Source organism: Ascaphus truei, chromosome 4, assembly GCF_040206685.1.
Source record: "Ascaphus truei isolate aAscTru1 chromosome 4, aAscTru1.hap1, whole genome shotgun sequence".
Taxonomy (NCBI): Eukaryota; Metazoa; Chordata; class Amphibia; order Anura; family Ascaphidae; genus Ascaphus; species Ascaphus truei.
In genome coordinates, this window is record NC_134486.1 from 103,736,997 (window position 1) to 103,809,085 (window position 72,089).

The 72,089-nt window shown below is 43.6% G+C and overlaps 1 protein-coding gene across 1 annotated transcript; it reads left to right on the forward strand.

The window, feature by feature from the left end:
• The first annotated feature begins 28,940 nt into the window (after positions 1–28,940).
• On the forward strand, positions 28,941–37,785 carry VSX1 (visual system homeobox 1). The gene is made up of 5 exons (XM_075596300.1): positions 28,941–29,559; positions 30,676–30,754; positions 31,401–31,524; positions 33,054–33,234; positions 35,562–37,785. The coding sequence occupies exons 1-5, from the start codon at positions 29,175–29,177 to the stop codon at positions 35,828–35,830; spliced, it is 1,038 nt and encodes a 345-aa protein (XP_075452415.1). The 5' UTR covers positions 28,941–29,174; the 3' UTR covers positions 35,831–37,785.
• The last annotated feature ends 34,304 nt before the right edge of the window (positions 37,786–72,089 follow it).

The following is a 72,089-nucleotide window of genomic DNA, read 5'->3' on the forward strand; positions in this document are numbered from 1 at the left end:
AGAGAGAGTGAGGTCTGAGAGAGAGAGTGAGGTCTGAGAGAGAGAGAGAGAGTGAGGTCTGAGAGAGAGAGAGGTCTGAGAGAGAGAGAGAGAGAGAGAGAGAGAGAGAGTGAGGTCTGAGAGAGAGAGAGGTCTGAGAGAGAGAGGTCTGAGAGAGAGAGAGAGGTCTGAGAGAGAGAGAGAGAGTGAGGTCTGAGAGAGAGAGAGGTCTGAGAGAGAGGTCTGAGAGAGAGTGCGGTCTGAGAGAGAGAGAGAGAGAGAGGTGAGAGAGAGAAAGATCTGAGAGAGAGAGGTCTGAGAGAGAGGTCTGAGAGAGAGAGAGGTCTGAGAGAGAGAGAGGTCTGAGAGAGAGAGAGAGAGAGAGGTCTGAGAGAGAGGTCTGGGAGAGAGAGAGGTCTGAGAGAGAGAGTGAGTTTTGAGAGAGAGAGAGAGAGGTCTGAGAGAGAGCGAGAGGTCTGAGAGAGAGAGAGGTCTGAGAGAGAGAGAGGTCTGAGAGAGAGAGTGAGGTCTGAGAGAGAGAGTGAGGTCTGAGAGAGAGAGTGAGGTCTGAGAGAGAGAGTGAGTTCAGAGAGAGAGAGAGAATGAGGTCTGAGAGAGAGAGAGAGAGAGAGAGAGAGAGAGAGAGTGAGGTCTAAGAGAGAGAGAGAGGTCTGAGAGAGAGAGAGGTCTGAGAGAGAGAGAGGTCTGAGAGAGAGGTCTGAGAGAGAGAGAGGTCTGAGAGAGAGAGAGGTCTGAGAGAGAGAGAGGTCTGAGAGAGAGAGGTCTGAGAGAGAGAGAGGTCTGAGAGAGAGAGAGAGAGAGAGAGAGAGAGAGAGAGAGAGAGAGAGAGGTCTGAGAGAGGTCTGATAGAGAGAGAGAGAGGTCTGAGAGAGAGAGGTCTGAGAGAGAGAGAGGTCTGAGAGAGAGAGAGAGAGAGAGAGGTCTGAGTGAGAGAAAGAGAGAGAGAGAGGTCTGAGAGAGAGAGAGAGAGGTCTGAGAGAGAGGTCTGAGAGAGAGAGTGAGGCCTGAGAGAGAGAGAGAGGTCTGAGAGAGAGGTCTGAGAGAGAGTGAGAGAGAGGTCTGAGAGAGAGAGAGGTCTGAGAGAGAGAGAGGGGTCTGAGAGAGAGAGAGGTCTGAGAGAGAGAGAGAGAGAGAGAGAGGTCTGAGAGAGAGGTCAGAGAGAGAGAGAGGTCTGAGAGAGAGAGAGTGAGGTTTGAGAGAGAGAGGTCTGAGAGAGAGAGAGAGGTCTGAGAAAGAGAGAGAGAGAGAGAGAGAGAGAGAGGTCTGAGAGAGAGAGAGTGAGGTCTGAGAGAGAGAGTGAGGTCTGAGAGAGAGAGTGAGGTCAGAGAGAGAGAGAGTGAGGTCTGAGAGAGAGAGTGAGTTCAGAGAGAGAGAGAGAGAGAGAGTGAGGTCTGAGAGAGAGAGAGAGAGGTCTGAGAGAGAGAGAGGTCTGAGAGAGAGGTCTGAAAGAGAGGTCTGAGAGAGAGGTCTGAGAGAGAGAGAGGTCTGAGAGAGAGAGGGAGAGAGGTCTGAGAGAGAGAGAGGTCTGAGAGAGAGAGAGGTCTGAGAGAGAGAGAGAGAGGTCTGAGAGAGGTCTGATAGAGAGAGAGAGGTCTGAGAGAGAGAGGTCTGAGAGAGAGAGAGAGAGGTCTGAGAGAGAGAGAGGTCTGAGAGAGAGAGAGAGGTCAGAGAGAGTGAGGTCAGAGAGAGTGAGAGAGAGATGTCAGAGAGCGAGAGAGAGAGATGTCTGAGAGAGAGAGAGAGGTCTGAGAGAGAGAGAGAGAGAGGTCTGAGAGAGAGAGAGAGAGAGAGAGGTCTGAGTGAGAGAAAGAGAGAGAGAGAGGTCTGAGAGAGAGAGAGGTCTGAGAGAGAGGTCTGAGAGAGAGAGAGTGAGGTCTGAGAGAGAGAGAGGTCTGAGAGAGAGAGGTCTGAGAGAGAGTGAGAGAGAGGTCTGAGAGAGAGAGAGGTCTGAGAGAGAGAGAGGGGTCTGAGAGAGAGAGAGGTCTGAGAGAGAGAGAGAGGTCTGAGAGAGAGGTCAGAGAGAGAGAGAGAGGTCTGAGAGAGAGAGAGGTCTGAGAGAGAGAGAGTGAGGTTTGAGAGAGAGAGGTCTGAGAGAGAGAGAGAGAGAGAGAGAGGTCTGAGAAAGAGAGAGAGAGAGAGAGAGAGAGGTCTGAGAAAGAGAGAGAGTGAGGTCTGAGAGAGAGAGTGAGGTCAGAGAGAGAGAGAGTGAGGTCTGAGAGAGAGAGAGTGAGTTCAGAGAGAGAGAGAGAGTGAGGTCTGAGAGAGAGAGAGAGTGAGGTCTGAGAGAGAGAGAGAGTGAGGTCTGAGAGAAAGAGAGAGAGTGAGGTCTGAGAGAGAGTGAGGTCTGAGAGAGAGAGTGAGGTCTGAGAGCGAGAGTGAGGTCTGAGAGAGAGAGAGAGTGAGGTCTGAGAGAGAGAGAGAGTGTGAGGTCTGAGAGAGAGAGGTCTGAGAGAGAGAGAGAGATCTGAGAGAGAGAGAGAGAGAGAGAAAGTGAGGTCTGAGAGAGAGAGAGAGAGAGAGAGATAGAGAGAGAGAGTGAGGTCTAAGAGAGAGAGAGAGAGAGAGAGAGGTCTGAGAGAGAGAGTGAGGTCTGAGAGAGAGAGTGAGGTCTGAGAGAGCGAGAGAGTGAGGTCCGAGAGAGAGAGTGAGGTCAGAGAGAGAGAGATTGAGAGTGTGTTAGTGTCTGAGAGAGACACCAACTGCGCACTGCAACTGTTAGGTATGTATATACACCTTTGTTTTTACTTTGGACGCCGTGGAAAAATCCTGATCGCCTTGGGGAGCCTTGAAAAAATTCTGGTTGCTTTGGGGAGCCTTGAACCAAAATTTTTTGGGAACCACTGCTCTAGCCCATACTGTCCCTTGGGGTGGTCACCTGGGCAGGGATAAAACATTGGACCGTATTTCATCCCAATTCTATTGGCCAGGGATGCATAGTGATATTGCTAAGCTATGTGCGGCATGTCCAGAGTGTCAGCTAACTAGTCCAGAAGGACAAAAATCAGCCCCTTTGGTTCCTCTACCCTTGGTGTCAGTTCCCTTTGAGAGGATTGGGGTAGACTTGGTAGGACCTATAGAACCTTCTGCGAAAGGACACAGGTTTATTCTTGTAATAGTTGATTATGCAACAAGATATCCTGAGGCATTCCCCCTGAGAACAGCAACGGAGAAGCAAGTAGCCAACAAGTTGTTGGAACTGTTCTCACGGGTTGGTCTTCCCCAGGTTATGTTGACAGACCAAGTACAAATTTCATGGCTAAACTGATGCAGGATGTCTTAAAGTTACTAGAGGTCAAGTCTGTTCGGACATCGGTCTACCATCCACAGACTGATGGATTGGTGGAAAGATTTAACCGAAAACTGTAAAAGGGATGCTGAGAAAATTTGTAGATTCAGAGAAGTGAGCCTGGGATGAACTTCTCCCTTTTCTGCTGTTTGCAGTGCGGGAAGTTCCCCAGGCCTCCATGGGATTCTCTCCATTTGAATTGCCCTATGGCCGCCAACCCCAGGGTATCCTAGACCTCCTAAAGGAGTCCTGGGAGGAACAGCGGCCCCCTTCTAAGAATACCCTGCAATATGTACTAGACCTCAGGAAGCGCCTAGATGTGGTCGGCCATTTTGCAATAGAGAATCTTAGATCAGCCCAGGACAGTCAGGAGAGACATTACAATCAGAATGCTTGCATGAGAGTGTTTCACCCGGGAGACCAGGTGATGTTATTGTTACCCAGTTGCGAGAGTAAACTCCTGGCCAAATGGCATGGCCCATTCAAAGTATTCCGTACGGGTGATGTGGATTACGAGATCGCTCAACCAGGGTCCAGGAAGGGTAAACCAATTTACCATGTGAACTTGCTGAAACCCTGGAAGATGCAGCGGTCTCTATTCATCCACCCGGTGGAGGAGGAAACGGACTTGGGTCCTCAACCTCCACGGGAGAACATCGTGAGTGACGATAAAATCCCAATGGGTAAACAGTTGTCCTCTGAACAAAAAGGGGACTTGTTAGCAATAATTACACAATTCCATGATGTTTTTTCTGATTTACCAGGACAAACTAATTTAATTTCACATGTGATCGAGACAGCACCTGGGGTAAAAGTACGTTCCCGTCCTTATAGGTTGCCTGAAAGTCGTAGGGCTCTGGTAGAGAAGGAGGTACAAGAAATATTACACTTAGGAGTGATTGAGGAATCATGCAGTGAATGGTGTAGTCCACTAGTTATGGTCCCTAAACCCGATGGGAAGGTAAGATTTTGTGTGGACCTCCGAAAGGTTAATGCGGTATCCAAGTTTGACGCATATCCGATGCCAAGGGTGGACGAATTAATTGACGCCCTTGGTAACGCAGAATATATATCCACGGTGGACTTGACAAAAGGATACTGGCAAATACCCTTAGAGGAAAAGTCCAAATGCAAAACAGCCTTTGCCACTCCCATGGGTTTATACCAGTTTGTGACAATGCCATTTGGACTGCATGGATCCCCAGCCACATTTCAGAGACTCATGGATAAGGTACTGAGACCCCATAGGACTTATGCCTCAGCCTACCTAGATGACATTGTCATTTATAGTAAACACTGGCGGGCCCATCTAAATAGGCTGAAAGCGCCCTCAAATCTCTAAGAGAGGCAGGGCTCACAGCCAAACCTAAGAAATGTGCCTTGGGTAAGGTGGAAACCAAATACTTAGGGTATGCAGTGGGAGGTGGAAAAGTAAGGCCACTAGCCGACAAGGTAGTAGCCCTGAAAGAAGTTCCGACCCCCCAAACAAAAACGCAGGTATGCTCTCTGCTGGGTTTAGCAGGGTACTACCGGTGGTTCATCCCGAACTATTCGGAAGTGGCAGCCCCTTTAACGGACCTCACAAAAAAGTGTGCCCCTACACAAGTGGTATGGTCAGGGGATTGTCAGAGAGCCTTTGAGGACATAAAAAGGTGTCTATCAGAGGGTCCCATCCTTAGAAGCCCAGACTTCAACAGCCCTTTTATAGTGCAAACAGATGCATCAGAGATAGGGCTAGGGGCAGTGTTGTCACAACAGTTTGAGGGAGTTGAACACCCTATCCTTTTCCTGAGTAGGAAATTGTTCCAGAGGGAAAAAAAACTACTCAGTGATTGAGAAGGAGTGCCTCGCAGTAAAGTGGGCAATCGAGGCTTTGAGGCATTACCTGGCAGGAGTCCATTTTACTTTGGTGATGGACCATGCCCCACTGAAGTAGTTAAATAGTATGAAGGATTCCAATGCTAGATTGACTAGGTGGTATATGGCCCTCCAACCATTCTCATTTGAGATTCAGCACAGGCTGGGAAAAGAGAACGCAAATGCTGGTTTCTTTTCTAGAGAAGGGGTGGATGGTCGGGCTTCAGCCGTGCGTAGCCCCAGCCACACACTAACAGGGGAGGAATGTGACAGGGCAAATAAAAGCCACCAGCTAAATGCCTGGCAGACCTTTGTTTAGTCTGCAGTGCAGTAGTGACTAGGTTAATTTCAGCTGGGAACCTCAGGACAATTAGTTGGATCCCAGCTGCCTAATCAAGGTGTGTTAAAAACCCCAGGCTGTAGACACATGCTGCCTAGCTGTTCAGGAGAGAGGAGATTACTGATAGAAGGTCTGTCTATTTGTATGCTGTCTGAAGCAGGGAAATACCCTGAAACTCTGGAGAGAGAACAACTTGATACAAGGTCTGTTAGCAAAGTACATGGTTTATAAACTGTCTGTCTCCTGCATAGAAAAGAGTAGCTGCCTTATTTTTACTCTGTCTGCTAAAGAGAAACTGTTTTGTCTGCTGAAGAAAAATACATTTTCTTTTGTTTGCTGATGAAAAGCTATTTTTGTTTTGTGTGCTGTATAAATTAAGGCTAAATAAATAAGCCTTATCCAAAGAACCTGCGTGTGTAGTTGCGTATATCCTGCAACAGGCCTCAACAGTTGTTTGGCTGGTTGGTTGTGCTTCAGCGTGTACATATGGCTGCTGTGGCATTGGCGCTGCTTCAGCATGTACATATGGCTGCTGTGGCATTGGCGCTGCTTCAGCATGTACATATGGCTGCTGTGGCATTGGTGCTGCTTCAGCGTGTACATATGGCTGCTGTGGCATTGGCGCTGCTTCAGCATGTACATATGGCTGCTGTAGCATTAGCGCTGCTTCAGCGTGTACATATGGCTGCTGTGGCATTGGCGCTGCTTCAGCGTGTACATATGGCTGCTGTGGCATTGGCGCTGCTTCAGCGTGTACATATGGCTGCTGTGGCAAATCCCATTTCATGTAGATATGGCACTTGCATTTGGTCTGGCAGTCTCAGATCCTGTGCCAGGGCTTCGAACATTGCATGTGGCATTTGCATTGGCTGTGGCATTTGCATTGGCTGAGGCATTTGCATTGGCTGTGGCATTTGCATTGGCTGTGGCATTTGCATTGGCTGTGGCATTTGCATTGCCATACATTGTGCTATAATAGTTAAACTATTAGAAATAGCCTTGAGAGTGTCCAGTTGGTGGTTGAAAATGCCTCGCATGTTTAGCAGTTCTTCACAAATGGTACGATTTGTTTGCTGCTGGTTGGCTGCCACAGCCTGTTGATTTCTGAAAAAAGTTGCTCTGCAGATTTTAAGGATGCCAATTCAGCTGCACACATATTATCACCTTGACCTGGCTGTAGAGGCTCACTGTCCTCATCTTCAATTTCAGGATCTGTTATATTCAGTTCCTGATTGTAACCCTCGCCATACACTTGGGGTGTAGTGTCATCGGGGTCAGGCACATCTAGTTCCCGGAGTGCCTCAGCATATTCACGTTGGGGCTCCTCACACGCTGAAGTTGTTGGGGCTTATCAAGCATTTCATCATTTTGCAATTCGCCCACAATTTGTGTCGATACATCAGTCTGTTTCCTCATCCACAACTATAACATAAAAAAGATACTTTTTAATTCACATGATGAGCAACTAATTATATGCTAGCGTTGTTATTTCTGCAACAAACATATTGTTATGCATTGTATCATCTACTCAACATTCCTGTAAATGTTTATTGTTATTTTGTATGTGCATATGCTATTCAACCTGACCTAAGCTGAACAAGATATGAATGAAAAAAATGTTGCACATGTATCAATTTTGGAATAATAAACTTTATCACATTCACACGTGAAACCTATGCTGCGGCCTCAGTGTGTTTTACAGCGCACGCAGAGACGTGCGTACAAGTAGCGCCCTTCAATGGTACTGTGCAGAGTCGGCAGGTTCGCGCACACCCGAGCTGTACATCAATTTTGTTTATCTTGCGACGGAGTCGTGGCCACGCCCCTGCCAGCGGTTCACACAGAGGCCGAACCATGCGTGGGAACTCATGGCCACGCCCCCGCCAAACACACATGCCGCACGTGCTACAGTGCTGACTGACCCTAGACAAACACACATTTCTTGTGTTATCCAATTTGTTAAACACTAGTAGAAATTCATCAGGCATATTGACACTACATTAGTGTACACACGTACTTGAATGCAGTTGGACATTTCTTCAAGTTTTCAAACACTAAATACAGATTAATTAATGGCAATACGTTCATAAATAAACACACACACACACACAACTTATTGTCCATGTATAAAAGGAATTAATTTTTACATGAGGTAATCAAATTTTAGTTGGACATACAGTACGTTGGTTCATTAGAAAAGCACATGACTATACGCAACATCAAAAATGTACTGTGTGCAACCTTTTCAGCGCTTATGGGAACGTTTTGTCATTACAGTGTGCATGTGAATATAAATTTCTTATAGCACCTGGAGCTGTTGCTACTCTGTAAAAATACAACAGGAAAACATTGTTCGTTATGTGTGCATATGATTTAAATATACAATGTTTATTATTGTAAACATGTCAACAATGCTCCTATTCATATGTGCAGCATTTTATGTATGGCTATTGTACACATATTATGATGGCAAGTGCATTGTCACATCATATGAACATGTACTAAATCTAACATCTTCGAGTAACACATCTATCTATCTATACTGTATCTATATCTATATCGTCACAGTCACATTATTATATATTCTTTTGAAAAGGGTCTCTTCCTTGAACCCTTTGGACACAGCGTCCTAAGCCTTTGGGACATGAAATCAGACAATGCTCACAGGTCCTAGCACTACCATATGACACTTTTTCAAGAGAAACATTTTTGTACAATTTGTGGCATTGGCCTTTTGGTCTTTGTTTTATGCATCCGCTATACTCTGTAGCACTGCCTTTTGATATATATCTATATGTATATCTATATATATTTGCAATTCACTATTTGGGTGCTGGCTCAGGGCTTCAACAACAACTTTAAGGGGTTGTGTGTGTTTAACATACATACTACTGTTTCTTGTTTCAGATTGCATACATCACTAATGTTATGCTAAACGTACAATGGTCCAACCATGACCATATACATACTTCATAGATGTGCAATTAAACAAGCCTGTTAAACACAAAGTTGACATAATGACCAGGGTAATTGTTCTATTACTTCACAGCATAATGCAAACTACAGTGAATATTTGCGGAATTAACACATTCTTGACTGTTGCACCACGAATGAAGCATAAATTCGACATACTTAATATAGTACTCACTTTGTGACGGCTGGGAAATTGTAGGACCGATATCCCTGTCACCTCCTATCCCAAATACTAGTTGGTGGTCCATAATACAGCACATTTTCTGCTCATATGACTGCAGGTGGAGAGATGCTGGAGGGCCACCTCCTGTGCTACAGGCGCGGCGCCCAACGTGAACCATTTTTCTTTTCAGCCGCAATTTGATATCGCCAAAACGTTTCTTGCACGTCTCGGCTGTTCTGCGAAATTGCCCACATGCACTGACCGATGTGCAAATGGTTGACCCCAGCTTTGTTTTTTCACTGCTTTTGGTTCTTGCTATGTATATAAATATGTAAAACATTATTTCAACTAAATACATAGGCTACTGTAAATGTAATCGTTTGTATAATTGTTACAATATGAAGTATTGCAATATGAAAGTGATGTTGGAACAGCTAGTACGAGTATATGTATCCCAAATTAAATGTACATGTAGTTACAGACACATAATTTTATTTAATTTGATTAATGATTAATTGTGACTTGAAAAACGTGTCCATACATCAGCACTACTCCGTTCTAGCATATATGATGTACTCATGCATGTCGAACTCCAGTCCTCGAGGGCTGCAAACAGGCCGATTTTATGGATATCCCTACTTCAGCACAGCTGGCTCAATTAGTGGCTCACTCATACCGAGCCAACAATTATGCCAGCTGTGCTGAAGTAGGGATATCCATAAAATCTGGCCTGTTTGCGGCCCTCGAGGACTGGAGTTTGACCTGCATCTATAATATTGTACATATTAATGTTACATTAATAAGTGTATTCAATATAAACTTGTCACTGTTTAGAGAATTGACATTATTAATGAGTACACTTAATTTGCTGATTCATGCGCTTACCTGCCAACGAGCCGTACAGTTTAGGGAAAGACGCAATACCACCTTCCACAAGGATATCATTCTCTCTGTGTGTGAAACGCGGGTTGCGTATCTCCTAAACACGATGCATGGAGGTTGTAGGCTCATCGTCGTCATCATCATCATCATCATCATCATCATCATCATCATCATGCTCTGCCTCTGTGCTTGGATGCAGGGCACTGTCCCTCTCTCTCTCTCTACTCCTACCCTCCCCCACCTGCACTCCCACACCTCCACTGCCATCACGGGACGTACCTGCACTGCCAGCGCGGGACGTACCTGCACTGCCATCACGGGACGTACCTGCACTGCCAGCGCGGGACGTACCTGCACTGCCAGCGCGGGACGTACCTGCACTGCCAGCGCGGGACGTACCTGCACTGCCAGCACGGGACGTACCTGAACTGCCGTCACGGGACGTACCTGAACTGATAGCACGGGACGTACCTGCACTGCCAGCACGGGACGTACCTGCACTGCCAGCACGGGACGTACCTGCACTGCCAGCACGGGACGTACCTGCACTGCCAGCACGGGACGTACCTGCACTGCCATCACGGGACGTACCTGCACTGCCAGCACGGGACGTACCTGCACTGCCAGCACGGGACGTACCTGCACTGCCATCACGGGACGTACCTGCACTGCCAGCACGGGACGTACCTGCACTGCCAGCACGGGACGTACCTGCACTGCCAGCACGGGACGTACCTGCACTGCCAGCACGGGACGTACCTGCACTGCCAGCGCGGGACGTACCTGCACTGCCAGCACGGGACGTACCTGCACTGCCAGCACGGGACTTACCTGCACTGCCAGCACGGGACGTACCTGCACTGCCAGCACGGGACGTACCTGCACTGCCAGCACGGGACGTACCTGCACTGCCAGCACGGGACACACCTGCACTGCCAGCACGGGATGTACCTGCACTGCCAGCGTGGGACGTACCTGCACTGCCAGCACGGGACGTACCTGAACTGCCAGCACGGGACGTACCTGAACTGCCAGCACGGGATGTACCTGCACTGCCAGCACGGACGTACCTGCACTGCCAGCACGGACGTACCTGCACTGCCAGCACGGGACGTACCTGCACTGCCATCACGGGACGTACCTGCACTGCCAGCGCGGGACGTACCTGCACTGCCAGCGCGGGACGTACCTGCACTGCCAGCACGGGACGTACCTGCACTGCCAGCACGGGACGTACATGCAATGCCAGCACGGGACGTACCTGCACTGCCAGCACGGGACGTACCTGCACTGCCAGCACGGGACGTACCTGCACTGCCAGCACGGGACGTACCTGCACTGCCAGCACGGGACGTACCTGCACTGCCAGCACGGGACGTACCTGCACTGCCAGCACGGGATGTACCTGCACTGCCAGCATGGAACGTACCTGCACTGCCAGCACGGGACGTACCTGCACTGCCAGCATGGACGTACCTGCACTGCCAGCACGGGACGTACCTGCACTGCCAGCACGGGACGTACCTGCACTGCCAGCACGGGACGTACCTGCACTGCCAGCATGGAACATACCTGCACTGCCAGCACGGGACGTTCCTGCACTGGCAGCACCGGACGTAACAGCACGTGCCACTCCTCTCACACGCTCCTCCACTCCTCCAGCCACTGCCACCACTCCTCCAGCAACCGCCACCACTCCTCCAGCCACCGCCACCACTCCTCCAGCCTCCTCCACCACTCTTCCAGCCTCCTCCACTCCACCACTACCACGCTCCTCCACTTCACCACCCCCACGTCCACTCCTCCTCTGCATGTCACACAGTCACACAGTCACACAGTCACACAGTCACACAGTCACACAGTCACACAGTCACACAGTCACACAGTCAACAAAAACGACACAATAACAAATTACTTTCACACTAACAAGACAATAAAGTATCAAAAAAATTAGAATAACAAAAGACAACTCACTCAGAAATCAGAAACAAGCAACTCCCGAATCTCTCCTAATACCACAAAGTCCGGTCTATCTCACACTCACTCCCAACAGCACCGACATAGAAGTAAGAAAATGGGCGGGTTATATAAGGTGTATTAGAAATGTTCCCGCCAAAGTGTAATTATAAATTCTCACATGTGCTTCCCTCATTTAATCAGTTCATCATTTCACCAGGTCAACAGTTCAGCACTTAACCCTTACAGTACCATAGCTATGCTGTGAACTAAAACATATCTAAAAGAAGTAAAAACACAATTATAGTGAAGTGGTTGAGTCCTTCCATAGACTGTCACACAGATACACCCTTGAAAAAAACGTACATACACAAACCTTACGGGACACAATTGTAGGGACTTAATTAAGTTCACGTATATTAGCAACAATAATTACAACATTAATGTATGGATTGTAATTACATTGCATGGGAGCAGGGCCTCTCCTAAACTGAAACAGGTTGACTTCAGCCTCGGGAAACTCCTACTTCCGGAGATACAGGCCCCGTTATGGGGTGCCGGTATCCCCTGCAGAATGTAAATGTCCCGGTCACGTGACGCGGGAGCTTTACAACTGCAAGGGATACCGGCACCCCATAACGGGGCCTATATCTCCTGAAGTAGGGGGTCCCCGAGGCTGAAACCAATGCGGTTCAGCTCCGGAGACCCCCTGCTCATCTACACTATTATTAAAAATCATATTTGTACAGCACGATCGCCTGTAAGAGCCGTGCATTGAGACGCAGCGTCTCCATGCAGTTCTTACAGGCTGCTTTGTTTATAATAGTTATCGTGCTATCTAACTTTAAGCACGATATCGGGGGGGGAAGAAGGTGCTCGCCCGATAAGGGCCTTTTTGGCAAAGCAGGCCGAAAGCGTGCCAAACACCCTTAGTGAATAGAGCTTTTGGCTTCACCCTTTTGCGCCCGAGCGATGTATCCCATTTCAGCGCAAATTAACAGAGCTTAGTGAATCGGCCCCAGGGAGTGTTAGGACCTGCTAACAGTCATACCTTGAAGTTGGCTAGCAGGCTTAAGCCGCTTTGGCCAAAGGGTTGAACTAAATGACCCTTTTCAAAGAGAATATATAGGTATTGCACTGTGTATTTTTGTCACATTGGAAGTAGCTCTTGGCATCTTTTTTTTTTGTATGCATATATTTTCTATTCATGGCTCAGAAGCACTGATATCCAGAACTTTGTTTCTTTTTTCTATTACGTGGAGAGACACCCTGTGCTCAAAAAGTATCACTAGGATATACAAAGTATATTTTAATGGCTCCTCTAGCATATTTCCCACATATCTCAGGTTTGTTCATTTTTGAGTACAGGTGTCTCTCCATATGTTGGTTTGAGGGGATATATATCACTTCGGACTCCAATAAAATATGGCTCTCTTTCATGTTACGCCAACGCGAGGCAGTCTAATTTAACATGATGTTAAGCTTATTCTAATTAGATAACTAATGGATGTTGTTTTTGCTTATAATTGGTCAATCTAACGTCCATTATCAATTTTGACAATATGACGTTATGAGTCCTGGCTTAATGGAGCTTTATGGATCTGCGTGACGGTGAAGGGGTTAACCAGGCTTTAAAATAAAGGTCAAGCCCACTTAATTAACCCCTTTCGGTGTGTTAGGGTCTTAGAGTGTCAGCTCTGGGACCCAGATGTCGAAAATGTATTACTGCAACTGTATACTAATTTTGAGACAATAAAGAATTATGTGATTTTTGCCTTTACTGGGATGCTGGGATCGGGAGATTTGTAGGCTGTAAGTTTCAGGGTGGGTTTGTCGGTACAGAATGTGTCTATGTAGCGGAGTTCCGGAGTTATGGGATACCCCAAAAGTTGTATCCGGACATTGAGTGATATCTTCGGATACAGCTAAGCACATTACTCCGCCAAACTCGGACTCTGAAAACGTTCTTACGACTCCCTGCTGCAGCATCTTCCAGACAAGGTCAATGGGTATGAAGGAGTTAAAAGATATCGGCAGGTATACACTGAGTCCTTGGTATAGCAGGGGCTCCCCAGTATAGCAGAGGTACCCACATACATGCACAGGTATCCTGAACCTAGTTCAGGGCCTGCTCCAGGTAGGTTATAAAGCTGTGCAGGTTTTAAAGTGTCTAAAAGTTTTTTTAAGTATTTTTCTCACGTGTGCCAGGAATGAGGCTATTGAATATAGGGAATATACACTCACTCCATTCCTGACACCATGTACTTCTGGAGAAATGGGGACACCACTTCCCTCAGCGATGCTACTCAGACTAGATCAGACACAAATACAATATTGAGACGTATATACAACGCAATGTAAGAGAAATCCCACGTAGCCACACTCTATAACACAGTGGTATCCGGCCCCTCTATAACCTCTTAACTGAGGAACAGTTTGCAAGAAGAAACCGGAATAAATCAATGCATAACTCACTGTTGGTGTGTGGGATCCTGGCGCTGTCGGCGTGCTCCTACCAAGGTGCTGGCAAAGAACAAATGGAGAGAAGAAGGCGGTGCAGCTGCCTACGTCAGTGAAACAGACCGGGAATCCTCTGGATCAGAAAACTATAAATTTATTGGCACATAAACAGTAAAAAAGTTCACTCTGACATGTTTTGTGCGAGGGATCACACTTTATCAAAGAGCAGACTCCGGACTCTGTGGAGCCTGAGCAGAGGGTGGGCTCAGTATGCAAAGAGGCAGAGGGGCCAGGCTAGCCCGTGCCCCCATGCTACCTGAGAAAAGGTGCCTGTCCTGCTTTACACTACCGGCAAATCGGCGATTGGCTGGCAGGAGAATTCCCACGCTCTGATAGGCTGTTCAGGTTAGTGAAGGAAAGCCTGAAAGCTTAAGAGAGCCTGCAGCCAATGGGGAGCGCAGATTCCAAGCGCTAAACCAACAGCGGCGAATTCAAAGATGCTCAGAACTGAATAGACGCGAGCCGGCTTCAAAGATTTTCAAGGCAGAAAAGTAACTGAGTCCAGCTTTTAAGAACGTAGCGGTCGCAGCAGGCATTGCATGCCCAAAACAGTTCCAGGACTTTTGTGAGTAACTACCGTTCATTGGAAAGTGCTCTGAAAAGGTGATCTTAAGGAATTTCGTTCCGGAAACGGATTTATTTGTTAGTCCCATTCCCAGTAAGTGTGTTAATCTTGAATTGTGTAACTTTGTGTGTCTGTCTTTTACGAGAAATAAATTACCATTTATTTTACCATCCTGTTTTGCTCAATCAAATGATCCCGGTTATAAAAAGGTGTTGTAGAACCTGGTCTCCCGTGACAATCTGGGCCCATGAATACATTTTTAAAACACACACACACACACACACACACACACACACACACACACACACACACACACACACACACACACACACACACACACACACACACACACACACGTACAACAAGAAACTCTCTGATCTGTTTCTGGTTGTAGCTGTAGGAGAAAGCATCTCTGTTCTACTGGGGTCAGCATCCTTGTGTGCTATGGCACTCTCTGTGTCCAGGTATAGTGTCCTCTTGTCTTGCTGTCAGCATGCAGTCCTTCTGCGTGCATCAAGATATCATATTTTCCTCAGGTCAACCCAGTTGTGGGCTAAGGAAATCTCTGCAGTCCTCTTTCTCCTTATGTCAGCCCAAATGTGAGCTAACAAATCTCTCTCCTGTTTCTCACATCACGCTTTTTCTAAGAGTCCTAATCAGCCACGTGGAGTCCGGTTGATTGCCGGCGTTCAATTAACCAGCACACTGCTGGATTTAGAAGCAGCGTCTCTCAAACAGTGATAAGTCACTGTTACAGTATCCTATCTTAAAAAAACTGGAGAAAAGCTAAAATTCCTTCTAATGTGATTCCTTTTCTTTCCTACTGTATATCTGGGGCATTCCCCCCCCCCCCCCCCCCCTAGTTTTGCTTTCTGACAGTGACGCTTTTTGCTATTTGTTTCCATAGGATGAAAGTATTGTATATATAAAGAGTAACAAAACAATTGATGCTAATAGATGCATTGTGAATGCACTGCTCTCAGCCTCAGTGGCAGCTGCAGAACTGGGACAAAACCGAAGCTATGTATGTATATCTTTATTTACAGTATATAGTGCATTCCATTGTCATACTGTAGCACTTCACAGCAATAACACACGTGATATAATAGGAATAAGCTTCAACATAAAAGTAGACATTAGGAGAAGCAGCCCTGCCCCTAAGAGCTTACAATCTAAGTAATAAGGTGCAATAAACTACATCTGATTTATTAACGGATTCTCAGATTGAAATCTGCCTCAAAAGTCAGAATATTGATTACCCAGCTGCGTATACTTGACGCCTCCGCAGGATACATTTATACAAATATATATTTTGAACGTATTCACTATTTAGGGACACTACGTATAAAGGCCTTATGGTGTTTTAAACTGGCCTGTGTGTCTCAAACTGATTGGAAGCAGACATACATGCTTTATGACTTTACAAATGACTTGCCCATATGCATATTTAAGGCTTCATCATCCCCTCCAGCTCAGCCTTAAACATGAACTGCTGAAATTAAGCTGATTCTGCTTCCACGTCAGAAATTAGGGTTTTATCCACTAATATCTGGTCAGACAGGAAATTTGCTGTGGGAGGGGGAGGCCGGATTACCACTTCTAATTACGACAGGAGATTTTCTCTCGGCCGTAGAAGTGAAAGTCTTGTGGCCGTTCTCCTCTTTCAACAAAAAAAAAAAAGAGCCAAACCAGGAAAGTGAGCGTAGCAGAGGGGGGGAAAAAAGTACCCTGCGTAAGAAAGACAGGGAAAGGTTGCAGTGCAGTTGGGAAATAATTGTTTCAGGGCAACGCTGATTTCATCAATGTTTTCCAGAAGGGGCAAGAGGTTAATTACCGATGCACACCAATCATAAAACCTGTCATAGACAGCCTGCAAGTCATTCATATCACTTTGCATTTAATTTACATCACTTAAAAGATACTGGTCAAATAATGATGTGAAACTTGGCGAATCCTAGAATTTTGCCCAAATGATCAAACTGACCAACAGTACCAAAGCAACACCCACTGGTCAACGCTACACTAAAGAAGGTCAACTCTTCTATAGTGGTAGCCGTGAGCCCATTCACTTCATTGGTGCTGGCGCTGAACGTGGCATATATCATCGGGAGATAACAACCCATATATTTTCCGAGTCAAATTGAGCTGAAAGTGACGGTCTTGCTTTCTGATAATGGAAGAATGTGTCCGGAATTTATTCGTGTACAGCTGAGTGAGGATATAAGTAAATGATCTATATGTTAATGCTAATTTTCCCCATATCGTCTGTGTCGATAGTAAGAAAATGAATGACCAAGCTTCCAGTCATTTGACACAGACACACACACAGAAAAGTGTCCAAAACATTCGGTGCGCCAAATAATACCATGGTGGGGGTTATTTAGTAGTCTCCACGCTGCAGTTTAGTCGAAGAAAAAACTCCAATGGCATTCAATAGCGTTCCTTTGAGGATAAATCTGATGCTGTTTTTGCATTGGTTTTGTCCCAGTTTTGCAGCTGGGAGACTTTGCTCAATAAACTTCTGTGATTGTTGACACTAAACAAGTTATTTAATAAAACTGCAAAACACTGGCAAAACCAGTGCAAACACCCCCATCCCCCCCATCATGGTTATAGTGATTCCCTTAAATACATTTGATTCAGTTTGAGAGACTTGGGTAAATGTATCCAAGTACTTTGTGCTGATTTTGACTGCTTTCATTCTTTGTACACCAGCTTGAGACTTGGGAAGTGGTTAAAAAAAAGGGTAACAGGGTGGATTACAACCTCAGCGCTATACCCACAGTATTAGTAGTGATTAATTATTAAACAACCTTAAACAGGAATAACCTGTAGTGGAAAAAAACATATATAATAATATATAATAACGTGAAAATGTGATAATGGGTGTTTTACCACCTCTCTTTCTGAAGTCCTGCAGCCTTGAGGTCACACGGATTGTCCAAATCCTTCTACTTGTCTTTATGGAAAATTGTCCTCTTTGGCGCTGGTCTCCAATTATTAGTGCGCAGCGCAATACATGACATTGAAAAATATAAAAAGGAGAAACAGTGTCAAATATCGGACAATAAACTTATTTTCACTCGGGCATCCACATGATGGTGGACATTTATAAACAGAAGAGGTCTAGTTGAACCAGGAATCGGTGAGGCGAGGACGCAGACGCCACTGCTGAAGGCCAAAGAACACGTGGACGCCTGCGACAAGGCACACTGCAAGGGACCAGCACAATACAGTACTGAGGGTCTACAACCGTACAAAATTGTACGCAACGTGCAAAAGAATGGAGAATGCGTGAGTGACAATCCAGGTGCCTGTTCTATGGGTTTAAAATACAGGCAGTCCTCGGTTATCCGACACAATGCGTTACTCAAAATGGTGTTGGATAGCGAAATGTTGTAAAGCGAAACACGTTTTCCCACAGGAACACTGTTTAAATGAAAAGTTCCGTTCCTGAAGGCATTTTTAACACTAAAATACACCAAATATTTTATGCCGGCAATAAGATATGCAGCGCACACATAAATTATATAGTGTATATACTGTATTATATATATAATATAACATAATAAATAATATATTATATAGTATAATATAATATTATATAGTATAATATTATATATATACGCTCTTACGACGCTTTGCAACGTTGTTTATGTGAATATGTATATATATACACATACACAACGTTGCAAAGCATTGTAAGAGCGTTGGATAAGCCGTTTTGGCGTTGTAAAAATGAATATAGGTATGCATTGCATAGCGTTGGATAAGCCATTCGTTGTAAAGCGAAGCGTTGTAAAACGAGGACTGCCTGTAAATTGTTTTAGTAGATCTATGCTATGTTGCTTTCTCTTCCAATTCCATGTCACTGACATAACCACTGTATGCTCAATTGCAATCGACAACTACAAAAAAGAGCCTTGAAGTCTATCAAGTTGCAATATAGGTGTGAGTCTGTTTAAAATACAGGAGCACTGTGGTTAATAACTGCGCTGTAGGATACAGATGGGTTAAAGAGTGACAAAGAAGACCTCCCCAATAAGGGTGTATCATTTCCTTTATTCAATCATCAAGGTTACTTAAAACCTATGAATTCTGTTTATAATTGTCCACCATCATGTGGATGCCTAAGGGAAAATAAGTTTATTGTCTGATATTTTACACGGTTTCTTCTTTTTATATTTTTCAATTTCATGTATTGCGCTGGAGACCAGCGCCAACGAGGACAATTTTCCATTAAAATAAAAAAAGGTTGTTACCCTGGCACAATATTATAATTGGATGTAGAAACAAAACAAAAAACAGGAAATACTCAACAATATCTCTAGAACGTGGCTTGGTAAGCGGGTGGTCTGATATTACCAGCGTTATTAGAGACCATGAAGATGCAGCCAGACTTACTGTTTTTGGCCCCGTGGCAAGCGGTGGGACCACGACTGTGACTGCACCCGGTGCCGTAGGATTATTGCTGCAATGAGTCCGACCTGGAAGCCTGGATCCCGCAGCATAAATGTGGCAGCATTATCCCTGGAGCTGCGACTTCAAGCTTTTTCTGCTGCGGCTCAGAAAATGGCGAGTCTCGCCTCACCTGTACATGGTGATAGTCCCAATAAAGACTTTCAAATCTACGGATTCCGTTGGGTTCACAATGCACTGCGTTCTCTTCTCAGTGCACCTCCCAGTGTCCTCCTTCTCTCTGTCAACGGATGACGTCTCTCCTTCGCCAGTTACATTATCATTTGTCTGTGATGTTTAATGCCTCATCTCAGCCCCTAAATCTCCTGCCGACCAGCACACTCATAAAGATGAATGCAGCATGTTGTTGTCAAAAATAGATTTATAAACACAATCCCAGCAAGCTCAGAACCCCAAAACCCACCACATCATACATATATATATATATATATATATATATATATATATATATATATATATATATATATATATATTAGTGGCAAAAGGAGTGCTAATGAGCGTGGCCAAATGTATACATCAAAAGACAGAAAAGCCCAATGCTACGTCCAATGTGACAAAAATACACAGTGAAATACTTATATATTCTCTTGAATAAGGGTCATTAAGTTAAACCCTTTGACCAAAGCATTATAAGCCTGCAAGCCACATCAAGGCATGACCAGTAAGCAGGTCCTAACACAACTTATGCAAATTCTCATTCACCTCTGCTGGGGGGAGAATAACCGCAATGGGTCTGTACTGCACAGGAGCGTGAATAAAATATATTTGCCGTTACTAATAAAAAAAAATTATCAAAATATATGCCGACGCATTTCACACCAAATACTAGTTCTTAATCAGGGCTGCTAAATTTCAGAATAACAATGTATTTAGAGAGTAATAAATACACCTGAATTCCAATGAGATTGGTTAACTGTTCATATGTCATGTAAAAATCAATTGGTTACAATTATTAAAAACCGAAACAGATATAGTTATAAAGCATGTCAGCAAATCTAATGCACAAAATTCTGTGTACAATGTTGATGGTAGAGACCAACAAATAGCAGGCACAATTCATTTAAAGATGAATAAATAAATGAATGCCATAGAATATATGTTTAAGTATATAAAGATTGTTATTAATCACCAATAGTGTTTACAATTATATTTACATATTTAAATATGTTTAAAGTGAATGCGAGTTTATTAATAAATAAGGTATAATGCAGTTAACATGAAAACAGTGATAGAAATGTTGTGCTAACAAATTTCAATTTTAAATAAACTAAAACAAGTGATATATAATATTTATATAAATAGGCTAAATAGTTATCATTTCATTAATATCTTTAAGTTCCAATGTTTCAAATTAATTTAACCATAATGTGTCCGTACTCGCATTTCCGATTATTATTATCATTTGTTTAATGTTTTCAATTGCATAGTGAGTTATCCTGGTATCTAGTTTGTGTCTTTATTGGATTCAATGTTTGGCAACTGAATATTTACTTTGACATGCACAATCTTAGCAAGCTCAGTTGGCACAATTACATATAATTGTGAGTCTGGGGTTTGAGCTTGCTAACATTGTGTATAGTTGGGAAGTATGTGGACCCTCCTCTTAGCTTACGCTCACCCATCCCACCCCGATTTAATCAGCAGGTCCAAGTATATACAGGTAATTGTAGTAATCATTGAGATATTTCTTGCCCCAGGAGAAAGGTGGAGATAACCTTTGCTGCAGCAAAAAGCATGGGAAGTATAAACATTTTTTCTTGCACTTTTTATTTTTTTCACTATTTCATAGGGCACTTCTGGCTTTTTAAACCAGTTTTAACTGCACTGTAGCTCACATTCTAACCCCTTAGGCACTTCATACATGCCCCACATCCCATGCTATTGACTATATAATTGTCTTGTTTCCATTTAATGCAGTGGAGGAAATCCGAAGTACAAAACTGGCAGTGTACGACCTGCTGATAGGCAGGTGACCTGCTGATAGGGGTTTTGCAGGCTCAATAGGCTTTGGCCAAAGGATTGAACTAAATGACCCATACTCGTGTGAAGAAAAAATATATAGAAGTGAATCAAATCATTTGTCATATTGGATGTGCATTGGGGCTTCTTTGTTTACTATTGAATATTTAATTTTGTTCCCAATCGCTCTCTTATGTTCTGCTGTTCGTAATTTTAGCTTTCTTTGTCTCATTCATTTTATTACAGTTACCTATAAGCACATGGGAAACACCTCAGATTCACAATTGATAAACTCATTAATATGTCTTTGTTTTAGGATGTTGTCCTGTATTGTTTGCATATATCACATTTAAAGCTGCAGACCAAGAAATATCCTACATGCGTGTGTTTTTTTTAAAATCAGTTCTGTACTATGAGAAAATACTTGTAGCATTTTTTTAAAAACAACTCTGAATTACATTTTTAATGTATTATAATGTAACAAGCCGTTTTTGTTTCTATAGCAACCATTTAAAAAGTCACATCCCCTTCCTCTTCTGAAACAGGCTCTGGTACACCTCTTTTTGAGCCCTGCCCTCTCTCTAGCAGTGCACACATTGTATCTAGTTACTGCCTGTCACATGATCTTCCCCACAGAACTTTGCATTTTTGGTCCTCTTCTGCTGCACCGACAGCCTTTTAGTGAACCCCGAGCCGAATCTTCACCGATCGATCACAGGAGAACGGATCAATCGGCAATTTAGCTAATTAATTATCAATGTGTGGATTGTATTGATGCACATATTAAAGGGGAACAATTTTAAATAGATAATAAAAAAAAACCGGCAGCTTGGACTGCTGCTTTAACGTTGCCAGTGTCTGTAATACTTATTTATATGAGCGCAACATGGGCGTATACATGTTAAACAGCCTCTGTCTTGTTTTCACGTCCAGTTTAGAGTTGTGTTAATGGGTATTCTTAATTTAGGACCTTTTCTTAATTAAGCGCCTATAGCGACCAGGTGCTACTCTATAAGGCCCGTAATATAGTGGGTTCGCTTGCTCCGCCGTGCGTGCGCGGCACTTATAATTGGCTGTGGTTAGCCAGCCATTCTATGCTAGGGCCAAGCGCGCGTACAGCAGTGAGCGTGGAGCCAGACGATCGGGGGGAAGACGGGGAAAATAATCTTTTTGCGCCGCTACCGCTCAGAGAGAGACTGAAATGTATGTGTGTGTGTGTGTGTGTATGTATGTGTGTATATATGTGTGTATATCTATTTATATATTTATCAAAGTTGCACATGTTATGTTAATAAATGATTTATTCTCACAACATGTCTGTTTTTTTATTATATAATAAATGATTAACTTTCAAACAATCTATACACACACATATACAAATACACACACACACACATATATATATATATTTATATATATATATATATATATATATATATATATATACACACACATATATACACACACACACACCTGTGCGTGTCGCGCACAGCACGGACCCATACACACAAAAAGGGTGCGTCACGTGCACGAGTGTTCGCACACGCGCGAGCGCCCCAACTATAAAACAAGCCTAAGAACTAAGCATTTGCAACGTACATTCTATGGCTGCAATTGCTGCTATGTTGGTGCGCAGAAGCTACCTGCCAATGCTGAATATTCTTGAGAATAGACCAAGATCACAGGGAAAAAATTAAATTCTTTATTATAATTGTTTCAAATTTTCCTCTGTTAAATGTGACGTTTCTGTCTCACTCTGCCTGCTGGCAGCTTGTTTTCCTGACCATCGCTCTGCAGATCCTCCTTCCGCGAGGTTCAACTGTTGCAGATTGAGGTCAGTACCACCAAGTTGTAATTTTAAAGGCGTGTGATGATGCAATTAAGTGCAAACGTTACGTAATGTAATTATGTCATTATTATGCACAGACGTGTGAATTGCAAAAGACATCAAAAGTACTGCAGAACCAATGGCACTAAATCTGATATCATTATATTTTTAACACCAGCTGCAAACAAATCTATAGCGCCTCATTTTGAATCACAATTCCAGAGAAAGCATTGGTGGGGCACAAAACTTTGAACGCCACTGCTATTTGCGTGATTTCGCCTGAAATCTAAATAAAGTCGAAGAAGTCTTATAGTGTATTACAGCGGGGGTGGGGGGCAACTCCAGTCCTCAGGGGATATCAACAGGTCAGGTTTTAAGGATTTCCCTGCTTCAGCACAGGTGGCTCCATCAGTGGCTCAGTCTTTGACTGTACCAGCTGTGCTGAATTAGGGATATCCTTAAAAGCTGACCTGTTGGTATCTCTTGAGGACTGGAGTGGGCCACTCCTGGTGTATTACTTCTTACTAAACATGACTCATGGCATCCTCAGGGTGTAAGGAGGAAAGAATTTTGATGTAGCAGTCGTTGTACTGTAGCATTTTTATTTTAGGTTATTCATTTTCCTTAATGTCTTTGTAGGCTTAAGAGAAATACAGTTTTACTGCTAAATATTTATATACTATAAAAAGAGTTTAGATAGTACAGAAGAATTAAGAGTTCTTCCACACATTTAGTAGTACACTGTACATTAATTATTGTAATGCTCAAGAATGTATTGAGCTCAGCCTTATTGTGTAGGTTGTAAGCCATTAAGAGAACAATGTATCATTAATGTACATATGTTCTTTGGTTTCAAAAGTACTGCTCAGGGGTACAATTTCAGCTTTTACAAGGGCCATGGGGTCTCAGTAACTCTTGTGAGCTCCAGGGGTTTCAGGCTTCAGCTTAAGGCTGCGGTCCCAGTACAGCCTGTGCGCAGGGCGCGGCGTGCACTGTGCGTGTAAGCACCGCCCCTCTATGGGGCTGGGCCCACTACGCACCGTCACGCAGAAGGTGAAGCCGCGCCGTGCTGCAGGGTTTTTCCCAACTCAATAAAATTGCGTTTACTCCTAGCGACGGAGGCGTGGCCACGCCCCCACCGGCGGTTCACCCAATGAGGGTGAACCAGCCGCGTGACGTAATGGCCACGCCCCCTCCCGTCGCAAGATTCTCCTCACAGACCGCAGATCGCGGTTAGCGCTGTGACACGCGCCGCCCCTCCCCCGCCGGGCGCGCGTGTCAGATATTACTGGGACCGCAGCCTTAGGCTGGGGACCCGCTGCACGTGCCCGCACGGCCGTCTTGCTTGCCGGCGGCGCGTGCAAGTCACTGCACCGCGATCTGTGGTGAACTTTTTTTGGCGTGGGTGGCGTGGCCAAAACAGGTCGGGGCAGGCGCGGCCATTGAGCCCGGGGAGAGGGGTGGAAGAGGTTGTGGGTCCGCAGGAGAGGGGGGAGGGGGGTGATAAAAGGGGGCAGATTGATCGGGCTGTAAAGTGCTGTAAAGTCCCCCTGTCCCCCGGGCTGTGCGAAACACACACAATACACACAAAACATACACTATACACATACATACACATACATACACATACATACACATACATACACACACATACACATACATACATACACATACATACACACACATACATACACATACATACACACACATACATACACATACATACACATACATACACATACATACACATACATACACATACATACACACACATACACACACATACATACACATACATACACATACATACACATACATACACATACATACACATACATACATACACATACATACACATACATACACACACATATACACATACACACACATACATACACACACTTCCCCCTTACCTTTTGGAGGTGGGGGAAGCTCTGACAGCTCCAGCCAGTGCAGATAGGCTCACCAGTGCACCACGTGACGCGTCACCGCTCGGGGTCACAATCCTCTTGCATCCCCTGGCGGCTGACGCGTCACAGCGCACAGCGAGCCGTGCAGTGAGCAGGGACTGTGGCCGGCTCGGGAGGAGATCATGGGCAGGTGGGTGACGCGCTCGCGGATGCGCGCGCCGCCGACCGCAGCGGATCCTCAGCCTATGTCTACTTTCACAGCCGTTTCTGAAATTCGTTTTTTAATATATACTGTGTATATTTTTAGCAAAAGGTGTATACGTGTAACATAACTAACCACAATACAGGCTTACTTACAAAACATTTTTTTTTTTAAATAAAACTCCCATAATGCTCATTTTTGCAGGGTCCCTTCCTCCACTTACCTCTGCACACACAAGGAATGAACATGAATTCTATAAGGATTCTGAGCCTCTACCCACTTCCATCCTCTCACAGCTTCTTCCCCTAACAAGTACCAGTAGTTACAGAATAGACAAAATCTTTAGAGCAGGAGTGGACAACTCAAGGGCCACCAACAGGTCAGGTTTTCAGGATAGCCCTGCTTCAGCACAGGTGGCTCAAACGGTGGCTCAGTCATTGACTCAGTTGACTAAGCCACTGGTTGAGCGACCTGTGCTGAAGCTAGGATATCCTTAAAACCCTGGAGGACTGGAGGACTGGAGTTGTCCCCCCCTGCTTTAGACTCAGAGCATCACCATACCACAAATGTTGACGTTGCATGATGCTGCCATGCTACCTTCAGTAACAAACAACATGGCAGTATCAAAGTTATGGATTTGTATATAGTGGAACGGTTTGGAGAATGTTAGTGGGGATTTAAGTGGGCAGTCATGGACATTAATTTGTGGAGTGCCCCAATAATGTTTTATAGTGTCCATTCTTGATATACAGGGTGTCAAAAAGGTAACCAGCTCTAAGACAGGACACCAAAAAATGCTTTTACTGTTTTACTTTTTACAGAGAAATCTGCAAATAAAAGAAACCTATTGCTATGCTGCTGTCAGATACCTAAAACCAGTACTGTAGCAATGCCATTATAGCAGTGTTCAAATTCCAATCATTCCTCCGACAGTGATACCTCTAATTGGTACCTGGGACAATACCTGAATAATTAAATTTGAGCTTCCTCTTGGGCCAAGAATAAATTGTAATCGTCAAAAAACAAACCATAAACCCAAGCAATTCAAATGACAATTATCCTAAATGAAAGTTATTATTTTGCTAATCCCAGGAACAGCTTGCAAAGGGAGATTTGGGTCTTTCTTTAATAATGTAAAGTTAATACGTAGTCCCCTTGTAATTATCTTTATCAGAAGGCCTTTGTTTAATCTGCATGTTTAGCAGAAAAGGACCAAATCAAAAAGAGATCTGCTTTAAAGCAGTGGATGTAAGCTGTTTGTAAATCGTTTGCATAAACAGATGAAGCAGGGAATTGCAATCCAGGTGCAAGAACTGGAATCAGATAAACTGAGGCCTTTCTGACATGTATAAGGTTATACAACAAATTATTTCTATTTCTTTACATGGTGAGAACACATGGCATAGAGTTAGGGCTTTTGATCTGCAGCACTAATGATTTCATCAGGGGTGATTTCAGTGCAAGTACTGGAGGATGAGCTTAAAACGTCAACAGGTTTTTGTTGTAATGGCTAAAAACATCCATTATAGGCTATACCAACTCACACTACTCTATACATTTACACATATATGCATCTCGAACATATGTTTTAAACATGCAACTACTGTCAAACTTTAATAGAAACAACTAAAGGATTTATCTGAATAATGGGGGAAAAAACTAATAGATTGTCCAAGGCCATAATGAAATATGCTTCTCTAATCCGTTTGGTATGTTTCGTCCCCATCATTTCTTTTGGCAGCTATATTACTGGTTTTCTGATTATAATAATAATAATAATAATAGTAACCTTTTTGCTGCCAATGGGACCGGCAATGCAATATTGAAAACAATTATATTTGTTAAACTATTTAAATATATATATGTATATATAGATATAGATATATATATATATATATATATATATAATACACACACACACACACACACACACACACACACACACACACACACACACACACACAATTATAGTGGTAATGAAAGTATTGCAGATAGAATGGTACAAATAAAATAATATATCGATGAAGTGGACTGTATTATTTCCAAATGTTTGTGTGTTTTGTAGATTACCAGAAGAACACCGCACTGTTCTGAACTAGACTCCCTGTCAATATAGAGCCAAATGCAGTGTGTGTGGAGAGGCTGAGAGAGGTTGTAAGGGGAGTTAATTCACTCTTACTGGATTCCCTTTCCAAACTGAGCCAGGAAAAGTGACGCTGAGTAATCTTTTCAGAGAGATGTGTGTCTCTGCCAACTGGGATTGCCCACTTTGTGCTCAAAATGCCCGTGTCTGGTTTCACATTGGAAATATACCGCTGGCCACCAGCAGCAGAAGTGACAGTCACAGAGCAGGTCAGGTGTGCAGATTAGAGGCTGCACAGCCACATACAGAACCAAGTAAAAAATGGTGATCAAAGGTTGACAAGCTTCCCCCTGATGTTAAACCCCTTAAGTAAGGGGACTGTTACAGATTGCAAAACTTTGCTAAATGAAACTGCTGGGAGTCCTTTTCCAGCAAATATAAACTATAAACACTGTAAATAGGAAGGCATACTGAATGCACTTACATTGCACCCACTGCCTGACTACATGTGCCACGTTGTACAATGTTCAGTGCCGGCATAACCCGTATCTGTTAACTTTTATTTTGTCTGTGACTTTTATAAGTGCGTTGCATGTGTAGTCCCTTTCTTTACAGTGCACGCGATATACTGTATGCTGGATAAGGTAAACATAGTGCCCACGTCGCAAACATTTTATTATTTTATATATATATATATATATATATATATATATATATATATATATATATATATATATATATATATATATATATATATATATATATATAAAATCTATATATATATATATATAATATATAATATATATATAATATATATTCACACACACACACACACACACACACACACACACACACACACACACACACACACACACACACACACACACACACACACACACACACACACACACACACACACACACACACACACACACACACACTTTATTGTTCCCTCTGGTGGGATACAGTATGTTAGGACAGTCTGCATTATCATTGCCATTGAATCCTATGACATCTCTGTGATATTACGAATTATCACAGGATATCATGTGTTATCTGGGGGAACAGGAGGCGGTCTACATCTATGTCTGTCTGTCTATCTATCTATATTTCAGGCCCCTCTGAAAGTATACATACCGGACTAATCCCCTAATTTAGGAGAAATACAAATTCCTAACATGAAAAACATTATATTCAAATCTTGGAGTTTAATCTTACTGCCTACATCAAAATAATTAAACCACAGCCTCGGTATTAAAAGGGAGGTCTAGTTTTTATATATATAAAAGACCCGTTTGAAATACATGGAAGTTTGAGGGGCAAAGCATACAGAAAACTGTACATTTAAGAACCCTTCATTGAGGGATTATCATTTGGAAAAGGTTGAATTGGTAGCTCTGCTACAGTCCTAAAAAGAAATACCTACAATAATAGCATCCTAACACCTTTACTGTACATGTTAAAATACCTCACAAGGAGACACGTTTTAAAGTCAATCCTCCCTTCATATGAAGACAGGAGAGTTAGGGGTGGTGGAAGGTGTAACATATAAAAATAAGGGAGTTGAAGATCTTTTTTGGACAAAGTTAAACTAGATACTTTCCAGAATAACTACTTTCCCTTCCTGGGTTGCATACATGCCCCTCAATCCTCAGAAGGGCTACCCGTTCCCCCCCCCCTCCCCCCCCCCATTTTCCTGCTGGTGTTGGTAATATCAGCACCCCCTGTCGGGGTCTGGTAGTTATGTGTCAGAATCAATCAGGGAGGAATTAAAGGGAGTGGTTTTAACTCGCTGTGTTAGGTCACTCTATCCCATTCACTAATAGACAAAAGGTCTTCTCAGCAGATGTAAAGTTAAGTGAAATCTGTGGACAAAAAAAGAAAGAAAAAGAAATGACCACAGGGAGCAGGCCGAGGAGGGAGAGCGAAATAGGAGGTGGAGTGAGGATAGAGCCAGGGAATTTATCAGATTAAGGGGGGAAATTGGTGCCAATTAATCCTTTGGGATTGGGAGGGAGGTGGGACCCTCTCCCTGTACTGTGAGGGGCATGTCCAGGAGCTGATTGGAGCTGGGGAGCAACATAAAAAACCCCCACCCAGCCCTGACCTCTTCCATCCTCTACATCAGCTTGGGAGCCGCAATAAAGAGAAACTAAATTTAGTACCTAATCATGACCGGGCGAGACGACATTTCAGAGGGGAAATCAAAGGAGAAGATCCTTGCACCCAGTGCTGGAAACGGGAAATCGGGGAGGTTCCATGGACCTGCGGTGAGATCCAAAGGCTTTGCCATCACTGACCTGCTTGGTCTTGAAGCGGATTTGCAGCCCCCTGCAGTTTCGTTGCCCAGCTGTGATGGTCCAGGAGTCGGTCTTGGTGGGGTGTCCATGGCTAATGGCTCTCTCCCTCTGGGGTTGGGGTTTCTGTGTGGTTTTGCATCTCAGCAGCCCAATGGGACCACCTGTCTCCTTCCAACGCACATACCTTTCCTCCAGCCAAGGGCAGATCATCATCAGTACCTCCACAGCTCAGAGAAGCACAAGGAGAACATCTCTGGTAACTTGGAGCACTTTATATCACTTTTCCCTTCCCCTTGCCTTTATTATGCATAGTTCGAGATCGAATGAGAAGAGAAACATTTTCCACGCACTGATCCCTTTTTGGGTGTATATATGATGGCTTTGGAACAATATATAAATAATCAAGTGATAAATACTAGCTTACATATACATAGTGTTATAGAAGAAGTTTGCATTGCATAAAACAAAAATATTGCATGCAGAATACCTGCCCTCATTTACTAATTCCCACCTGGCCAGTACTGGAAGTCCTACATGCAGTAACACCACTATGAAGTCTCCTCCTTTTGCCATCACATGGTAGGATAGGACAGACCTCATGCAGGGACCTCATGCAACGTTACCCATTGTTATTCCAACACTTGCATTTGTAATGCTGATATAAATGAAGCATTTGTGTTTTTGAAGTCTTGCCAACACCTGTATATGTCTGTCATATACATAGTCATATTACATAGTACGGGATGTGATGCAGTTCATGTCACACTGGTCCGGCTGGTGGGTGATTCCAGGTTACAAGAAGACAGAAGGAGAAAGTGCAGGGAAGAGTAGGGAAACCCTTGTCTGTTCAGGATCAGTGAGCTGTCCAGGCTGCAGGACTCTTCTGTGGTGCTGAAGGAATGAGAGTAGGCGCACACACAGTAGATCTGTCTGGGATCTGCTTTTCCATGCTGCTATTTGGGCACATACCTTTTCCGGGTTTAAATGGCATAGCATGTGTTATACGTTTTTTTTTTTAATAAATACATTTCAGTGCCGCTCAGGCAATATTTACACAAATCTCCAAGCTGCAAAACTGAGACAACACCATTGCAAAAAAACAACACCCTACCCCAGTTAAAAGCAACGAGCTATTTTCCTTTGATTAATAGGGCGCAATCCTCTTGCACTTGTTTTGCCCCAGCTTTGCAGCCGGGAGACCTTAGTAAATAACTTCCATAATTTTTTTTTTGATCAGTCACTCTTTAATTCAATGTATTTTAATATATGGTCTGCATTTAGCTGGCAAGCTAACAACTATTTTGAAATACCATGCAAAAAACAAAACAAAAAACCTGATAGGCTATAAAGGTGTAATTTCTTATATTAACAGATGATGACAGCTTACTGGGAGATAAAAGCGACTTGAAGGCATCCAGCTCCCAGATTAAAAGAAAGAAAAGAAGGCACAGGTAACAGAGATATTGTTTGATAAATGTGGGCAGAAATCCCTGTTTACTAAGTATGTTTCTGCCATAGACACCTTCTGGCACTTTATGAGACACTATAGCTAATTCAAGTTAATGGGCGGCAGCGTCTTCCAATGCCACACAGTGTTTTTTTTTTGGCTGAAGTAAATAATGTTAAATTGTGTGAAAATATTTTTTTCATCTGATGAAAAAAAAGTGCCAAGGTAAGAAAATAATACACAGCTGATGTAATTTGCGGCGTGGCAGAAACTTGTGAAACGGGTTGTTACACTTACACTGGATACACTCATTATCTTTGCAAACTAATAATGATATGGAGTGTAGAAATATATATTTGAAATGTATTGATGAACATATGAGAAAGTATTATCGTGGACAACATTAAATGGGGATGTTAACTCTAAAACCGCATTCCTAAAAAAAAGCCCATAGTTTTTATATTTTTATTTAAAGAACAGAATGTTTTATTTTTATTATACTATATATTTTAACAGATTGTAAACAGTAATAACATATTCAAATGATATATTGCTTATATGATTTTACTCAAACTCAAAAAGGATTTTATAGTGCTATAATTACATGGTAAAAATGAATTACAGTTGAACATGTGTGCTTATTTCTGCAGGACTGTATTTACTGCTCATCAGCTGGAGGAATTAGAAAGAGCTTTCAACGAAGCACATTATCCTGATGTCTATGCCAGGGAAATGCTGGCTTTAAAGACAGAGCTACCTGAAGACAGAATACAGGTGAATTGCTTCTTCACATAAACAGACTGAGAAAAAATATCTATTGTGCAGAAATAAAACTGTGCATTATATGTGTGTAATTGCTGAAGTATGTGAATAAATGCAGTACATTACTGGTAAAGTATGATGTCTACATACTACGATTATACATGTTTATGTATTTTATAGTTTTGGGTTTCTGTAAAAAAAAAAAAAAACCATACCGTATGTTTTGCAATTATTACTTGGTAAAAAATAAATATTGTAGCTTGTGTAGAATTAAACACATATGGCAGTTTGGCTTCTGGGCTGATAAGCAATTGGTGTACAGTACATATAGAGATACTACAAGTCACAACATAAGATCATATCATAGTAAAGCGTTACATTTTAGAACATTGAATAGGTCCATGTACATTAACAGACACTTTGCTTGCAGTACTGAAGAGAGCAAATTATGTTATTAAATTAGTAAGATTCATTTATCAAGTCACCAGGAGAGTTACAGATGCTGAGATTATGCAATTTACACTAAATGCTCTTGGTAGCCACTTCTGTAGCACATTTGCACCAGGTGTAAGTGTTTTGCATTAATAAAGTGACAACACATTTGAAAAATGTGCAGCAAACTCCCTAGACCTGCCAGACATGCTACTTTGATAAATTACCCCTTTGGAATAAAAATAACCAAATGTTTGTAGTGCGAAGACCACTTTGATTGCCAAATAGAGATGTAATGAAGCAATAGTTACCATGCATGGAAATAAGGGTATGCAATAGTTAAAAACAACATAGAATGTGTTGAAATCTCTGTACAGACTAATATCTATATTGTACCATTGTGTTGGTCCAATAAAAAGTATCGAAAATGCATCAAAACTACAATTCTCCAAGACAAAAATGGTTACTAAATGCAGACATTACATTATTTAATTAGGGAAAAAAATATTATAAGAAATGTTGTTATATTTATTGTCTAACTGGAATCCCTTTAGTAAATCTAACTGTGGTTGTTATTTTGCCCTGCTCCAAAACGAATACGTTTATTTGGTAAATATCCTGTGGCAGTGTTGTACTGATACATACATTAGATTAAAGATAGATTTCATGTTTGTATGGAGAAATAAAGTATCTCACTTGTGCAAGAAAGTGTGCTTATCTGGAGAATGAGCATGCACATAGATTTACAGCAATTTTCACCAATTAATGTGGTATATTTCCATTTGCATGGCAAGAATTTTTCAGCGCTTGCGTTATTGTTTAAAGTACAAAGCTAGAGTCATTTACATACATTGCTTCAATAGAAAAACTAGGCACATTGCATTATTTTATCATAGTTTATGTCAACTTCAGATGTAGTGTTTGACATTGATTAAGTAACAAAACATGTCCAACCATAACTCAGAATATCACCGCGTTTCCATAGGATTCAATGGCAATATTGGCACAGGGTCTGTTATATAGCTTGGGTCTTATTCAAAAAAGATATGAGAAGTATCTTCTGAGCTGTTGTTGTATATGAAGTCATGTTTTCCTGTTACGCTGCACAGGTCTGGTTCCAGAACAGAAGAGCTAAGTGGAGGAAACGTGAAAAGTGTTGGGGTAGAAGCAGCGTGATGGCAGAATATGGACTTTATGGGGCTATGGTGAGGCACTCCATCCCACTGCCTGAGTCCATCATCAACTCAGCAAAAAATGGACTGGTTGGCTCCTGTGCTCCATGGCTTTTGGGTAAGGACATTCTACAGTATTATTTATTTATTTATAAAATATTTTACCAGGAAGTAATACATTGAGAGTTACCTCTCGTTTTCAAGTATGTACCATTCCCCTCCGCCTTAAAGCTGTTAGCAAATGTTGTTCTGTGCATCACACAGCAACACAAGCACATAGAGCATAAAATAAACACCAGTATGAGAGCAGAGCGAGTGTCAACGTCAATGCCTTCACTTTTTTAGTACTATGACAAAGTTGTATGCTCTGGTGCTCTAACTTGTAGCCTAGATTTATTGAGGCAACAGACTACCGAGTATGTGTATCAATGTCCTACTCAAAGACTGCCTAATATGGCATTATATTGACATCTAAGCAACCATGTACTATGTACACTAAAGTAATGTATACTGTGCTCCACCTGTATTAGAAAGCCATATAGCATGTACTTATAGGGAGCAACAGGAGCGGTTATAGGAAGAATCACTAGCAGCGCACAATATAATGGGATGTGTCGCATTAATCTATTTTCTTTATATGGGGGCAATGTATAAAGACTTGTGTTTTCAAACTGGACTGAAAGACTGCATTAGCGGCATATGTTGGTATGTCATTATCACGTACTGCCCATTATATTAGTATTTTATGGAGGGATCTTGTCTTAATAACACTTAATTTAAGAGATATGTAATACATATACTGTATTAATAACATACGGAAAATTCATTTTTATTTATTAACATTAATCAAATGTGCAGTTCTTTAAAAGAAATAATTGATGATTGCTGGGAGGTCAGTAGAATGACCATGTTCATACATACAGTATGGATGCACTAAGACATGTTTGGCTCTACTTCCTTGTCATGCATTTTTGACACATTTATGGTGCACACAAATGGAGCTTACTTGTAGTTTAATATAACATGTGTATGCCACAGACAACATCCAAACTCTTCCTCTAACTCCCCCCAGCATCATCTTTTTCTTTAGCAAAAAGACGTTGACGCACAGTCACCACACAACACACAACATTGTGTTTATACCTTGACGCACGAAGACTAACGTGCTATTCTTCTGTGCATCTTTTTTTTAAATGACAAAATCACTCATAGCGATACTTTTTACATAGTCCCGTATGTGTCTTGTTAATGTAAACATCTAATGTCAAAGGTTTCACACTGGATGATCTGGAAACGCTTTCTCCAATAGAAACAGACATTGTATAATTGATTCACTGTTAGCCCCTGTGCAGGTAGGAGAACCTGCAACATACTGCAACTCCGGTGCAGCAAACAGGGGCTCATTAACTTTGCAGGCTGGTAATAGCATCACATTTATTCATAGATTCCAATATTATAATCCTCATGGGTGATATTTAAAAGTGAACATAAGATGCAGCACCCCAGTCTTGAGTAATAATAGAACATCTTATTTATTCAACGTTCTAGTGTTCTGTCACACCTTCATCAGGAGGCCAGGACATCTTAATGTGTACTGCATATTATGTACACTACAGTAGTTATGGTTTACAGCAACTGGTGATGGTAGCACCCAGCAAAAAAAACACAGCATAGGCATGATGGGGCTTAATAGATAAGGTGTGCATTTCCTGCATCTGGAGTGTGATGTGTAAAAGTGTTACAGCACTATTATAGGTGCTATAGAAGTGTACTGCCTCTTTGTTATATAGAGCTGATGTTTGATGTGTACTTTATATGAGTGTGGTGCTATGTAGCTTCAATACACCGGTCATTAAGGAACATTAAGCATGTGTTATTGCAACTTTATTCATCTAAATTCGATACATATTATTGACACAAATTTAAATGTCCCAAGTGTCATTTCGGCTGATGTGCCACTAATGGGACTATGGGAAGTTGCCTACTTTGTATGAATTCAATTTGAATACATACAGTCTTTTCTAGATTACCATGGTAGTACCTTTTGTTGGGTATAATTATTTATTATTATAAATTACAAGTACCCTCAAATACAAATCCGGTCCCCTTTTTAATTGTACAGGATGTGTGCGCTGATAGATTGCAAAACAATAAGTATACTGTAGTTATAAGAGAGAACATGGCTTGTTAGACACTCACTAAATCACTCACACGTCAAGCAGATGACTGCAGAATCCCCCCCTTTATAAAATAAATAAGGAAAATAGTACTTTGAAAGCCTTCAAAAGTTGTAAAAAAAAGTTAGATCAATATATAACATATTTTGTATATCACAGAATTCACCTTTTACAGTATATACATTGTAAAGTGCCATTTATAGCAGAAGCAGGCATCATATGCAGTGATGTATGAATATACCTGTTTATATGCCTTCTTTGTTCACAGGGATGCACAAAAAGTCTGTAGACATCCCCAGGAAGATGGAAATTGATGACATGGTGACCGATAGTTACAGGGGGGATCATCACAATGACAGATTGATAACCAAGCAGACAGGAGCACAGAAAAGCACACAGGACAAGAGCAATGCAATGGACACTTCAGAAGAGAGAGCCATTGATCTCTCAAGCAATGCAAAACAAGAGAACAAATGCTCCATGCGGCAATGTCCCGTCAGAGACAGCCAGACCGACCTTACTGACATTGAGCACTAAAAGGGGTACTATTTAGGGCAGTCGCCATGCACAGATCAAGGTAGGGGGAGGAATCAAACGAGAGGGCCATGCCACTGATATGATACAATGAACAATCATGGACACTAATTATTGTAGAAATATTTGAATAAGCATTTTCCGAAGATTTTTTTAAAAGGCATTTTGATTTCCTAGTTTCTTTCATACTATGAGATTTGTAAGGCGTTCCCAAGGTCAGAGTGGACGCTGTTACTGCTATCAACTAGTAGTGCTTTGATTATTTAGAGTAAATGAAATAGCAATAGCTAATCCATGATACTATTTAATGTTTCTTCTCCTTTGAAGAAGTGGAGGACGTTTGTGGGATCATCGTAAAATTGGCCCAGGTGTAGGGTAAATCTACTACATTTTAATTGCACTATTACACCAGTACAAAGAAGATTGAATAATGAATGGTGGTATTAGATATGAAAATACCCCTATTCTTTTTAAAACTAGGCAACTGGGACGAAACCACAGTAACATTTGAATCCAACATTAAAGCAGCAGCCTGAACTGGAAGCTATGGCCAGCGACCTCCAGGGACCCCCGATCCCAGAATTAACTCGTTATGTAAGAATACTATACCTGCGGACACAATATAGCCCCGGGGTCTCCCTCCAGGGGGCAATACAAAGCAGCAGCTGATGTGGTGCTAGTTTCCTGGAGAGAAACCCCTATGCAGCCTGCTTTTCTTATACTCATTAACATGCACTTAACTGTAGACCATGTGTTTTGGGAATGATCCCCCCAAAACTGTATTCATTACTATGAAGGGATCATAAATCTTCCAGCTCAGTGACAAAGTGTACACAACTGCATGTAAAAAAAAGCCTCGAAAACATTGGCAGATTTTCTCAGTTCAGTTCAAGACATAGCACATGCTAAATACATACTTTTGCTTTCTAACATTTTTTTCTTGCAATTGATAAATAAATCCCCACCGTGTTAGGATTAAAATTGTTCCAAAAAGTTCTGATAATTTATCCAAGTCTTTTGACATTTGCATTCTTGGAGAAATATAACATTGGTTTTTGTGCTTGTTTGGAAGTAGCCAGATGACATCTTTGAATATCCTCCAATCCGCGTTGTTCCGAAATAATTCCTTCCCATACATATTTACCATCACGTTCCCATATAGTCCAGAATAATGTGTGGTATAAAAGTGAAATATTATGGGCTCTCTTGATATAACACACGGGTGGTTATTTATTAACAAAAGAAAAAGCTCTCATGGTAATTCACGTTTGTCTTGGTTTTAAGAAGACTTGATTGACAATCCTTATTGTGAATGAGAAGTTTGCTCTGCTGTGTAGCTCACCCAATACAGTACCTGGCAGTTAAAGGCAGTCAGTACAGTGTTTACAAAAACACACCTTTATCCATATTTACTACAAATTATTCTTACTTGCTGTATTGGGTACATTTGCATAAAACACCCAGGCACAGAGAAAGTTATGGCGAGTAAAAAAAGTGACATAATCCTTCCACCGCACAGTGTACAGCAAATAAAAATACCACTTGTGAGCACATTCACAAGTCTCAGACAGGTCTGCAGCCCTGCCTTCCTACCATTATCACCTAGCACACAGTGCTCCCACTGCAGCAAGGGATTCTGGGTAATGACATGCAAATGAGAACACAGTGCGTCACTTTTTGCTTCTTGTCCATTTTAACACGGAGCCCTATAAGCACATGTCTGCCGCATTACACAGCTTTTTGATTACAACACCCCCTTTTATCTATTTGTATTAAGTACATACAATTGGTGCTGCTTCTTTGCCCCAAATTCCCAGCTGCCAGACCCACTAAATCTGGGCCAAAAAAAAACTCCAGTAAATCACACTAGGAAAACGTCAGCAGAACTTCAAGCTTGCACCAGTTTGTAATGTTTGTACTGTATATGATCCACATCCCATTTTTGTCAGCTCTCCAAATGCAGCCACCGGCGCTACACAACCGCCTCGATGCAACATTGCTGCACAGAAACAGCCCCAGACTCAAGGTATCAATGGAATAATAAAAAATAAAAAAATTGCCATCGTTTAACCCTTTCACTGCCCAAGGTGCCTACAACCCAGATAGGCGCCATTATGTCCCACTAGTATTTCAACCAAGAGACTTTGATAAATGACCACGTCGACTTTTGCTGGAAAAAAAAAAAACTGCTAAACTTTGACAGATTTTTTTTATATGTTGGGTAGGGGGAGAATGGGAGTATTTCCTTTTGGGTAATTCTGGCACAGAAATGTAAGCCAAAAAAAAAAGAAGATGTAAGAAATGGCATATTTTCCTTTAGAAATCTGGCGCAGTTTTCAGATTTGATCCATTCTAGCTCTACCTGCTGCTGGTAGAGTTGCAGTAAATATATAGTGATATATATATATATATATATATATATATATATATATATATATATATATATAGCAACTGTAAATATTACTGTATTCTCATTTGCGTGTCTTAGACAGGTCTGCAACCCTGTCTTTCCCCATTATCGCCCAGCACACAGCGTTTCCACTGCAGCAAGGGATTCTGGGAAATGACATGCAAATGAGCACACAGTGCCACCTTTTGTCGCAAGCTCGTAAAACATATATATATATATATATATATATATATATATATATATATATATATATATATATACAGTGTTCGACAAACCTATACATTTGCACGCCCCGGGCGAGTGGATTTAACATCGTGGCGAGCTCCTATTGGCCCAAGCAGCACACGTGTGGTACTAGGTGGCGAGTAGATTTTTTTGTTCGGCGAGTAGATTTTTTTGGCGATTTGTCGACCACTGTATATATATATATATATATATATATATATATATATATATATATTTGTAACACATTTACGTAATCATTGGGTGTCCCATACTATTACACACCAGCTATGCATAGCATAACATACATGATGTTCACACATTAATGGGAGACATGATCTTTTTAAGAAAAAGTGTTCTATATTTTGTACAGAAACAATAGGAAACGTTTTGTAACTATCTTGATTGTCTGTAAAACAGTGTTGTTATTTTGGCCTTGTTTCTCAGCCTTTTACTATTTATGTCTTGAAGCACTTTGGTAGTCTGATTTCCCCCCGGACCTCTGGTTGCTATATTTCATTATATATTTATTATGCATAAATCAATAAAAGTTTTCTGTATGTTTCCTCTCTGTAAGTTGGACTCTGCTCAGATGCTGAATCTAATGCCTCACAATTTAGCTGAAATAATACAACGTTTGGGGAATCCTGCTCATGGGATGTGAATTGAACCACTTTCATCATTGACTTCTGCAGGAATCGTTTGGTGTGATTATCACGATGACCATAAACTAGTTGACCATATTATTACCATTGTGCAGTACTTCTGTTTCCGAGTATACAGCCACTTAATGCAGGGGTGCTCAACGCCAGTGCTCAAGCCCCCCCACCCCCCAATGGGTCAGGTTTGCAGGATATCCCTGCTTCAGCACAGGTGGTCTAATCAGTCTCTGCTTCAGCACAGCTGGCTCAATCAGGGGCTCAGACTATGACTGAGCCTCTGATTGAGCCACCTGTGCTGAAGCTGGGATATCCTAAAAACCTCACCTGTTGGAGGGGGACTTGAGAAATGGAGTTGAGCACCACTGACTTAATGTATAGTATAAAAGTCCATGGCAATGCAAATGTAATACATGGATAGGGACACAATATTCAAAAAGAAGATTATAAGAGGAGGGAATTCCTGCCTCAACAACGTGATGCATACAGACGTTGAATATTAAAAAGGAAACGATACAATGGGATGTCACCATATAGTAGAACAAATTCATGGATAACATCCAGCCTGGATTAATTTATTGGTCACGTTACAAAGCATCTAGAAAAAAAGGTTTTAAGCAGAAACTGGGGATCAAAGCATATTACAGCTGGTACTGGTCAAAGTGACCACGTTGATCAAATAATGGAAGCAGTGTGGGGGACAAATAGAGACTGTGGGTTTCTCATAGCGCAAAAGTGATAGGAAGATACAAAGGCCCACTGGTTAGTTAATATGGCCAAAGGTGCGCAGCTAATTGAGGTTTCCTTCGGTGGAAAGATTTAGCTATGGCGAGTGATGGGGTGTGTAGTGGGAGTGGAGATACCAGTGAGTATGGTAGCTAGTCATAGTGCCCCTAGGTGTGAGATAATTTGGGTATGATGAGGAACAAGGGCACGAGGTCAACAGAGGGTCAATGGTAGCACCACAATGGTGTTTTTAATTGGAAGTGTCTGAATAGTGGTGATCATCATTGCTGGCCAAGTTGGGTTATTATGCCAATCCTTATGACCTCTGTGTGAGTTTGTGCAGTATGGTTTAGTCTAGTCCATGATGAATTAGCTGGATGAGAGAGAACTGATATTCTCAATCTGCAATCTTTACCTATACTGGTTGTCCCACCCCCCAACAAAAAGTCCACTACAGCACCACTCATACTGTTATTAGACTTCTTGGCTTGTTCCCCAGCATAATCTGTGTTTAGTGATTTTACTATTTTAAGGGCAAATTATTGTTTATCTTCAATAAATGTTAACACTTGGATACCTATGGACATATACCCTAGTCCTAAAAAAAGAAATGTCCTTAATTTCGGTCAGTGTCATCTACCTCTTTAATGGGATTGACGGAAAACAGCAGAAGCCATGGAGTTTAGAATTAACATTGAAATGATTAACAACAGACTACACCGATGGTGCTAATACAATGTAACCCGGTTTACTAGGGCCGTGGCAACAATATCAATTTGTTACAGCCAGTTAAGAAGCAGCCGCTGAGGCTGTACTGCACAGCGACGCAAAGCCAGTCACTGCACTTCTTTAGTCAAATAAAATCGAATGTATTACATTGAGAAAATATTACAAGCTACAAAAAAAGGTGACATTTCGGGCAGCAAGCCCTGCTTGTAATTCATTTTTGCCGGCTGATTTTGTGGGTTTCATTAGGCCTCGTTTATAGTGCATGCTCGCGCACACAACCACATGATGTCACACGTTGCGCGTGAAACCTGCACTGCAGCCAGGAGGCATCGGGAGGCGACAGGGAGGTGTGACCATTATGTCACATGTGCGGTTTGCCGTCATTGGCTGAATCGCTCATGTGACACGGCCGCTGCGTGGCTAAATCCAAATGTAAAATCTTCTTGAGAAACGCTCACGCGGCCGCTCTGCAGCGCTCGCACCACGCATGAACTATGTGCAGCTGCATTGAATTACATTGATTTGTTCCGGCGGCACGTGGCATCGCGCACACGCAGGCCGCGAGTATAATCATGGCCTTACACTCCATGCGCCTGCGCGAGTGTACGCTGGAATCTGCGGTGAGGCTTCCTGCCATAGTGAAATATGGACTACAGTATATCTGAGAGGATACAATAGGTATACGTAGAAAGCAGAAGGGACAGAGGCTTCCTAAATAAATACATCTTTTTAGCTGTCAGAGGGGCTACCGTCCCATTGTGACACACCAACAGTGGTAAAAATTGGAACGGTAAGCGAGTAAATACAAAAAGCAGTGATACTTTTTACTCCCTATTCTATCAATGATGCAAACAAGAACAAGAGGTGAAAGAACTTCAGTGCTTCAGTCTGCAGTTGGCTCTTCCTCTGCTTTTAATTGGTGTTTTTATACCGATGTCTGGTCCTTATTCAATATTATTACATATGCTCAAAATGACTTTTTTTCAATGAAAATTGAAGTAGGTCAGTTTTTAAAAGGTGATACAAAGCCTGAACCCTTTTGTTTTGTAATGTGTTGCAGGCCCCACTGGCAGATCAAGTGTTAATGCAGTCTAAAGCAATAGGATTAACCATTAAATATGGTGCATACTGTGAAATCATCTCTGACATGAGCAGAAAAACATGTCCATGTGAAATATGTTACAAAGTGCCTTGTTATCCTGAAGAAAGAGAAGCATAATTAGACTGACAGTACAATACAGCAGCCATGAAACGAATCCAACAGTGTCTGCTGGCCAATTCCTAACTGAATGAAGGACAAAAGGTTTATTAATTGAAATCTGGGTAATTCCCTTTTGGAATGATTTCTAAAACAGGTCAACACATGGACCAGCACAAGGACCAAATTGTGTGACCCACCTGCCACTGGATTTCTTTACTGGGACTTCGCAAAACCACAATTAAAAAAAGAGGAAGCACTCAAACGAAATAAAATAGCAAAATCACAACAAATGTATGAATCAGGTGCAAACAATGTCTAAATTGGGATGGTGACGCAACCTGCCAAAGATAATCTACAGACAACTCACCCTCAAATGAGGTTAGACAAAAACACACTGCACTCTAGAAAGACAAATACATATTAAAAAACCCTGAATGTTTCAATGTGCAAAAAATACATTACATATACAAAATAACATACACAAAATACAGACCAGAGAGCGGGAAACCCTTATCCTCAACTACGTAATGTTTAGGGACTGACCCCTTAGTCAGGCTCAGTCTCACAATAAACATGATGGATAATTGTCTGGGGCTGCATTGTGTTTCTTATAACATAGTGGCTCTATTTACTAGGCAGTGCTATTTCATAAGACCGCTTCCAGCACAGATGAGTAAGTCCTTTAAGGCCTTTTCAAGTCAATGGAATGGAGGGTGTTTAGGGACATAGCACTGTTTAGTATTTATGGATCCGTATGTAATGTATCACTGGCATCCCAAACAGTGAAGTATATAATATTTTGGTTGGGAGCATATATAAATCATAGCTGTTTTTGTGGGAGGAACTTACAATAACTGCGCTCTGATACCTTCTCTTAGAGATCAGCAAGAAAGTCTATATTGTAATTAGAAAGATGATGAATCGTGGCGGTGGGACTAGTACCTGGAGTTGGATACATGTTTATTTTGGCGGTGGGACTAGTACCTGGGATTGGATACATGTTTATTCTGGCGGTGGGATTAGTACCTGGAGTTGGATACATGTTTATTCTGGCGATGGGACTAGTACCTGGAATTGGAAACATGTTTATTCTGGCGGTGGGACTAGTACCTCGAGTTGGATACATGTTTATTCTGGCGGTGGGACTAGTACCTGGAGCTGGATACATGTTTATTCTGGAGGTGGGACAAGTACCTGGGATTGGATACATGTTTATTCTGGAGGTGGGACTAGTACCTGGAATTGGATACATGTTTATTCTGGCGGTGGGACTAGTACCTGGAGCTGGATACATGTTTATTCTGGCGGTGGGACTAGTAGCTGGAGTTGGATACATGTTTATTCTGGCGGTGGGACTAGTATCTGGGATTGGATACATGTTTATTCTGGAGGTGGGACTAGTACCTGGAGTTGGATACATGTTTATACGGAAGGTGGGACTAGTATCTGGAGTTGGATACATGTTTATTCTGGCGGTGGGACTAGTACCTGGGATTGGATGCATGTTTATACTGGAGGTGGGACTAGTACCTGGAGTTGGATACATGTTTATACTGGAGGTGGGACTAGTACCTGGAGTTGGATACATGTTTATACTGGAGGTGGGACTAGTACCTGGAGTTGGATACATGTTTATTCTGGCGGTGGGACTAGTACCTGGAATTGGATACATGTTAATTCTGGCGGTGGGACTAGTACCTGGAGTTGGATACATGTTTATTCTGGCGGTGGGACTAGTACCTGATATTGGATACATGTTAATTCTGGCGGTGAGACTAGTATCTGGAATTGGATACATGTTTATTCTGGCGGTGGGACTAGTACCTGGAGCTGGATACATGTATATTCTGGCGGTGGGACTAGTAACTGGAGTTGGATACATGTTTATTCTGGCGGTGGGACTAGTACCTGGAATTGGATACATGTTTATTCTGGCGGTGGGACTATTAACTGGAGTTGGATACATGTTTATTCTGGCGGTGGGACTAGTACCTGGAATTGGATACATGTTTATTCTGGCGGTGGGACTAGTACCTGGAATTGGATACATGTTTATGCTGGCGGTGGGACTAGTACCTGGAGCTGGATACATGTTTATTCTGGCGGTGGGACTAGTACCTGATATTGGATACATGTTAATTCTGGCGGTGAGACTAGTATCTGGAATTGGATACATGTTTATTCTGGCGGTGGGACTAGTACCTGGAATTGGATACATGTTTATTCTGGCGGTGGGACTATTAACTGGAGTTGGATACATGTTTATTCTGGCGGTGGGACTAGTACCTGGAATTGGATACATGTTTATTCTGGCGGTGGGACTTGTACCTGGAGTTGGATACATGTTTATTCTGGTGGTGGGACTAGTACCTGGAGTTGGATACATGTTTATTCTGGTGGTGGGACTAGTACCTGGGATTGGATACATGTTTATTCTGGAGGTGGGACTAGTACCTGGAGCTGGATACATGTTTATTCTGGCGGTGGGACTAGTACCTGGAATTGGATACATGTTTATTCTGGCGGTGGGACTTGTACCTGGAGTTGGATACATGTTTATTCTGGTGGTGGGACTAGTACCTGGAGTTGGATACATGTTTATTCTGGCGGTGGGACTAGTACCTGGAGCTGGATACATGTTTATTCTGGTGGTGAGACTAGTACCTGGGATTGGATACATGTTTATTCTGGCGGTGGGACTAGTACCTGGGATTGGATACATGTTTATGCTGGCGGTGGGACTAGTACCTGGAATTGGATACATGTTTATTCTGGCGGTGGGACTAGTACCTGGAGCTGGATACATGTTTATTCTGGTGGTGAGACTAGTACCTGGGATTGGATACATGTTTATTCTGGCGGTGGGACTAGTACCTGGGATTGGATACATGTTTATTCTGGCGGTGGGACTAGTACCTGGGATTGGATACATGCTTATTCTGGCGGTGGGACTAGTACCTCGAGTTGGATACATGTTTATTCTGGCGGTGGGACTAGTACCTGGAGCTGGATACATGTTTGTTCTGGTGGTGAGACTAGTACCTGGAGTTGGATACATGTTTATTCTGGCGGTGGGACTAGTACCTGGAGTTGGATACATGTTTATTCTGGCGGTGGGACTAGTACCTGGTATTGGATACATGTTTATTCTGGCGGTGGGACTAGTACCTGGTATTGGATACATGTTTATTCTGGCGGTGGGACTAGTACCTGGAGCTGGATACATGTTTATTCTGGCGGTGGGACTAGTACCTGGAGTTGGATACATGTTTATTCTGGCGGTGGGACTAGTACATGGGATTGGATACATGTTTATTCTGGCGGTGGGACTAGTACCTGGTATTGGATACATGTTTATTCTGGCGGTGGGACTAGTACCTGGTATTGGATACATGTTTATTCTGGCGGTGGGACTAGTACCTGGAGCTGGATACATGTTTATTCTGGCGGTGGGACTAGTACCTGGGATTGGATACATGTTTATTCTGGCGGTGGGACTAGTACCTGGAGTTGGATACATGTTTATTCTGGCGGTGGGACTAGTACCTGGAGCTGGATACATGTTTATTCTGGCGGTGGGACTAGTACCTGGAGCTGGATACATGTTTATTCTGGCGGTGGGACTAGTACCTGGAATTGGATACATGTTTATTCTGGAGGTGGGACTAGTACCTGGAGTTGGATACATGTTTATTCTGGAGGTGGGACTAGTACCTGGAGTTGGATACATGTTTATTCTGGCGGTGGGACTAGTACCTGGAATTGGATACATGTTTATTCTGGAGGTGGGACTAGTACCTGGAGTTGGATACATGTTTATTCTGGAGGTGGGACTAGTACCTGGAGTTGGATACATGTTTATTCTGGCGGTGGGACTAGTACCTGAAGTTGGATACATGTTTATTCTGGCGGTGGGACTAGTACCTGGAATTAGATACATGTTTATTCTGGAGGTGGGACTAGTACGTGGAGCTGGATACATGTTTATTCTGGAGGTGGGACTAGTACCTGGAGTTGGATACATGTTTATTCTGGCGGTGGGACTAGTACCTGGTATTGGATACATGTTTATTCTGGCGGTGGGACTAGTACCTGGAGCTGGATACATGTTTATTCTGGCGGTGGGACTAGTACCTGGAATTGGATACATGTTTATTCTGGCGGTGGGACTAGTACCTGGAGCTGGATACATGTTTATTCTGGCGGTGGGACTAGTACCTGGAATTGGATACATGTTTATTCTGGAGGTGGGACTAGTACCTGGAGTTGGATACATGTTTATTCTGGAGGTGGGACTAGTACCTGGAGTTGGATACATGTTTATACTGGAGGTGGGACTAGTATCTGGAGTTGGATACATGTTTATTCTGGCGGTGGGACTAGTACCTGGGATTGGATGCATGTTTATACTGGAGGTGGGACTAGTACCTGGAGTTGGATACATGTTTATACTGGAGGTGGGACTAGTACCTGGAGTTGGATACATGTTTATACTGGAGTTGGGACTAGTATCTGGAGTTGGATACATGTTTATTCTGGCGGTGGGACTAGTACCTGGAATTGGATACATGTTAATTCTGGCGGTGAGACTAGTATCTGGAATTGGATACATGTTTATTCTGGCGGTGAGACTAGTATCTGGAGCTGGATACATGTATATTCTGGCGGTGGGACTAGTAACTGGAGTTGGATACATGTTTATTCTGGCGGTGGGACTAGTACCTGGAATTGGATACATGTTTATTCTGGCGGTGGGACTATTAACTGGAGTTGGATACATGTTTATTCTGGCGGTGGGACTAGTACCTGGAATTGGATACATGTTTATTCTGGCGGTGGGACTAGTACCTGGAATTGGATACATGTTTATACTGGCGGTGGGACTAGTACCTGGAGCTGGATACATGTTTATTCTGGCGGTGGGACTAGTACCTGATATTGGATACATGTTAATTCTGGCGGTGAGACTAGTATCTGGAATTGGATACATGTTTATTCTGGCGGTGGGACTAGTACCTGGAATTGGATACATGTTTATTCTGGCGGTGGGACTATTAACTGGAGTTGGATACATGTTTATTCTGGCGGTGGGACTAGTACCTGGAATTGGATACATGTTTATTCTGGCGGTGGGACTTGTACCTGGAGTTGGATACATGTTTATTCTGGTGGTGGGACTAATACCTGGAGTTGGATACATGTTTATTCTGGCGGTGGGACTAGTACCTGGGATTGGATACATGTTTATTCTGGAGGTGGGACTAGTACCTGGAGCTGGATACATGTTTATTCTGGCGGTGGGACTAGTACCTGGAATTGGATACATGTTTATTCTGGCGGTGGGACTTGTACCTGGAGTTGGATACATGTTTATTCTGGTGGTGGGACTAGTACCTGGAGTTGGATACATGTTTATTCTGGCGGTGGGACTAGTACCTGGGATTGGATACATGTTTATTCTGGCGGTGGGACTAGTACCTGGGATTGGATACATGCTTATTCTGGCGGTGGGACTAGTACCTCGAGTTGGATACATGTTTATTCTGGCGGTGGGACTAGTACCTGGAGCTGGATACATGTTTGTTCTGGTGGTGAGACTAGTACCTGGAGTTGGATACATGTTTATTCTGGCGGTGGGACTAGTACCTGGAGTTGGATACATGTTTATTCTGGCGGTGGGACTAGTACCTGGTATTGGATACATGTTTATTCTGGCGGTGGGACTAGTACCTGGTATTGGATACATGTTTATTCTGGCGGTGGGACTAGTACCTGGAGCTGGATACATGTTTATTCTGGCGGTGGGACTAGTACCTGGAGTTGGATACATGTTTATTCTGGCGGTGGGACTAGTACATGGGATTGGATACATGTTTATTCTGGCGGTGGGACTAGTACCTGGTATTGGATACATGTTTATTCTGGCGGTGGGACTAGTACCTGGAATTGGATACATGTTTATTCTGGCGGTGGGACTAGTACCTGGAGCTGGATACATGTTTATTCTGGCGGTGGGACTAGTACCTGGGATTGGATACATGTTTATTCTGGCGGTGGGACTAGTACCTGGAGTTGGATACATGTTTATTCTGGCGGTGGGACTAGTACCTGGAGCTGGATACATGTTTATTCTGGCGGTGGGACTAGTACCTGGAGCTGGATACATGTTTATTCTGGAGGTGGGACTAGTACCTGGAATTGGATACATGTTTATTCTGGAGGTGGGACTAGTACCTGGAGTTGGATACATGTTTATTCTGGCGGTGGGACTAGTACCTGGGATTGGATGCATGTTTATACTGGAGGTGGGACTAGTACCTGGAGTTGGATACATGTTTATACTGGAGGTGGGACTAGTACCTGGAGTTGGATACATGTTTATACTGGAGGTGGGACTAGTACCTGGAGTTGGATACATGTTTATTCTGGCGGTGGGACTAGTACCTGGAATTGGATACATGTTAATTCTGGCGGTGGGACTAGTACCTGGAGTTGGATACATGTTTATTCTGGCGGTGGGACTAGTACCTGATATTGGATACATGTTAATTCTGGCGGTGAGACTAGTATCTGGAATTGGATACATGTTTATTCTGGCGGTGGGACTAGTACCTGGAGCTGGATACATGTATATTCTGGCGGTGGGACTAGTAACTGGAGTTGGATACATGTTTATTCTGGCGGTGGGACTAGTACCTGGAATTGGATACATGTTTATTCTGGCGGTGGGACTATTAACTGGAGTTGGATACATGTTTATTCTGGCGGTGGGACTAGTACCTGGAATTGGATACATGTTTATTCTGGCGGTGGGACTAGTACCTGGAATTGGATACATGTTTATGCTGGCGGTGGGACTAGTACCTGGAGCTGGATACATGTTTATTCTGGCGGTGGGACTAGTACCTGATATTGGATACATGTTAATTCTGGCGGTGAGACTAGTATCTGGAATTGGATACATGTTTATTCTGGCGGTGGGACTAGTACCTGGAATTGGATACATGTTTATTCTGGCGGTGGGACTATTAACTGGAGTTGGATACATGTTTATTCTGGCGGTGGGACTAGTACCTGGAATTGGATACATGTTTATTCTGGCGGTGGGACTTGTACCTGGAGTTGGATACATGTTTATTCTGGTGGTGGGACTAGTACCTGGAGTTGGATACATGTTTATTCTGGTGGTGGGACTAGTACCTGGGATTGGATACATGTTTATTCTGGAGGTGGGACTAGTACCTGGAGCTGGATACATGTTTATTCTGGCGGTGGGACTAGTACCTGGAATTGGATACATGTTTATTCTGGCGGTGGGACTTGTACCTGGAGTTGGATACATGTTTATTCTGGTGGTGGGACTAGTACCTGGAGTTGGATACATGTTTATTCTGGCGGTGGGACTAGTACCTGGAGCTGGATACATGTTTATTCTGGTGGTGAGACTAGTACCTGGGATTGGATACATGTTTATTCTGGCGGTGGGACTAGTACCTGGGATTGGATACATGTTTATGCTGGCGGTGGGACTAGTACCTGGAATTGGATACATGTTTATTCTGGCGGTGGGACTAGTACCTGGAGCTGGATACATGTTTATTCTGGTGGTGAGACTAGTACCTGGGATTGGATACATGTTTATTCTGGCGGTGGGACTAGTACCTGGGATTGGATACATGTTTATTCTGGCGGTGGGACTAGTACCTGGGATTGGATACATGCTTATTCTGGCGGTGGGACTAGTACCTCGAGTTGGATACATGTTTATTCTGGCGGTGGGACTAGTACCTGGAGCTGGATACATGTTTGTTCTGGTGGTGAGACTAGTACCTGGAGTTGGATACATGTTTATTCTGGCGGTGGGACTAGTACCTGGAGTTGGATACATGTTTATTCTGGCGGTGGGACTAGTACCTGGTATTGGATACATGTTTATTCTGGCGGTGGGACTAGTACCTGGTATTGGATACATGTTTATTCTGGCGGTGGGACTAGTACCTGGAGCTGGATACATGTTTATTCTGGCGGTGGGACTAGTACCTGGAGTTGGATACATGTTTATTCTGGCGGTGGGACTAGTACATGGGATTGGATACATGTTTATTCTGGCGGTGGGACTAGTACCTGGTATTGGATACATGTTTATTCTGGCGGTGGGACTAGTACCTGGTATTGGATACATGTTTATTCTGGCGGTGGGACTAGTACCTGGAGCTGGATACATGTTTATTCTGGCGGTGGGACTAGTACCTGGGATTGGATACATGTTTATTCTGGCGGTGGGACTAGTACCTGGAGTTGGATACATGTTTATTCTGGCGGTGGGACTAGTACCTGGAGCTGGATACATGTTTATTCTGGCGGTGGGACTAGTACCTGGAGCTGGATACATGTTTATTCTGGCGGTGGGACTAGTACCTGGAATTGGATACATGTTTATTCTGGAGGTGGGACTAGTACCTGGAGTTGGATACATGTTTATTCTGGAGGTGGGACTAGTACCTGGAGTTGGATACATGTTTATTCTGGCGGTGGGACTAGTACCTGGAATTGGATACATGTTTATTCTGGAGGTGGGACTAGTACCTGGAGTTGGATACATGTTTATTCTGGAGGTGGGACTAGTACCTGGAGTTGGATACATGTTTATTCTGGCGGTGGGACTAGTACCTGAAGTTGGATACATGTTTATTCTGGCGGTGGGACTAGTACCTGGAATTAGATACATGTTTATTCTGGAGGTGGGACTAGTACGTGGAGCTGGATACATGTTTATTCTGGAGGTGGGACTAGTACCTGGAGTTGGATACATGTTTATTCTGGCGGTGGGACTAGTACCTGGTATTGGATACATGTTTATTCTGGCGGTGGGACTAGTACCTGGAGCTGGATACATGTTTATTCTGGCGGTGGGACTAGTACCTGGAATTGGATACATGTTTATTCTGGCGGTGGGACTAGTACCTGGAGCTGGATACATGTTTATTCTGGCGGTGGGACTAGTACCTGGAATTGGATACATGTTTATTCTGGAGGTGGGACTAGTACCTGGAGTTGGATACATGTTTATTCTGGAGGTGGGACTAGTACCTGGAGTTGGATACATGTTTATACTGGAGGTGGGACTAGTATCTGGAGTTGGATACATGTTTATTCTGGCGGTGGGACTAGTACCTGGGATTGGATGCATGTTTATACTGGAGGTGGGACTAGTACCTGGAGTTGGATACATGTTTATACTGGAGGTGGGACTAGTACCTGGAGTTGGATACATGTTTATACTGGAGTTGGGACTAGTATCTGGAGTTGGATACATGTTTATTCTGGCGGTGGGACTAGTACCTGGAATTGGATACATGTTAATTCTGGCGGTGAGACTAGTATCTGGAATTGGATACATGTTTATTCTGGCGGTGGGACTAGTACCTGGAGCTGGATACATGTATATTCTGGCGGTGGGACTAGTAACTGGAGTTGGATACATGTTTATTCTGGCGGTGGGACTAGTACCTGGAATTGGATACATGTTTATTCTGGCGGTGGGACTATTAACTGGAGTTGGATACATGTTTATTCTGGCGGTGGGACTAGTACCTGGAATTGGATACATGTTTATTCTGGCGGTGGGACTAGTACCTGGAATTGGATACATGTTTATACTGGCGGTGGGACTAGTACCTGGAGCTGGATACATGTTTATTCTGGCGGTGGGACTAGTACCTGATATTGGATACATGTTAATTCTGGCGGTGAGACTAGTATCTGGAATTGGATACATGTTTATTCTGGCGGTGGGACTAGTACCTGGAATTGGATACATGTTTATTCTGGCGGTGGGACTATTAACTGGAGTTGGATACATGTTTATTCTGGCGGTGGGACTAGTACCTGGAATTGGATACATGTTTATTCTGGCGGTGGGACTTGTACCTGGAGTTGGATACATGTTTATTCTGGTGGTGGGACTAATACCTGGAGTTGGATACATGTTTATTCTGGCGGTGGGACTAGTACCTGGGATTGGATACATGTTTATTCTGGAGGTGGGACTAGTACCTGGAGCTGGATACATGTTTATTCTGGCGGTGGGACTAGTACCTGGAATTGGATACATGTTTATTCTGGCGGTGGGACTTGTACCTTGAGTTGGATACATGTTTATTCTGGTGGTGGGACTAGTACCTGGAGTTGGATACATGTTTATTCTGGCGGTGGGACTAGTACCTGGGATTGGATACATGTTTATTCTGGCGGTGGGACTAGTACCTGGGATTGGATACATGCTTATTCTGGCGGTGGGACTAGTACCTCGAGTTGGATACATGTTTATTCTGGCGGTGGGACTAGTACCTGGAGCTGGATACATGTTTGTTCTGGTGGTGAGACTAGTACCTGGAGTTGGATACATGTTTATTCTGGCGGTGGGACTAGTACCTGGAGTTGGATACATGTTTATTCTGGCGGTGGGACTAGTACCTGGTATTGGATACATGTTTATTCTGGCGGTGGGACTAGTACCTGGTATTGGATACATGTTTATTCTGGCGGTGGGACTAGTACCTGGAGCTGGATACATGTTTATTCTGGCGGTGGGACTAGTACCTGGAGTTGGATACATGTTTATTCTGGCGGTGGGACTAGTACATGGGATTGGATACATGTTTATTCTGGCGGTGGGACTAGTACCTGGTATTGGATACATGTTTATTCTGGCGGTGGGACTAGTACCTGGAATTGGATACATGTTTATTCTGGCGGTGGGACTAGTACCTGGAGCTGGATACATGTTTATTCTGGCGGTGGGACTAGTACCTGGGATTGGATACATGTTTATTCTGGCGGTGGGACTAGTACCTGGAGTTGGATACATGTTTATTCTGGCGGTGGGACTAGTACCTGGAGCTGGATACATGTTTATTCTGGCGGTGGGACTAGTACCTGGAGCTGGATACATGTTTATTCTGGAGGTGGGACTAGTACCTGGAATTGGATACATGTTTATTCTGGAGGTGGGACTAGTACCTGGAGTTGGATACATGTTTATTCTGGAGGTGGGACTAGTACCTGGAGTTGGATACATGTTTATTCTGGCGGTGGGACTAGTACCTGGAATTGGATACATGTTTATTCTGGAGGTGGGACTAGTACCTGGAGTTGGATACATGTTTATTCTGGAGGTGGGACTAGTACCTGGAGTTGGATACATGTTTATTCTGTCAGTGGGACTAGTACCTGGAATTGGATACATGTTTATTCTGGCGATGGGACTACTACCTGGGATTGGATACATGTTTATTCTGGCGGTGGGACTAGTACCTCGAGTTGGATACATGTTTATTCTGGCGGTGGGACTAGTACCTGGAATTGGATACATGTTTATTCTGGCGGTGGGACTTGTACCTGGAATTGGATACATGTTTATTCTGGCGGTGGGACTAGTACCTCGAGTTGGATACATGTTTATTCTGGCGGTGGGACTAGTACCTGGAGCTGGATACATGTTTATTCTGGCGGTGGGACTAGTACCTGGAGTTGGATACATGTTTATTCTGGCGGTGGGACTAGTACCTGGAGTTGGATACATGTTTATGCTGGCGGTGGGACTAGTACCTGGAATTGGATACATGTTTATTCTGGTGGTGGGACTAGTATCTGGAGTTGGAAACATGTTTATTCTGGCGGTGGGACTAGTACCTGGAATTGGATACATGTTTATTCTGGCGGTGGGACTAGTACCTGGAGTTGGATACATGTTTATTCTGGCGGTGGGACTAGTACCTGGGATTGGATACATGTTTATTCAGGCGGTGGGACTAGTACCTGGAATTGGATACATGTTTATTCTGGCGGTGGGACTAGTACCTGGGATTGGATACATGTTTATTCTGGCGGTGGGACTAGTACCTGGAACTGGATACATGTTTATTCTGGCGGTGGGACAAGTACCTGGAATTGGATACATGTTTATTCTGGCGGTGGGACTAGTACCTGGAATTGGATACATGTTTATTCTGGCGGTGGGACTAGTACCTGGAATTGGATACATGTTTATTCTGGCGGTGGGACTAGTACCTGGAATTGGATACATGTTTATTCAGGCGGTGGGACTAGTACCTGGAATTGGATACATGTTTATTCTGGCGGTGGGACTAGTACCTGGGATTGGATACATGTTTATTCTGGCGGTGGGACTAGTACCTGGAACTGGATACATGTTTATTCTGGCGGTGGGACTAGTACCTGGAATTGGATACATGTTTATTCTGGCTGTGGGACTAGTACCTGGAATTGGATACATGTTTATTCTGGCGGTGGGACTAGTACCTGGAATTGGATACATGTTTATTCTGGCGGTGGGACCTGTACCTGGAGCTGGATACATGTTTATTCTGTCAGTGGGACTAGTACCTGGAATTGGATACATGTTTATTCTGGCGATGGGACTACTACCTGGGATTGGATACATGTTTATTCTGGTGGTGGGACTAGTACCTCGAGTTGGATACATGTTTATTCTGGCGGTGGGACTAGTACCTGGAATTGGATACATGTTTATTCTGGCGGTGGGACTAGTACCTGGAATTGGTTACATGTTTATTCTGGCGGTGGGACTAGTACCTGGAGCTGGATACATGTTTATTCTGGCGGTGGGACTAGTACCTGGGATTGGATACATGTTTATTCTGGTGGTGGGACTAGTACCTGGAATTGGATACATGTTTATTCTGGCGGTGGGACTAGTACCTGGAGCTGGATACATGTTTATTCTGGCGGTGGGACTAGTACCTGGAATTGGATACATGTTTATTCTGGCGGTGGGACTAGTACCTGGAGCTGGATACATGTTTATTCTGGCGGTGGGACTAGTACCTGGAATTGGATACATGTTTATTCTGGCGGTGGGACTAGTACCTCGAGTTGGATACATGTTTATTCTGGCGGTGGGACTAGTACCTGGAATTGGATACATGTTAATTCTGGCGGTGGGACTAGTACCTCGAGTTGGATACATGTTTATTCTGGCGGTGGGACTAGTACCTGGAGCTGGATACATGTTTATTCTGGCGGTGGGACTAGTACCTGGAGTTGGATACATGTTTATTCTGGCGGTGGGACTAGTACCTGGAGCTGGATACATGTTTATTCTGGCGGTGGGACTAGTACCTTGGATTGGATACATGTTTATTCTGGCGGTGGGACTAGTATCTGGATTTGGATACATGTTTATTCTGGCGGTGGGACTAGTACCTTGAATTGGATACATGTTTATTCTGGCGGTGGGACTAGTACCTGGAGCTGGATACATGTTTATTCTGGCGGTGGTACTAGTACCTGGAATTGGATACATGTTTATTCTGGAGGTGGGACTAGTACGTGGAGCTGGATACATGTTTATTCTGGAGGTGGGTCTAGTACCTGGAATTGGATACATGTTTATTCTGGAGGTGGGACTAGTACGTGGAGCTGGATACATGTTTATTCTGGAGGTGGGACTAGTACCTGGAGTTGGATACATGTTTATTCTGGCGGTGGGACTAGTACCTGGAGTTGGATACATGTTTATTCTGGCGGTGGGACTAGTATCTGGGATTGGATACATGTTTATTCTGGAGGTGGGACTAGTACCTGGAGTTGGATACATGTTTATTCTGGAGGTAGGACTAGTACCTGGAGCTGGATACATGTTTATTCTGGCGGTGGGACTACTACCTGGGATTGGATACATGTTTATTCTGGCGGTGGGACTAGTACCTGGAGTTGGATACATGTTTATTCTGGAGGTGGGACTAGTACGTGGAGCTGGATACATGTTTATTCTGGAGGTGGGACTAGTACCTGGAGTTGGATACATGTTTATTCTGGCGGTGGGACTAGTACCTGGTATTGGATACATGTTTATTCTGGCGGTGGGACTAGTACCTGGAGCTGGATACATGTTTATTCTGGCGGTGGGACTAGTACCTGGAATTGGATACATGTTTATTCTGGCGGTGGGACTAGTACCTGGAGCTGGATACATGTTTATTCTGGCGGTGGGACTAGTACCTGGAATTGGATACATGTTTATTCTGGAGGTGGGACTAGTACCTGGAGTTGGATACATGTTTATTCTGGAGGTGGGACTAGTACCTGGAGTTGGATACATGTTTATACTGGAGGTGGGACTAGTATCTGGAGTTGGATACATGTTTATTCTGGCGGTGGGACTAGTACCTGGGATTGGATGCATGTTTATACTGGAGGTGGGACTAGTACCTGGAGTTGGATACATGTTTATACTGGAGGTGGGACTAGTACCTGGAGTTGGATACATGTTTATACTGGAGTTGGGACTAGTATCTGGAGTTGGATACATGTTTATTCTGGCGGTGGGACTAGTACCTGGAATTGGATACATGTTAATTCTGGCGGTGAGACTAGTATCTGGAATTGGATACATGTTTATTCTGGCGGTGGGACTAGTACCTGGAGCTGGATACATGTATATTCTGGCGGTGGGACTAGTAACTGGAGTTGGATACATGTTTATTCTGGCGGTGGGACTAGTACCTGGAATTGGATACATGTTTATTCTGGCGGTGGGACTATTAACTGGAGTTGGATACATGTTTATTCTGGCGGTGGGACTAGTACCTGGAATTGGATACATGTTTATTCTGGCGGTGGGACTAATACCTGGAATTGGATACATGTTTATACTGGCGGTGGGACTAGTACCTGGAGCTGGATACATGTTTATTCTGGCGGTGGGACTAGTACCTGATATTGGATACATGTTAATTCTGGCGGTGAGACTAGTATCTGGAATTGGATACATGTTTATTCTGGCGGTGGGACTAGTACCTGGAATTGGATACATGTTTATTCTGGCGGTGGGACTATTAACTGGAGTTGGATACATGTTTATTCTGGCGGTGGGACTAGTACCTGGAATTGGATACATGTTTATTCTGGCGGTGGGACTTGTACCTGGAGTTGGATACATGTTTATTCTGGTGGTGGGACTAATACCTGGAGTTGGATACATGTTTATTCTGGCGGTGGGACTAGTACCTGGGATTGGATACATGTTTATTCTGGAGGTGGGACTAGTACCTGGAGCTGGATACATGTTTATTCTGGCGGTGGGACTAGTACCTGGAATTGGATACATGTTTATTCTGGCGGTGGGACTTGTACCTGGAGTTGGATACATGTTTATTCTGGTGGTGGGACTAGTACCTGGAGTTGGATACATGTTTATTCTGGCGGTGGGACTAGTACCTGGGATTGGATACATGTTTATTCTGGCGGTGGGACTAGTACCTGGGATTGGATACATGCTTATTCTGGCGGTGGGACTAGTACCTCGAGTTGGATACATGTTTATTCTGGCGGTGGGACTAGTACCTGGAGCTGGATACATGTTTGTTCTGGTGGTGAGACTAGTACCTGGAGTTGGATACATGTTTATTCTGGCGGTGGGACTAGTACCTGGAGTTGGATACATGTTTATTCTGGCGGTGGGACTAGTACCTGGTATTGGATACATGTTTATTCTGGCGGTGGGACTAGTACCTGGTATTGGATACATGTTTATTCTGGCGGTGGGACTAGTACCTGGAGCTGGATACATGTTTATTCTGGCGGTGGGACTAGTACCTGGAGTTGGATACATGTTTATTCTGGCGGTGGGACTAGTACATGGGATTGGATACATGTTTATTCTGGCGGTGGGACTAGTACCTGGTATTGGATACATGTTTATTCTGGCGGTGGGACTAGTACCTGGAATTGGATACATGTTTATTCTGGCGGTGGGACTAGTACCTGGAGCTGGATACATGTTTATTCTGGCGGTGGGACTAGTACCTGGGATTGGATACATGTTTATTCTGGCGGTGGGACTAGTACCTGGAGTTGGATACATGTTTATTCTGGCGGTGGGACTAGTACCTGGAGCTGGATACATGTTTATTCTGGCGGTGGGACTAGTACCTGGAGCTGGATACATGTTTATTCTGGAGGTGGGACTAGTACCTGGAATTGGATACATGTTTATTCTGGAGGTGGGACTAGTACCTGGAGTTGGATACATGTTTATTCTGGAGGTGGGACTAGTACCTGGAGTTGGATACATGTTTATTCTGGCGGTGGGACTAGTACCTGGAATTGGATACATGTTTATTCTGGAGGTGGGACTAGTACCTGGAGTTGGATACATGTTTATTCTGGAGGTGGGACTAGTACCTGGAGTTGGATACATGTTTATTCTGTCAGTGGGACTAGTACCTGGAATTGGATACATGTTTATTCTGGCGATGGGACTACTACCTGGGATTGGATACATGTTTATTCTGGCGGTGGGACTAGTACCTCGAGTTGGATACATGTTTATTCTGGCGGTGGGACTAGTACCTGGAATTGGATACATGTTTATTCTGGCGGTGGGACTTGTACCTGGAATTGGATACATGTTTATTCTGGCGGTGGGACTAGTACCTCGAGTTGGATACATGTTTATTCTGGCGGTGGGACTAGTACCTGGAGCTGGATACATGTTTATTCTGGCGGTGGGACTAGTACCTGGAGTTGGATACATGTTTATTCTGGCGGTGGGACTAGTACCTGGAGTTGGATACATGTTTATGCTGGCGGTGGGACTAGTACCTGGAATTGGATACATGTTTATTCTGGTGGTGGGACTAGTATCTGGAGTTGGAAACATGTTTATTCTGGCGGTGGGACTAGTACCTGGAATTGGATACATGTTTATTCTGGCGGTGGGACTAGTACCTGGAGTTGGATACATGTTTATTCTGGCGGTGGGACTAGTACCTGGGATTGGATACATGTTTATTCAGGCGGTGGGACTAGTACCTGGAATTGGATACATGTTTATTCTGGCGGTGGGACTAGTACCTGGGATTGGATACATGTTTATTCTGGCGGTGGGACTAGTACCTGGAACTGGATACATGTTTATTCTGGCGGTGGGACAAGTACCTGGAATTGGATACATGTTTATTCTGGCGGTGGGACTAGTACCTGGAATTGGATACATGTTTATTCTGGCGGTGGGACTAGTACCTGGAATTGGATACATGTTTATTCTGGCGGTGGGACTAGTACCTGGAATTGGATACATGTTTATTCAGGCGGTGGGACTAGTACCTGGAATTGGATACATGTTTATTCTGGCGGTGGGACTAGTACCTGGGATTGGATACATGTTTATTCTGGCGGTGGGACTAGTACCTGGAACTGGATACATGTTTATTCTGGCGGTGGGACTAGTACCTGGAATTGGATACATGTTTATTCTGGCTGTGGGACTAGTACCTGGAATTGGATACATGTTTATTCTGGCGGTGGGACTAGTACCTGGAATTGGATACATGTTTATTCTGGCGGTGGGACTTGTACCTGGAGCTGGATACATGTTTATTCTGTCAGTGGGACTAGTACCTGGAATTGGATACATGTTTATTCTGGCGATGGGACTACTACCTGGGATTGGATACATGTTTATTCTGGTGGTGGGACTAGTACCTCGAGTTGGATACATGTTTATTCTGGCGGTGGGACTAGTACCTGGAATTGGATACATGTTTATTCTGGCGGTGGGACTAGTACCTGGAATTGGTTACATGTTTATTCTGGCGGTGGGACTAGTACCTGGAGCTGGATACATGTTTATTCTGGCGGTGGGACTAGTACCTGGGATTGGATACATGTTTATTCTGGTGGTGGGACTAGTACCTCGAGTTGGATACATGTTTATTCTGGCGGTGGGACTAGTACCTGGAATTGGATACATGTTAATTCTGGCGGTGGAACTAGTACCTGGAATTGGATACATGTTTATTCTGGTGGTGGGACTAGTACCTGGAATTGGATACATGTTTATTCTGGCGGTGGGACTAGTACCTGGAGCTGGATACATGTTTATTCTGGCGGTGGGACTAGTACCTGGAATTGGATACATGTTTATTCTGGCGGTGGGACTAGTACCTGGAGCTGGATACATGTTTATTCTGGCGGTGGGACTAGTACCTGGAATTGGATACATGTTTATTCTGGCGGTGGGACTAGTACCTCGAGTTGGATACATGTTTATTCTGGCGGTGGGACTAGTACCTGGAATTGGATACATGTTAATTCTGGCGGTGGGACTAGTACCTCGAGTTGGATACATGTTTATTCTGGCGGTGGGACTAGTACCTGGAGCTGGATACATGTTTATTCTGGCGGTGGGACTAGTACCTGGAGTTGGATACATGTTTATTCTGGCGGTGGGACTAGTACCTGGAGCTGGATACATGTTTATTCTGGCGGTGGGACTAGTACCTTGGATTGGATACATGTTTATTCTGGCGGTGGGACTAGTATCTGGATTTGGATACATGTTTATTCTGGCGGTGGGACTAGTACCTTGAATTGGATACATGTTTATTCTGGCGGTGGGACTAGTACCTGGAGCTGGATACATGTTTATTCTGGCGGTGGTACTAGTACCTGGAATTGGATACATGTTTATTCTGGAGGTGGGACTAGTACGTGGAGCTGGATACATGTTTATTCTGGAGGTGGGTCTAGTACCTGGAATTGGATACATGTTTATTCTGGAGGTGGGACTAGTACGTGGAGCTGGATACATGTTTATTCTGGAGGTGGGACTAGTACCTGGAGTTGGATACATGTTTATTCTGGCGGTGGGACTAGTACCTGGAGTTGGATACATGTTTATTCTGGCGGTGGGACTAGTATCTGGGATTGGATACATGTTTATTCTGGAGGTGGGACTAGTACCTGGAGTTGGATACATGTTTATTCTGGAGGTAGGACTAGTACCTGGAGCTGGATACATGTTTATTCTGGCGGTGGGACTACTACCTGGGATTGGATACATGTTTATTCTGGCGGTGGGACTAGTACCTGGAGTTGGATACATGTTTATTCTGGCGGTGGGACTAGTACCTGGAGCTGGATACATGTTTATTCTGGCGGTGGGACTAGTACCTGGAATTGGATACATGTTTATTCTGGAGGTGGGACTAGTACCTGGAATTGGATACATGTTTATTCTGGCGGTGGGACTAGTACCTGGAATTGGATACATGTTTATTCTGGAGGTGGGACTAGTACCTGGAGTTGGATACATGTTTATTCTGGAGGTAGGACTAGTACCTGGAGTTGGATACATGTTTATTCTGGAGGTGGGACTAGTACCTGGAGCTGAATACATGTTTATTCTGGCGGTGGGACTAGTACCTGGAGTTGGATACATGTTTATTCTGGCGGTGGGACTAGTACATGGGATTGGATACATGTTTATTCTGGCGGTGGGACTAGTACCTGGTATTGGATACATGTTTATTCTGGCGGTGGGACTAGTACCTGGAGTTGGATACATGTTTATTCTGGAGGTGGGACTAGTACCTGGAGTTGGATACATGTTTATTCTGGCGGTGGGACTAGTACCTGGAGTTGGATACATGTTTATTCTGGAGGTGGGACTAGTACCTGAAGTTGGATACATGTTTATTCTGGCGGTGGGACTAGTACCTGGAATTGGATACATGTTTATTCTGGAGGTGGGACTAGTACCTGGAATTGGATACATGTTTATTCTGGCGGTGGGACTAGTACCTGGAATTGGATACATGTTTATTCTGGAGGTGGGACTAGTACCTGGAGTTGGATACATGTTTATTCTGGAGGTAGGACTAGTACCTGGAGTTGGATACATGTTTATTCTGGAGGTGGGACTAGTACCTGGAGCTGAATACATGTTTATTCTGGCGGTGGGACTAGTACCTGGAGTTGGATACATGTTTATTCTGGCGGTGGGACTAGTACATGGGATTGGATACATGTTTATTCTGGCGGTGGGACTAGTACCTGGTATTGGATACATGTTTATTCTGGCGGTGGGACTAGTACCTGGAGTTGGATACATGTTTATTCTGGAGGTGGGACTAGTACCTGGAGTTGGATACATGTTTATTCTGGAGGTGGGACTAGTACCTGGAGTTGGATACATGTTTATTCTGGCGGTGGGACAAGTACCTGGAGCTGGATACATGTTTATTCTGGCGGTGGGACTAGTACCTGGGATTGGATACATGTTTATTCTGGCGGTGGGACTAGTACCTGGAGTTGGATACATGTTTATTCTGGCGGTGGGACTAGTACCTGGAATTGGATACATGTTTATTCTGGCGGTGGGACTAGTACCTGGAGCTGGATACATGTTTATTCTGGCGGTGGGACTAGTACCTGGAATTGGATACATGTTTATTCTGGAGGTGGGACTAGTATCTGGAGTTGGATACATGTTTATTCTGGCGGTGGGACTAGTACCTGAAGTTGGATACATGTTTATTCTGGCGGTGGGACTAGTACCTGGAATTGGATACATGTTTATTCTGGAGGTGGGACTAGTACGTGGAGCTGGATACATGTTTATTCTGGAGGTGGGACTAGTACCTGGAGTTGTATACATGTTTATTCTGGCGGTGGGACTAGTACCTGGAGTTGGATACATGTTTATTCTGGCGGTGGGACTAGTACCTGGAGTTGGATACATGTTTATTCTGGCGGTGGGACTAGTACCTGGAATTGGATACATGTTTATTCTGGAGGTGGGACTAGTACGTGGAGCTGGATACATGTTTATTCTGGAGGTGGGACTAGTACCTGGAGTTGGATACATGTTTATTCTGGTGGTGGGACTAGTACCTGGAGTTGGATACATGTTTATTCTGGCGGTGGGACTAGTATCTGGGATTGGATACATGTTTATTCTGGAGGTGGGACTAGTACCTGGAGTTGGATACATGTTTATTCTGGAGGTAGGACTAGTACCTGGAGTTGGATACATGTTTATTCTGGCGGTGGGACTAGTACCTGGAGTTGGATACATGTTTATTCTGGAGGTAGGACTAGTACCTGGAGCTGGATACATGTTTATTCTGGCGGTGGGACTAGTACCTGGAGTTGGATACATGTTTATTCTGGCGATGGGTCTAATACCTGGAGTTGGATACATGTTTATTCTGGCGGTGGGACTAGTATCTGGGATTGGATACATGTTTATTCTGGAGGTGGGACTAGTACCTGGAGATGGATACATGTTTATTCTGGAGGTGGGACTAGTACCTGGAGCTGGATACATGTTTATTCTGGCGGTGGGACTAGTACCTGGAGTTGGATACATGTTTATTCTGGCGGTGGGACTAGTACCTGGAATTGGATACATGTTTATTCTGGCGGTGGGACTAGTACCTGGAGTTGGATACATGTTTATTCTGGCGGTGGGACTAGTACCTGGAATTGGATACGTGTTTATTCTGGCGGTGGGACTAGTACCTGGAATTGGATACATGTTTATTCTGGCGGTGGGACTAGTACCTGGAATTGGATACATGTTTATTCTGGCGGTGGGACTAGTACCTGGAGTTGGATACATGTTTATTCTGGAGGTGGGACTAGTACCTGGAGATGGATACATGTTTATTCTGGCGGTGGGACTGGTACCTGGAGTTGGATACATGTTTATTCTGGCGGTGGGACTAGTACCTGGAATTGGATACATGTTTATTCTGGCGGTGGGACTAGTACCTGGAGTTGGATACATGTTTATTCTGGAGGTGGGACTAGTACCTGGAGTTGGATACATGTTTATTCTGGCGGTGGGACTAGTACCTGGAGTTGGATACATGTTTATTCTGGAGGTGGGACTAGTACCTGAAGTTGGATACATGTTTATTCTGGCGGTGGGACTAGTACCTGGAATTGGATACATGTTTATTCTGGAGGTGGGACTAGTACGTGGAGCTGGATACATGTTTATTCTGGAGGTGGGACTAGTACCTGGAGTTGGATACATGTTTATTCTGGCGGTGGGACTAGTACCTGGTATTGGATACATGTTTATTCTGGCGGTGGGACTAGTACCTGGAGCTGGATACATGTTTATTCTGGCGGTGGGACTAGTACCTGGAATTGGATACATGTTTATTCTGGCGGTGGGACTAGTACCTGGAGCTGGATACATGTTTATTCTGGCGGTGGGACTAGTACCTGGAATTGGATACATGTTTATTCTGGAGGTGGGACTAGTACCTGGAGTTGGATACATGTTTATTCTGGAGGTGGGACTAGTACCTGGAGCTGGATACATGTTTATTCTGGCGGTGGGACTAGTACCTGGAGTTGGATACATGTTTATTCTGGCGGTGGGACTAGTACCTGGAGTTGGATACATGTTTATTCTGGAGGTGGGACTAGTACCTGAAGTTGGATACATGTTTATTCTGGCGGTGGGACTAGTACCTGGAATTGGATACATGTTTATTCTGGAGGTGGGACTAGTACGTGGAGCTGGATACATGTTTATTCTGGAGGTGGGACTAGTACCTGGAGTTGGATACATGTTTATTCTGGCGGTGGGACTAGTACCTGGTATTGGATACATGTTTATTCTGGCGGTGGGACTAGTACCTGGTATTGGATACATGTTTATTCTGGCGGTGGGACAAGTACCTGGAGCTGGATACATGTTTATTCTGGCGGTGGGACTAGTACCTGGGATTGGATACATGTTTATTCTGGCGGTGGGACTAGTACCTGGAGTTGGATACATGTTTATTCTGGCGGTGGGACTAGTACCTGGAGTTGGATACATGTTTATTCTGGCGGTGGGACTAGTACCTGGAGTTGGATACATGTTTATTCTGGAGGTGGGACTAGTACCTGGAGTTGGATACATGTTTATTCTGGAGGTGGGACTAGTACCTGGAATTGGATACATGTTTATTCTGGCGGTGGGACTACTACCTGGGATTGGATACATGTTTATTCTGGTGGTGGGACTAGTACCTCGAGTTGGATACATGTTTATTCTGGCGGTGGGACTAGTACCTGGAATTGGATACATGTTTATTCTGGCGGTGGGACTAGTACCTGGAATTGGTTACATGTTTATTCTGGCGGTGGGACTAGTACCTGGAGTTGGATACATGTTTATTCTGGCGGTGGTACTAGTACCTGGTATTAGATACATGTATATTCTGGCGGTGGGACTAGTACCTGGTATTGGATACATGTTTATTCTGGTGGTGGGACTAGTACCTCGAGTTGGATACATGTTTATTCTGGCGGTGGGACTAGTACCTGGAATTGGATACATGTTAATTCTGGCGGTGGAACTAGTACCTGGAATTGGATACATGTTTATTCTGGTGGTGGGACTAGTACCTGGAATTGGATACATGTTTATTCTGGCGGTGGGACTAGTACCTGGAGCTGGATACATGTTTATTCTGGCGGTGGGACTAGTACCTGGAATTGGATACATGTTTATTCTGGCGGTGGGACTAGTACCTGGAGCTGGATACATGTTTATTCTGGCGGTGGGACTAGTACCTGGAATTGGATACATGTTTATTCTGGCGGTGGGACTAGTACCTCGAGTTGGATACATGTTTATTCTGGCGGTGGGACTAGTACCTGGAATTGGATACATGTTAATTCTGGCGGTGGGACTAGTACCTCGAGTTGGATACATGTTTATTCTGGCGGTGGGACTAGTACCTGGAGCTGGATACATGTTTATTCTGGCGGTGGGACTAGTACCTGGAGTTGGATACATGTTTATTCTGGCGGTGGGACTAGTACCTGGAGCTGGATACATGTTTATTCTGGCGGTGGGACTAGTACCTTGGATTGGATACATGTTTATTCTGGCGGTGGGACTAGTATCTGGATTTGGATACATGTTTATTCTGGCGGTGGGACTAGTACCTTGAATTGGATACATGTTTATTCTGGCGGTGGGACTAGTACCTGGAGCTGGATACATGTTTATTCTGGCGGTGGTACTAGTACCTGGAGCTGGATACATGTTTATTCTGGCGGTGGGACTAGTACCTGGAATTGGATACATGTTTATTTTGGCGGTGGGACTAGTACCTGGAATTGGATACATGTTTATTCTGGCGGTGGGACTAGTACCTGGGATTGGATACATGTTTATTCTGGCGGTGGGACTAGTACCTGGAACTGGATACATGTTTATTCTGGCGGTGGGAGTAGTTCCTGGAATTGGATACATGTTTATTCTGGCGGTGGGACTAGTACCTGGAATTGGATACATGTTTATTCTGGCGGTGGGACTAGTACCTGGAATTGGATACATGTTTATTCTGGTGGTGGGACTTGTACCTGGAGCTGGATACATGTTTATTCTGGCAGTGGGACTAGTACCTGGAATTGGATACATGTTTATTCTGGCGATGGGACAACTACCTGGGATTGGATACATGTTTATTCTGGCGGTGGGACTAGTACCTCGAGTTGGATACATGTTTATTCTGGCGGTGGGACTAGTACCTGGAATTGGATACATGTTAATTCTGGCGGTGGGACTTGTACCTGGAATTGGATACATGTTTATTCTGGCGGTGGGACTAGTACCTCGAGTTGGATACATGTTTATTCTGGCGGTGGGACTAGTACCTGGAGCTGGATACATGTTTATTCTGGCGGTGGGACTAGTACCTGGAGTTGGATACATGTTTATTCTGGCGGTGGGACTAGTACCTGGAGTTGGATACATGTTTATGCTGGCGGTGGGACTAGTACCTGGAATTGGATACATGTTTATTCTGGTGGTGGGACTAGTATCTGGAGTTGGAAACATGTTTATTCTGGCGGTGGGACTAGTACCTGGAATTGGATACATGTTTATTCTGGCGGTGGGACTAGTACCTGGAGTTGGATACATGTTTATTCTGGCGGTGGGACTAGTACCTGGGATTGGATACATGTTTATTCAGGCGGTGGGACTAGTACCTGGAATTGGATACATGTTTATTCTGGCGGTGGGACTAGTACCTGGGATTGGATACATGTTTATTCTGGCGGTGGGACTAGTTCCTGGAGCTGGATACATGTTTATTCTGGCGGTGGGACTAGTACCTGGAGCTGGATACATGTTTATTCTGGCGGTGGGACTAGTACCTGGACGTGAATACATGTTTATTCTGGCGGTGGGACTAGTACCTGGAATTGGATACATGTTTATTCTGGCGGTGGGACTAGTACCTGGAGCTGGATACATGTTTATTCTGGCGGTGGGACTAGTACCTGGAATTGGATACATGTTTATTCTGGAGGTGGGACTAGTACCTGGAGCTGGATACATGTTTATTCTGGCGGTGGGACTAGTACCTGGAATTGGATACATGTTTATTCTGGCGGTGGGACTAGTACCTGGAGCTGGATGCATGTTTATTCTGGCGGTGGGACTAGTACCTGGAGTTGGATACATGTTTATTCTGGCGGTGGGACTAGTACCTGGAATTGGATACATGTTTATTCTGGCGGTGGGACTAGTACCTGGGATTGGATACATGTTTATTCTGGCGGTGGGACTAGTACCTCGAGTTGGATACATGTTTATTCTGGCGGTGGGACTAGTACCTGGAATTGGATACATGTTTATTCTGGCGGTGGGACTAGTACCTGGAATTGGATACATGTTTATTCTGGCAGTGGGACTAGTTCCTGGAGCTGGATACATGTTTATTCTGGCGGTGGGACTAGTACCTGGAGCTGGATACATGTTTATTCTGGCGGTGGGACTAGTACCTGGAGTTGGATACATGTTTATTCTGGCGGTGGGACTAGTACCTGGACGTGAATACATGTTTATTCTGGCGGTGGGACTAGTACCTGGAATTGGATACATGTTTATTCTGGCGGTGGGACTAGTACCTGGAGCTGGATACATGTTTATTCTGGCGGTGGGACTAGTACCTGGAATTGGATACATGTTTATTCTGGAGGTGGGACTAGTACCTGGAGCTGGATACATGTTTATTCTGGCGGTGGGACTAGTACCTGGAATTGGATACATGTTTATTCTGGCGGTGGGACTAGTACCTGGAGTTGGATACATGTTTATTCTGGCGGTGGGACTAGTACCTGGAATTGGATAAATGTTTATTCTGGCGGTGGGACTAGTACCTGGAATTGGATACATGTTTATTCTGGCGGTGGGACTAGTACCTGGAGCTGGATGCATGTTTATTCTGGCGGTGGGACTAGTACCTGGAATTGGATACATGTTTATTCTGGAGGTGGGACTAGTACCTGGAATTGGATAAATGTTTATTCTGGCGGTGGGACTAGTACCTGGGATTGGATACATGTTTATTCTGGCGGTGGGACTAGTACCTCGAGTTGGATACATGTTTATTCTGGCGGTGGGACTAGTACCTGGAATTGGATACATGTTTATTCTGGCGGTGGGACTAGTACCTGGAATTGGATACATGTTTATTCTGGCGGTGGGACTAGTACCTGGAATTGGATACATGTTTATTCTGGCGGTGGGATTTGTACCTGGAGCTGGATACATGTTTATTCTGGCGGTGGGACTAGTACCTGGAATTGGATACATGTTTATTCTGGCGGTGGGACTACTACCTGGGATTGGATACATGTTTATTCTGGTGGTGGGACTAGTACCTCGAGTTGGATACATGTTTATTCTGGCGGTGGGACTAGTACCTGGAATTGGATACATGTTAATTCTGGCGGTGGGACTAGTACCTGGAATTGGATACATGTTTATTCTGGTGGTGGGACTAGTACCTGGAATTGGATACATGTTTATTCTGGCGGTGGGACTAGTACCTGGAGCTGGATACATGTTTATTCTGGCGGTGGGACTAGTACCTGGAATTGGATACATGTTTATTCTGGCGGTGGGACTAGTACCTCGAGTTGGATATATGTTTATTCTGGCGGTGGGACTAGTACCTGGAATTGGATACATGTTAATTCTGGCGGTGGGACTAGTACCTCGAGTTGGATACATGTTTATTCTGGCGGTGGGACTAGTACCTGGAGCTGGATACATGTTTATTCTGGCGGTGGGACTAGTACCTGGAATTGGATACATGTTAATTCTGGCGGTGGGACTAGTACCTCGAGTTGGATACATGTTTATTCTGGCGGTGGGACTAGTACCTGGAGCTGGATACATGTTTATTCTGGCGGTGGGACTAGTACCTGGAGTTGGATACATGTTTATTCTGGCGGTGGGACTAGTACCTGGAGCTGGATACATGTTTATTCTGGCGGTGGGACTAGTACCTGGGATTGGATACATGTTTATTCTGGCGGTGGGACTAGTATCTGGAATTGGATACATGTTTATTCTGGCGGTGGGACTAGTACCTGGAATTGGATACATGTTTATTCTGGCGGTGGGACTAGTACCTGGAGCTGGATACATGTTTATTCTGGAGGTGGGACTAGTACATGGGATTGGATGCATGTTTATTCTGGTGGTGGGACTAGTACCTGGAATTGGATACATGTTTATTCTGGCGGTGGGACTAGTACCTGGAGCTGGATACATGTTTATTCTGGCGGTGGGACTAGTACCTGGAGCTGGATACATGTTTATTCTGGCGGTGGGACTACTACCTGGAGTTGGGTACATGTTTATTTTGTCAGGGTTAATTTAAATAATTGAATATTTATTGATGTTTTTATACACATTTTCTTGTTCTTTGCTTGAGGTTCCTGTCCTTACAATAACATCACTGTACATAATGTTAATGTTTTAGAGCAGTGGTGCGCAAAGTGGTGGGCGCGCCGGTTAAAGAGGCCCTGCGCGCTTCCCGAAGGAATTTAAATGAAATGCGGAGGAGCGGCGAAGGCCTCTGTAAACGTCACTAAACTTGGCTCAGACGGCTTCTGAAGACACGTTGCCATGGCAACGTGATGTTGTAAAGTCAGAACACTGGAGAGATGGCAAGGAGGGGGGGGGCACGAGGAGGGGGGGGCACGAGGAGGGGGGAGAGAGCCAGCAGGGAGGTGAAAGTGAAAAAAATTGCGCATCCGTTTTAGAGAATGAAGTGAAAAGACCTCTCAAGCCCATGAATAAAACTTCACTAAAAGTAATTTTGACGTAAAACTGACACGAAAAAGTTGCACATTCATGCCTCTTTATGCGCCAATATATAAAACTGATTTTTATGTGTGCTACTTTTTTCCGCAAATACAAAAATGATGCTACTGGGGGGGGGGGGAGTTTACATGTTGTCAGCGGTAAACATGTGCAAATTATATGTAATAATAACATGCAAATATGCATCACTTTTGTGAGCTAGAAATGAATCAAAACGGTCTGTCCAGTCCTAAAACACAAATGCAATGAGATGCAATTTGTAATGCATTCAAATGTGTGAACACGACGCACACTGTACAAAGAATTAGGGAACGTACTCTAACTGTAATAACATGAATAACGACATACTAGCGTGCTGTTAAAACTGATTTTTAATGTAATGGTAACGTAAAACTATTATTTATACATAGCCCTCCTCTAACAGCTGTGTTTGTTTATTCATGTTGCAATTTTCTCATGGTTACAAACTCTTGGGGTGCACACTGCAGATTATATTTCTGTACATACCCGTCTCATATTAAGGTATTATATTATTATAAACGCACCACACATATTTTCCGACCTTTACAGTAAAATCAGACATATCTATAAGGAAAGTAAAAGAACACCAGATATACCCCCAGATTCGTCAATCTCTGTTACAGGTTAACACGTCCAAACGAGTGTTAACTCTTATTGACATGGATGGGAGCTATTGTCCGATCGGGTGTGTTGACCTGTAACACAGGTTGATGCATAACCAGTACATAGGTAGAGTGTAAGTGAATTAAGCATCAGTGGCAGAAATTAGATGCAGTGGAGATTATCTGGTAGATGAAGCCTTCGAGTTTTAATTAAGTCATTCTATTTTCCACTTTTTGGTGTACATTTAATGTACTAAGTTTGCTGGCAACTGAGTAGATTATCCTGGATGTGCTGTGAAAGTCACATTGTGTTACTGACAAATACATGTGAATAAAAGGACAGACGGATAGAAAACAGGGACGGAAAAACAATAGGTGGTCGATTAAAGGAGAAGTTCCACTGACAAAAGGTTGGTCTGAAAATGCTATGAGTTGTACTTTCCCTGTAGAAAGGAAACATTTTCTGCTCGCCACTAGCTACCACCTGACCTAAGTGTTAAGCATTAATAAGGACTTGCTACCGCTGCCAACGCTCACAGCCCTCTGGCCCATAATGGGAAAATAATTGTATGATTGTTTAGCAAATTCATTAAGAGTATTATTTCTTCAGGTTACTTACAGTAATCTACCCAAATATCTAGAAAAGCCTGAAGTCATAGCCTTTTATTCACTCAATTGCAATAACCATCATCTATTTTTAACAGCCATTCACTTGAATGGCCATTAATGAGAGATAGTTAGGGTAGGGTTTCTCAACCTGGGGGCTGTCTTACTCTACCCCAGGGTTCCCTGTGGTAAAACAGATTATGCAGTGATGTTGCTGTTCTGTTGAATGTGCTTGCATCGTATTTCAAATACTATTACATTAATAAACGCTGTAATTTTGGTAACTTTGGAATTGTACATAAAATTGCAAAGGTAACATTTCGTAATAATTCGGTATTTAATATCAATTTCAAATCAGTTTTATATGAACCCTAAACAGCTTAAGTATTGATGTTAGTGCATCTGCACTTGGATCATATAAAATAGGGGTTATACATTTTCTTTTTTTTTTAATTTGCCAAGAAATGAGTGTGCAATTCTGTGTGAGGGCAAGAGAGGAAGAAAGGTTGATTTAGAAAAGTATTTTTTTTAGGGAATTCAGTTGAGGAACTTTCCTCTTGCTCTGGGATATTTTAAGATGAATGGGGTTCAAGTATTTCAGAGCATGGGAAAAATTTCAGAGCATAATGAATAGCAGCCTCTGAGACAGGAGCGCCTTCTTATCCTGTTGCTTCCATGTATACCTGTATCGGTATCACTTTCATGTCTTGATGTTGTCTACCCTATTTACGTATGTAAATAGTAACAAAAAAAAAAATCTTTAAAAAGCACTCACAATAACCTTAGATTTCACTGCCATGGGTGCACCTCGGGCCAGGAAAGCACTGGAGCAGAGTATAATTATATATACGTCAAGTTTCTGATCCATTTAAGGCTCTCTACTCATCTGCTCCACCCTTGATATCAGCTTTGATCTCTCATTATGCCCCTGCTCGTCTCCTGCGCTCTGCCCATAACTATCTCCTTTCACCCTCTTAACTCAACTGCTCTCTCTCGCCTTAAACCTTTCCCCCTCACTGCCCCTTACCTGTGGAACTCGCTCCCACTCAGTATAGTCCAAGCACCTCTTTCCCCACCTTTACAACAAATCTTAAAACTCCCCTCATAAATGAA

Excerpts from the sequence above, each read along its gene's own strand:
- VSX1 (XM_075596300.1), top strand. The coding sequence starts at position 29,175 with ATGACCGGGCGAGACGACATTTCAGAGGGGAAATCAAAGGAGAAGATC. Across the intron at positions 31,525-33,053 it reads TACCTGAAGACAGAATACAG|GTCTGGTTCCAGAACAGAAG; the intron begins GTGAATTGCTTC and ends TACGCTGCACAG. Across the intron at positions 33,235-35,561 it reads CTGTGCTCCATGGCTTTTGG|GGATGCACAAAAAGTCTGTA; the intron begins GTAAGGACATTC and ends CTTTGTTCACAG.